The sequence below is a fragment of the Helianthus annuus genome, chromosome 5, assembly GCF_002127325.2.
Source record: "Helianthus annuus cultivar XRQ/B chromosome 5, HanXRQr2.0-SUNRISE, whole genome shotgun sequence".
NCBI classification, from domain to species: Eukaryota; Viridiplantae; Streptophyta; class Magnoliopsida; order Asterales; family Asteraceae; genus Helianthus; species Helianthus annuus.
This window is the reverse complement of record NC_035437.2, coordinates 37,867,334-37,939,422: the sequence shown is the minus strand read 5'-3', so window position 1 is coordinate 37,939,422 and position 72,089 is coordinate 37,867,334. Positions and strand designations below refer to the sequence as shown.

The 72,089-nt window shown below is 40.3% G+C and overlaps 1 long non-coding RNA gene across 1 annotated transcript; it reads right to left on the bottom strand.

The window, feature by feature from the left end:
• Positions 1-46,907: 46,907 nt before the first annotated feature.
• LOC110938711 lies at positions 46,908-48,554 on the bottom strand. Its single transcript, XR_002591615.2, has 3 exons — positions 48,134-48,554; positions 47,395-47,467; positions 46,908-46,960 (listed from the first exon to the last, which is right to left on the bottom strand). It is a non-coding gene; the product is annotated as an uncharacterized LOC110938711 (long non-coding RNA).
• Positions 48,555-72,089: the final 23,535 nt, after the last annotated feature.

Sequence of the window (72,089 nt, the reverse complement as noted above, 5' to 3'; positions counted from 1 at the left end):
ATGTCTTTTACGTGTTATTTTATTTAGATGCTTAACGTGCTTATACTTGTTATTAGTATTTTGAACATACGTCTTTTACACATTCGTACAAAAATCGAAACTACTCGTAATACACAAACGAGACGACTTCACCAAACTAGATGTGAAGCCCATAATTTGGTGAACAACTCTCAATCCATCTACTTTTCCTTTTTACATGAAATTCACCATCAAGTTAGGAGTGAAATCCTCACCTTGATGGAGAAATTCAAATTTCAAATTCTAGTGGACATTCGTCAAGGTGTTGAAATTAAATTTTGACCCGACGAGTACCAACCACTTAGGATACGAAATCGTCAAGTTAGGGGTGAAACCCGCACCTTGTCGACTAGTTCCATTCCTTGATTTTTTTTATAAATCCCGCCAAGTCTCGAATTTTCAATTGATTTGGGACATGTAGTAACCGGAAGGGTAAATACCGTTAACCGACTTGTCGGCGAGAGTATTTTACCTATAGGCCAAAGCATGCTCCTCAAATTCAAAAGACCTTTCGATCACTTTGGTTAGTCAAAGTTCCGTTTTGGAACCATCCAAATTTTAATCAAACACGTGTTTCTATTATTTATCTTATACGATGCAATCTTTCAAATTCAAATTTACTTTCGATATTTACTTCTCACACACACAACATATTAAATCTTTTTCATACATTTATACGTATGCATGATTTCATATAATTTTATTCATATTCCTTGTAACAACAAATGGAGACATATCATCGAGATAGGAGTGATTTCCTTACCTTGACGATTAACTCCACTCCCTCTTTCCTTAAAACGACCTCATCAACGAGTTAGGTGTAAGACCCTATTCACGAGTTGACCCAAAACGACGCAGCGGAAAATGAACCGTAAAATTTCTTTCTTTTAACTACTCTAACATACTTAAATACCGTTTAGGTCAACCCTTCTAACATAAATACATCATTCATCATTTATTTAATGTAACTATGTTAACAAATGATTACAAACAACGTGACCGCTTTCCCGTACAATCCATGATCTTCAACTTGATCCTCGTTCACATGTCCATCATGAATATATGATTAACCTGCGGTCACCATATATAACCAACACGTTAGTACATGGTAACATCATATATAATTTAATACATATACTTAAAAGGCTATGTCACATTCTAACTACGTAAGGTATTCCATTGAAACATCCTCTCAATTTTATTTACTCGAGTCCAACATCAATTCCTCGAGAGTCCGGCGTTCCCATACCTGCACTCCATTTATTTTATTCTCAATAGTAACATGGTTAGGATTACGTAATCTCAAACATATTGAAAACCCACATCTTCACATATACGTATACCAGTGATCTACAATCATTAGATTACAACACGTGTATACACTTTCATATATATAAGTACATTCATACGTATCCCATTCATATGTACGTACATACAAGTTCACACTACTTACACACGCTACAGATCTATATCTACATACATACATACAAGTCACATTCACTTATTTGTAAGTTGAGTCTTATCTACAATCATATCAACACATATCAATGCAATTACAAACAAACATAACCGACTAACTTCCAACAAACATGATGAACATTCCATTAAGACGATGAACATTCAGCAACATAATGAACATTCCATTAACACGATGAACATTCAGCAACATAATGAACATTCCATTAACACGATGAACATTCAGCAACATAATGAACATTCATTAACACGAAGAACGTTCAGCAACATAATGAACATTCCATTAACATGTTGGACATTCAGCAACATAATGAACATTCCATTAACACGAAGAACGTTCAGCAACATAATGAACATTCCATTAACACGATGGACATTCAACAACATAATGAACATTCCATTAACACGATGAACATTCGGCAACATAATGAACATTCCATTAACACGATGAACATTTAGCAACATAATGAACATTCCATTAACACGATGAGACTATCATCTTAATTTACATTAAGGATAGACGGAGTTCATATGAACTTACCTTGGTACTTACCCTTACCAAAAAATTCTTACATGGTTCCCTATGTACAACATACCAAACTTCATTTATAAATAAGAAGTGATTCCGGAAATCACTTACCTTAAGTGTCCGTATTCGCATCCGTTTCCTCGCCTCCTTTTGACCCGTTAGCCTTCCATGCTTCCGTCCATCTTGACATGATCCCTATACTTTCATGTCATCATATTCACATTCTTGTTAGCATACATGATTGTACATATTAACGATCATTTCAAATTCATGTTTCACATTTGACTTTCATTAGTCAATTCCAACAAGCATAAGGCATATTTCCATAAGTCAATCTTTTCAAACTCATATAATTCATCACGTCATCACATATAACACATATGGATATAACACGTATCATATGACTTTCTATAATGTTGGTGCATATGTCTGTCGACTTCGTCTTGTATCAAGTCTTGTATATAGAATGATAGATCAGGGCACGAAATACGAGAAAAGTGTGTTTGTGACTATTTCGCACGAAATGGAACAAGGCCATTTCGCACGAAATGGGTTTTGCCCATTTCGTACGGAATGGCTGGCCTATATATATCGTGCTTGTTCATTTCATTTGTAACTTTCCGATTCCAGAGCAGAAGTGCTGCTGAAGTGTCTACTCATTGTAAAACGCTGTTATATCAATCAAAAAGACAACTAGAGTGTATATTAAGCTGTTTCAAAGTCTATACTTTAGTTTCCGCCTCTCGTATTGACAAGATCTCTTCTGAACGACTCGTTTTGGTCGTGCAAACGATCCTACAAGTGGTATCAGAGCTCACGAGGAAGAGTTCTTACTGAATTCAGCTTGATTTCATCAAAATTCTGACTTCTACACCTTCTTTTCAAAATTAAACAAGATTTTACGGTTAAAATGGATTGATTTTCTCACATTATAAGCGAAACACTGTTTTAACAAAGCCTTGAAAGAATTGGACCTACAATCGAACTAAAAACTGATCAATTTGACAAAATTTTGATCGAAAGGATGACATCAGCAGCATTTCGTGCGAATTGATTCTTCCATTTCGCATGAAATCAACATTTCGTTTGAGATTAGGCTCATTTCGCACGAAATCATCCATTTCGTGTGAAAGTTTTCATTTCGTACGAGTCATTTCGTACGAATTCGTTTATAGTTCATTTCGCTTGAGAGAATCATTTCGCACCAAGTCCATTTCGTGTGAAGGATTCATTCCGTTTGAAGGGGCCATTACGTGTGAAAGCTCTAGGGGGTTTGAATTTGATCATTTCGCTTGAAAGTGTCTGAGTTTGTGATTCTTAAAACCGAAACATGGAAGAAGAGTTTTACAACGCGTTTGCTACTGCCCCGAGTACTCCTGTTACCATTGCTCAGAGTGTGAACATCGAAAATGAAACAGGAACTTTGCAAAAACCCCCGAAGCTAATATGTAACACCCCGTGTTACCGAATGTCAAAGTCAAGATTGACTTCTTTGACTATAGTTAGTCTATTCTATGTTGGTGTTTCTGTTAGTTGTATTATGTGGAGTAAGTGTTATTAATCAAAGTAATCGAATGTTCAAAGCAGTGCGAAACACTAAACGACTGTGAATAGTAGGAAGTAATAATGCGATAAAGTCAATTAATCAATAATCGAGCTAGTCTAATCATCATCGAACTCGAAACTCGAATTACGCGAACCTTGGTTGTTATTATACGTGTGTGTGTGCCTTATGTGTTACCTGCGCATGTTTACTTTATGTTATGTGAGGTGATCAATTGAATCAATCAAAACTCGAATCGAAACTAGAAACTCAGTCAAACTCAATCAAAATCGAATTATGATAATTGGTGGCGAAAAGACAGCGCGAGACATAGGTGATTGTATGTTAGATATAGTGGTTGGGATTAAAAGTAATTTGAATAGGAAACTCTAACGTATTCTCATCAATTGAAATCGAAATCGAAATATCAAAATCGTCGCACCAAACGCTCGAATCAGGCAGCTGAACGATCAGGCTCCCAGCCGATCGAACAGCCCAGCCGATCGGACTGCTGTCCGATCGGACAGGCTGTCCGATCGGGGTGTCTGACCGATTGGCCAGCCCTTTCCTCTTTTGGAAGCCTATAAATACCCCTTTTCACTTTCAAACTTTCTACTTTTGGAAACCTCTGACCGACCAACTCGTGCTCCCCTCCTTTTCTCAGATTCCTTCCGATTCCGGTAAGATTTCATCCTAAATCTTGTACTTTCTTGATCTATGCACACTCCTACACCTTTCTATCTTTCAAATCTTACTTTTTAACCGTGAAATCATCAAGATTCAAGTGTTCAAGGATGATGTCATCATGGTGTTCTTGAAGAATTCCATGTTTTGGCTTCAATCCACCAAGAATAACTTGGATCTAGCCGATTTCCACATAAACAAACAAAGATCTATCATAGATCTAAACATTTATATGGTGAAAAGGATTGAAAGGATGTTTTCCAACTTTCTTTCAACTCTTTTACACTCAATGCATTCAAACCTGTAGAAACGGAGTTTGAACCGACCCACTTACCATCCTAGTAGTTGTGCGGTTCAAGATTCGGGTTCTATCCACGAGATTCACCGACTTCGGGTTAAAGGTTAAACTCCGTCCCGAACAGCTCACCAGCCGGATTTGGGTGATTCCTGTCCGAGCAGGAGAAACAAGTAAGAAAGAGGGTTCTATGGTTCAACTCGTTGTCAAAGTACCTCGATATAACGTCAAGCAATCAAAGCAGTCAAGTGTTAGACGAACCGGCCGACCAGGTCAGGAAGCTGACCAATCGGGCTGGCTGTCCTAACGGACAACCCAGCCGATTGGATAAGCCAGCCGATCGACTAGGCCAACCGATCGGCTAGCACATGGCCCCACACTTTAACAAATTCATGAAGTCTAGTATTGAAGGAAGTGCTGTTTGATCGGACTACGGTCTGATTTGAATTACTCTTCGGATCTTGAGATACTATGCTTCAACACTTAATCGATTTTTGACTTGTTCAACATGTTGGAGTGCCACCCGATCGGTCGAGCCGTCCGACCAGGTGAGCCCCTGATAAGAACTTGTTGTTGAAATACCTAACCGATTGGTTAAGCCGGCCGATCGAACGGTCCGTTCGATCGATCGACCTGAAAGGTAAGGATACTTAAATGTTTTCAAATACTACAACGAAAACCTTAAAAGGTCAAGCCATCATACACAAACACATCCTCCTCAAAGGAAGAAACAATCCACTCGAACAGTCCATCCGATCGGCCTACCGACCGACCGGACAGACTGTCTGAGCGGGCTGGTTAAAAGAACGATCAAGCCGTCCGATCGGACCTACCATCCGATCGACCAGGCTGTCCGACCCTCCGACACTTGTTTACGTTTTACGCGTTTCTTATTGTTATGCTATCGAACTATTCAGGCTAACCCTATTCTCAAGTGCTCCCTTCAATCCATCAATCACTGTGAGTATACTCGATCCCTTTTTGCTTTTAGCACTTTTGGGTGTTACATACATTCCTTATTCTAAATCACAATCGAACACACTACTCAATTATTTCAAGCACTAACCGATACCGCATGTATTACGTGACTAAATGAATGCTTGTTGTTATGTTTACACGTGGAATACTGTCTACCTGCCTTAACGACGATAGTACTATAGTTTGGACTCAGCACCCGTACACACGGGGGTTGTTAAGGACAATTACTTGCATGGATTACGGTGGTAATCATGTATTGCGAACTGCCTCGGGCAGTCAACCCGCAGTCATTGATATCGATAGATCCATGTCGATAATTAACATGCTTCGTTTTCCTTTGTGTACGTGCTGGTTATGCGTAAACTATTTCGAACTCTATTATGCTATTATCAAACTTGTATGCTCACCTTTACATTTTATGTATTGACTTTATTTTAACGTATGTACGGTATGGGACGTATTATATAAATTGAATAGTAATAATAATCGTTATGGAAACTTCTGGACGATCTGTTTCGCTCAGTGCCATGCCCCGATGATTCCGCCATCGGTTGGGGTGTGACAGATTGGTATCAGAGCCATAACTATAGGGAATTAGGCTAGACTCGACCTAGTCCGGGTCGACGTCTTAGAGACCTAGACTATAGTTAGGAACCAACAGACCAAGCTTATGTGCTATATATTATGCTAAATCTCATCATCACTGCACTCGAATTTTCAGACAAACGACAAGTGACTCAGTCGGGATTAGGTGTGAGAACCGCAAACTCTCGACTAAGTTGCTGGGTCAATGTTGTTTTATCGATAATTTCTTCGTTCTTTTCAATAACGAACGCTTGTTTAACGAGGAGAATTACACCAAATCAGGAGTGAAATCCATATTTTGATGAATAATCTCCTCAATTTCACTAAAACAAGGAAGAAGTTGCTAAGCCAGGGGTGAAACCCTAACCTTGGCAACTTATTCCGACTTTTACTCATCTCACCAAAGCCTCGACGGACTCCAACGACCTGAACTCACGAGTATGACCTAGGGAATACGTGCTGAATGCCCAAGAATCAAGGCGGAAACACGATCCCGAAAGTCGAAATGTGACGACAAGTCTATTGAGAATAGTCGAATCGCTTTGGGTAGTCGATGTCTAGTAGCCGCAGACGATCTAATTCTCGATTTTATGCGTTTCTGAGTCGGCAGTTGTCACTCTGACAATTAGTCGATTTTATGTGTTTTATGCGTAATTACCTGTTTATGAGTATAAATTTTGGAGGATTATTCGATTTTTGCTATCACTTCGATCAACACACACGACTCGCATTGCTCTTCTATCTCAAAACGGTAACAAGTCGCTACAAATCTAAACGACCTTATGCTACGATATACGCTTATACTATACTCGACTTGCTATGCGATTATGCTATACTACTCGATATGCTATACACGACCGATATATACGAACGACACGCGAGCTTTGAATGATAGGTTTCTGTATTCTGACTGCATCTGTGATTAAATGTGTATGTGCTTCTATGTTTATGTGTCTCTGTGCTCTACGTGCTTATGTGCTTCTGTGACTACGTGAATCTATGATTATGTGCTTATGTGATACATGTTTTGACGTGTTCCTGAGCTTTAGTAAGTAGTAGACGTGTGAGGTGAGATTCGATTTTGATGTGTCTGAGGCCTACGACGATGTCTGTTGCAGACCATGTTGTCATCCGGACACTGAACCCCACTTACCCGCCAAGAGAAGAGAGACAGACGTCTTGCTGCCATCATCACCAAACAAGTGGCAAAAGCTGTGAGCGACGTCTATGAAAACGTCAGCAAATCTTCTGAGGAGTCGAGAACTGAAGCTCCCAAAGACGCTACCAAGACTGTTTTCAGCTTTAAACAGTTCAAGGCATGCAGACCAAAGGAATTCACCGGAGAAGATGGCCCAACAGCTATGTTTCAATGGTTTGATTCCATCGAAGTCACTCTGCGCCAAAGCGGCTGTCCAGAAAATCTCCGTACCCTAAACGCAACCGGCGTCTTCCAGTCCCGAGCTCTAGACTAGTGGACGGCCGAACGAAACAAACACAGGAATGATGCAGCTTATGAGCTGACATGGAAAGAGCTAAAAGCCATTATGATGGACGAATTCTGCCCTCCCCATGAACGCCAAAAGCTGGAGGACGAGTTTTGGAACATTAAGCAGAAGGACGGATATAACGCTGCCTTAACTGCTCGCTTTAAACAGCTCAGCATCATCTGCCCCGATCAAGTCAAGACATCAGACATGGCCATCAAGAAGTACATTCGAGCTCTACCCGATTGTGTTGCCGATTCTGTTCACGCCGCGAAAACCTCATCGATCGAGGAAACTTACTTGCTTGCCGCCGAGATCAATGACAAGCGAGTAAAAGCTGGTTTTTGGGATAAGCCTCCCAAGTCTCTGCACCAAGCCACTACTGCACCAACCGCCGACACCACCACTGCTCAACCATCCAAGTCATCACGCCGCAAGAAGAAGCACAACAACAACAGCTCCAGCAACAAGAACTGTGCTGTCACTACCACTGCTGCTCCTCTACAAGCCGTGCCGGCTCAGCAGCAGTCTCATCATCGACCAGCACCAGTTACTCAAGCGCCGCCAGCAAAGCGTGCTTACACAGGTCCCCACCCGCTCTGCCCGACATGCTCATATCATCATCCGGTGGGTCTTGCCTGTTGTTTCTGCGCTCATTGCAATCTGTACGGCCATTTTACGGCCAATTGTCGCTATGGTCCTCGTCAAGCCCCAGTTCAAACCAATGCTCATCAAGCTCTACTCCCAGCCCCGCAAGGCCAACACGCAGCTCAAGCACCCGCGGTCAATGCTCGAGTCTGCTTTGCATGTGGTGACCCTAACCATTTTGCAAACATGTGCTCGAACAGGGTTGTGAAGCAAGAGCCCCAGCAGCAGCAGCCTCAGCAGCAGCAACAAGTAGCACGCGCCAGAACCTTCAACATCAATGCTCGTCAAGCCCACGCTGACAACAACGTGGTTAATGGTACATTCCTTGTGAATGGTATTTATGCATCGTGTTTGTTTGATACTAGAGCCGATAACAGCTTTGTGTCGTTTGAATCGAGAAGCTCCTTAGTCGTAAGCGTTCTTATCTCCCCTCGTCATTCGAAGTTGAAGTCACTACAGGAAGAACTGTCGCCGTTAATTTTGTTCTTCGTGATTGTACTCTCGAGCTCAACAATCACATTTTTCCAATCGACCTTATTCCGATGCAGCTCGGAAGTTTTGACGTCATAGTAGGCATGGACTTTCTACGTGGCAACCATGCTGAAGTTGTGTGCTTCGACAAGATGATTCGATTCTCGCTCGCGAATGGTGACTTATTATGTGTGTACGGTGAAACTGCTTCGAAAGGTCTCAAGCTCATGTCATGTGTCCAAGCTAGCAAGTATCTCCGCAAGGAATACAGAGCTTTCTTGGCTAACATTGTAGTAGCGGAGAAGGAAAAGAAAAGGAAGACAGAAATCAGAGACGTCCCAGTGGTCCATGAATTTCCTCAGGTGTTCCCTGACGATCTTCCTGGATTACCGCCCAGTCGTGATATCGACTTCCACATCGACCTCATTCCTGGAGCTAACCCCATAGCCAAAGCCCCACATCGACTCGCGCCATCCGAAATGCGGGAACTCTCGAACCAACTCCAGGAGTTACTTGAAAAAGGCTTTATTCGCCCGAGTACCTCTCCTTGGGGCGCACCAGTCCTTTTCGTCAAAAAGAAGGATGGGTCGTTCAGGATGTGTATCGACTACCGGGAATTGAATAAGTTGACCATCAAGAACTGATACCATCTACCTTGCATCGATGATTTGTTTGATCAGCTACAAGGTGCTACGTGTTTCTTAAAGATCGATCTACGCTCAGGCTATCATCAGTTGCGTATTCAGGAAGAAGATATACCCAAAACTGCCTTTCGCACTCGTTACGGCCACTATGAGTTCGTTGTTATGCCTTTTGGTTTAACCAACGCACCATCGGTTTTCATGGATCTGATGAATCGCGTGTGTAAGCCGTATCTTGACCGTTTCATCATCGTATTTATCGATGATGTCTTGATTTATTCCAAATCGAAAGCCGAACACCCGCAACATCTACGTTTGGTTCTCGAGTTACTCTAGGGGAACCAACTCTATGCCAAGTTGTTGATGCATGGAATGTCTGTTGACTACGTCTACATCAAGTCTTAGGTCAAGATTGGTCAAATTAGAAGCTAGAAAGTCAATTTCATGTATTTTATGTTAGTTTCGCTTGAATGTCATAAGTTGTAAAGGTTTCGCTTGTAAGTCATAGGGGTTTCGCTTATTAGGCATCTTCGCTTATACGGCATGTCCGTATAAGCGGAACCACTGGGACTATATATATCATTCATAAGCGAAACCTGGTAAGAAGTAGTTGTTGAACATTGAAGCGGAATTGTTGAGAGATTTAGGTGTGAAACTCTTTCAAATTTACTTCAGAAAGCAATAAAAAGCAAAGAATTGAATAGGAAAGCTGTTGCTACTTCATTTACGTTGATTCTGCCTTCGTATGTGAAGATGAACGTTCTCTACTGACTATTCAGGGTTGGAACACGGTCCAACAAGTGGTATCAGAGCTCAGGACGAGGAGTTCATACTACTACAGCTTGATTCTACCAATTTCTCTCATTTCTACTCACTTTCTCTCATACTTTTTCAGTTTGAAGTGGTTCCTACGGTTGAAATGGCTTGATTTTTTACTATATTGTGTGTTATACAGTATTAACAAATCCTAGAAAGTCTCAGGTTAAAATTCAGACTAAAACATGGTGAAAATTGGTTAGAACTAGGTTCCGCTTAAACGGACATTGAAGGTTCCGCTTGAAAAGACCTAGTTTCGCTTGTAAGATCTAGATCCGCTTGAAGGTTCCGCTTGAAATACTGCTTTCGCTTATATGTTTCGCTTGTATGACATAGTTTCGCTTGAAACTGCCAGTTAGTTCCGCTTATTTGGACGTTTCGCTTGATTGGTTTCGCTTGAAGAAACGATTAGTTTCGCTTGTAGTGACAGTCTGATAGTTTCGCTTGTACGAACACTAGTAGTTTCGCTTATTCAGACATTGAACTTTAGCTTATCTGTCACTTGTTGCTTTCGCTTATTTGTCACAAACATTGATAGTTCCGCTTGTTTGTCATTTCTCAAAATCTTGAAAATTTTTCTAAGTGTTGATTGATTTTGCAGGTACGTTCATGATGGATGATATTTTCTTGAACCCGTTCAGCGACATATACGCATATACAGGAAATACCGGAAACGATGATACTTCGTCAAGTAATACAAATGATAATTCGACGGTTGTGAAGAAAAAGGAAGCTTGGGAATCGGAAAGTGCGTTTGGAACGTTCAACAAACCCCCTAAGCTAATGGCTATCGAAGATTACAGTAGATGGTCGAGAAAGTTTGAAGACTGGTTGATGGCGTTTGCTTTTGCTAGTTGGAAGAGCTTGAAGAACGGTTATGAACATGGAGATAAATCCGGTGAAATGTTAACTTCATCTGATGAGATTGATTCATTTGTAGCCGAACAGAAGTGTATAGCGTTATTATTTCAGTCTGTTCGTGAAGATATAATCTCACTAATAGATTATAAAAATGCAAAAGATCTTTGGAAGAAGTTAGAAAAGAAATGTATAGGTAGTGAAGAAATCAAGAAAAACAAAATGAAACTGCTTAGGAAAGAGTTTGACATGTTTGGGTGTCTAAAGAACGAGTCGGTTTGTAAAATGATAGAAAGGTTCGGTCATCTGAAGCTGGAATTAGCAAGACATGGTATCAAATATTCTGATGAAGAACTTGTTGACAAACTGTTCGATTCATTACCAGATGAGGTGGATTGGAGATACTATGCGCTTATGCTGAAAAACACTATTGAGCCTGCAAAGTTGACTCCAGATGTGGTGATTGAGAGACTTGAAAGTCACGAACTGGAACTGAAAAAGACGTATAAAGTCAATCATTCATCTTATCAACAGAATCTGGATCTATATTATCCGAAGAGCATGATGCCGAAAGCTACTTCTCCCAAGACTGCATTTTCTGCTGAGAATGTGTCGACAGCAAACAAAGAAAGTCAAAGCAGTGGAAACCACAGTGGTTATCACAGTGGATCTTCATCATTTGCAAGTCATTCTGATGCAAAGTTTTCATGCAACATCGCAATAGATTTGAAGAATGCACAGAATTTTGGCGAGGAGTCGGCTAAGCAACAAATGGTATTCTTGGCGTCTGTGTTGGAATCATATGAAGGATTGGTGGCTGGTAAGATCGGGAACACAAATCTGATGAAGGAAGATTATGATCAGATAGATCCCGAAGAAATGGAGCTGATCGATATTCGTTGGGCTATGGCAAGTGCTGCTCGTCGAGCACAACGTTTTATGGAAATTACCGGGAGGAAGACGATCGGTGGTCCATCTACCAAGCTGGGGTTCGATAAATCCAAAGTGACATGCTTCAAGTGTAAGCAAAAGGGTCACTTCAAGCGAGAATGCAGAAACGCTTATGCTGATGAGTCGGAGAATCCTTTCAAAGATGATTACTACAAGAAAGCGATTTATCACCAAAATAAATCTGAGCCACCTAGATTGAAGCAGGTTGAAGATAACAGAGACAAATCAAGGGCTCTTGTGGTGATCTACGATGATGAGGGGTATTATTGGAGTAAAGAAGTTCTACCGGAAGAAGACGCGGTTGGTTATGCGTTTATGGCGAAAAATGAACCTATTCCGTGGAAAGACAACCGTACTGAAGAGCAGAAGTATAGATACATAAAAATGATTGCTGAAAACAAGATCATTAGACTGTCTGGTATCTATTCGGAAGCAAAGCGAGCGAGAAGATGGGATCCGGACAGAGAGTGCTACCTTGATCCGTATGGAAACATTGCGATCGACGACAAAACACTTGATATTGAAGCTATCATCAAGGAGTATAAAGAAGAGGATGAGTATTGGCAAAACAAATGGTGGGGAACTCCAACCGAGAAAATGAAAGAAGAAGAGAAAGAGAAAGAAGAGAAAGAGAAAAAGGAGAAAGAAGAGATCGAGAAAGAAAAAAAGATTGATACTGGCATTATCGATACAACGCAGGAGTTGACTGCAGAGAACCTGGGAAAAATGGCTGACAAAGTGTTGGCTGCTAAAGCACTTGAGGTAGACTCTAACTCCGTGTCTGAGTCAAAAGGCCAGGTCAGTCCAAATTCGTCAACGATTGCGTTAGGTAAAAAGATCGAAGGAAATGCTGATTGCAAAAATTGCAACAAAGAGTGCAAATTTTGTAACACTGTCACGTATCTCAACGATGAGAAAGTTAAAAATCTGACAACAAAGGTCAGAAGCGTTGAGGATCAAATCCTTGGTCGTGACAAAACAGTTAAAGCTTCAACTGAACGGATAAGAGAATTAACTGCTCAAATTGAAACTGATAAAATTGAACATGAAAAAGTTAAACGTGAAAATGAAAAGTTAATTCTTGAAAACCGTCAGATTTCTGAAAAATTTGAAAAACTCAAAAGCACAGTAAAAGATAGTGATGATCGAAATGGTAAAACTTTTAAAGAAATCAAACATCTAAAAGCAGTGCTGAGAGTAAAAGAAGAATCAATTAACAAACAACTGGATGAAATCGCTAATTTGAAACTTAAGGTTCAAGAGGCTGAAATTGAAAACGAGCGAATCCAGTTGAAGCTTAACAGCTATAGCTCCGCAAGCTTTATGTTGCAGCACATTGTTCCCAAACCCATCGGGAAAAACAAAGCTGGCGAAGACGTGTATTCTGACGGAACCGGGGTGGGTTTTCACAAAGTTCCACCGCCGATTTTGCATAATTACACGAAAAAGGAATCTGGGTTGGTTGAACTTGAGGAAGTAAGTGAAGTTAAACTTCCGGAGAACATTGATGTCACGTTCACATCTTCCAATGATGATAGTGTCCAAAATGATGTGGTAAAAGGTGTTGTTGAAAACGTGTTAAAACCGGTTGTTGACACTACTGAGGAAGATGGGTGTTTCTTGGACAAATACATTCCGAAACAAAAGTCCAAGAACAACTTAAATGAAGAATCAAATCTTATCATGTACAAGATGTTGGGTTCAGATAAGTTGTTCTCGGATTCAGAGTTTCCGATCGAGAATGTAAACGTGAACAAATTGACAAATGTTTTCAAACTGGTCAAAGTTGAATTGTCAACAATGAACAATCTGAGTCAAAAGAAAGGTAAAATAAAGTTTCAGAAAGAAAAGGTTTACAACAAGAAATCTGTTAATCCACCGCGTTCTTACAATAACAAAAGAAACAACTGGTCGGGTGGTTATCAGGGGGGTAAATCGTATAAGAAATGGAATGTTCAAAACAAGAGGTTTGTCAAGAAGAAACAATTTGTGAACAGTTCAAGTTCACTTGCTGATGAAGAAAAAGAAATTTTTTCAAAATCAAACAAAGAGTTCTTTGAGAAAAGAGCTTCTCAGTCTCAGTCTGAAGGCACAAGTTGAGTGGCTGATACTCGAACTTGCTTTAGATGTAATCAAGTTGGTCACATTGCACGAAAGTGTACCAATGTGAAGCCTAAGACTGAAACTGTGAAGACTCAACAGAAGAAAGTTGACGTGAAGGGTAAAACACCAATCGTTGTTGAGAAAAAGAGTATGAAAAATGAACCCATAAAGAAGTTGGTAACTCAAAACGATAAATTTTACAAAAGGGTTGCATTATCTCAACAAGTTTGGAAACCAAAAAGTGAAAAGAAAATTTCAACTTCTGAGGTGAAAAAGGCTGAAGAATCAATTACGGTTGATTATGATGCAAATTTCCCACCTCTCAAGGCTGAAAATTTCAAAATTCAAATTGCGAGAGTCAAAATTACACCTAAGGCTGATGAGGCCTGGGTGGACTCCATGTTTGACTAAACAATTTGAATTGCCGGAGCTTCCTAGATCGCGAAGCATGAATCAACATCTTTCTTGAAGTTGTTTAAGTGATAGTTTGTTATGTGCAGGATCTTCCAAAACTTGTATCCAGATGGATCATGGATAGTGGAGCTTCGAGACATATGACAGGGAAGACTGCGTTGCTGTATGATGTGAGAAACATTAATGGTGGTTACGTAGGTTTTGCGGGTAATCAAGGTGGAAAGATTATTGGTGAAGGAACGTTATCCAACGGAATCGTAACGTTTGAGAGAGTTAACTACATAGCTGAGCTAGAGAACAACCTGCTGAGTATCTCCTAGATCTGTGACAGGATGTATACTACTCATTTCACTGACAAAGAATGTTTGATCTTGAAACCGGGATTTGTGATACCTGAGGAATGGATCATCATGAGGGCACCAAGAGTCAATGATCTGTACGTGTTGGACATGAGCGTAGCTACTACAACCACGGGTCAGGCTCATTGTTTCGTGTCCAGAGCAACTGAGAAAGAATCAAGATTGTGGCACCGGAAAATGGGGCATATTCACCTAAGGAAGATGAATCATTTGGTGCATAATGATTTGGTCACAGGAGTACATGTCAAAGGTTTTCATCTGGAAGGGGAGTGCATAAGATGTGTCAAAGGCAAACAGAAGAAAAAGTCACACCCTACAAAGCAAGTCAAATCAGCTTCAAGACCATTGGAAAGACTTCACATGGATTTGTTTGGTCCAGTGAATGTCAAGAGTATTATAGGAGATTACTACTGTTTGGTCGTGACTGATGATTATTCCAGAGTTTCGTGGGTTTCATTTTTGAAATCGAAAGGCGAAACATTTGACAGTTTGATGGCGTTGTTTAAGAGAATTGAGAATCTGTACCAGAGGCCTATCAGTAGAATTCGAAGTGATAATGGTACTGAATTCAAAAACAGTAAGATGGAAGAATTTTGTGATGACAGAGGTATACTGCATGAATTTAGTGCTCCGTACACTCCGCAGCAGAATGGAGTAGTAGAATGCAAAAACCGGACGCTAATCGAGACGGCTAGAACTATGCTCGCAGACTCAAAGTTACCAATTAATTTCTGGGCTGAAGCTGTTTCTGCTGCATGCTATACACTCAACAGGGTTCTTACTGTCAAGAAGTTCAACAAGACATGTTTTGAGCTTATCAATAACCGCAAGCCGAATTTGAAGTATCTAGAACCGTTCGGGTCACCCTGTACAGTTATAGAGCCTCATGGAAAGTTTGGTTCGAAGAGCATCGAGGGAATCTTTGTTGGTTATGCCAATCCAATGCGACGTGTCTTCATTCCAAGTGAGAAGCGGAGTATTGAAGCAGCGAATGTTGAATGTCAAGGTTACACTATGCCGCCACAGAATCCTGGTGATTCATGGCGTTATCATTATGACAAACTTTGGGATTCGTTTGACATGAGAGAAGAATCAGAGGAAGATGAAGATTTCTTTGATGAGTTGGATATTTTGCGAGAGTATGAGTCACAGCTCAGGTTCCCAGCGGAGTATTCTAGAAGACCCCAGGAAACTTCAAATGATGATGAAGCAGGTCCTAGCAATGCTGGTGAACATGATGATGAAGTTGCTCCTGGTAGTCGGAAGTGAATAATAATCAAGAAGCTGAAAATATGCCAGTTTTTGATCATGGTGATTCAGACTCTGAGGGGGAGCAGATCCAGTTATCAAGTCAAACAAACCAAGTTGGTGAACAAGATGCAGAACAGAATGTTACTAATCTGGAGGGAAATGTAGATGTTCCAAGCGAAGTGACGCCGAAAACTCTTTCTTATCATCCAGAGGAGTTGATCATAGGAGAACTGCAGTCAGGCGTTCGTACAAGACGTCAAATAGACCAGGGCTTAACATGTTTTTATTCTACAGTAGCACCATTACAAACTGAATTTTCATTAAGTTGTTTTATCTCGCAGGTCGAACCGAGAACTTACAAAGAGGCGCTTACTGAAGACTCTTGGGTTATAGCAATGCAAGAAGAGTTAAGTCAGTTTGAAAAGTTAGGAGTGTGGAAGTTAGTGGATTTGCCAGATGGTCAAAGGAAAATCAATACAAAATGGGTATTCAAGTGTAAGAGAGACGACAGAGGAGTGGTTGTAAGGAATAAAGCTCGACTTGTTGTTCAGGGCTTTAGTCAACAGGAGGGGATTGATTTTACAGAAGTCTATGCTCCTGTAGCACGACTAGAGGCAATCAGAATTTTCCTAGCATTTGCGTCTTGGAAGAACTTTAAAGTTTATCAGTTGGATGTTAAATCGGCGTTTCTTTATGGGAAGGTCAAAGAGGAGGTTTATGTTGGTCAGCCGCCGGGCTTTACTGACCCAATCCACAAGAACAAAGTTTATTTGCTGGACAAACCGTTGTATGGTCCACATCAGGCACCGAGAGCCTGGTACGAGACTTTGTCTCAACACCTACTCGCTAACAGCTTTATCAGAAGGAAAGTGGATGCCACTCTCTTCACTAAAGAGGTCGACGGACATCTTCTGATCATTCAGATTTATGTAGACGATATAATTTTTGGGTCAACAAATGAGAAATTGTGCAAAGATTTCGAACAGGCGATGAAGCAAAAATTCGAGATGTCATCAACGGGGGAGATGAAATTCTTTCTGGGTCTACAAGTTGAACAACTACCTGAGGGAATTTTCATTCACCAGACGAAGTACGTGCATGATATTCTAGAGAAATTTGGAATGTCAAGTTCTACTCCTGCTGCTACCCCACTTGCGACTAATCATGGGATTCACCCAGATCTCACCAGAGCAGGGCTGATAAAACGTTCTACCGTTCCATGATAGGTTCTTTGATGTATTTAACTGCTTCACGTCCTGATATCATGTACCCAACGTGCCTCGCAGCAAGATATCAATCTAACCCGAGAGCTTCGCACATGATCATTGTCAAGAGGATATTTCGTTACTTGAAAGGAACACCCACATTGGGGTTGTGGTATCCTAGAAAAGGCGATTTTATGCTCGAAGGGTATTCCGATTCGGATTTCGGAAGCTGCAAAGTCAACACGAAATCAACAACTGAAGGATGCCAGTTCTTTGGACCTAGATTGGTTACCTGGCAGTGTAAGAAACAAACGTCTGTGGCGCTATCTACATGTGAAGCGGAGTATGTTTCTGCTAGCAGTTGCTGCTCTCAGATCCTGTGGATACAGCAACAGATGCGCGACTATGGTTTGCAGTTTCTTAACACACCTCTGTTTGTTGATAATGAGGCCGCAATTAATATAACTAAAAATCCAGTACATCACGCTAAAACTAAACTTATAGAAATTCGTCATCACTTTATTCGCGATTGCTTCGAGAAAAAGTTGATACGAATTGAGAAAATCCACACTGACGAACAAAAAGCTGATTTGCATACCAAAGCTTTTGATAAAAATCGGTTTCAATATTTGTTAAAACTTAATGGTATGAAATTGCTTTCGGTGTCGGATGGAATTGTGAGCGTTGATGACTGTTGCGGATGACGACGAGAAACAGTCTGCAATGGTTTGTTGCTTTTTTACTTGTTTTGGTATTTAGGGGGAGTATAGATAGTTGTAAATAGTTATATTTTCAGAAAATACAAAAACAGTAAAAAATGCAAAAATACAAAAACATGATAAAATTGAAAAAGAGCTTGTGTATATAGGGAATATGATTGTACATCGGCTAGACAATTACAGTATGCTAAAGAATTGTAAAGTCTAAATGAGTTAAACAATCTCACTGATGATGTGTCGATAGGTTTTCACACATTTAGTAGATTTATTCGGGATATAAACCTAAAATTTCAAACTTGTGAAATTCGTGGGGAACACTACTTGGATATATAGGTAACCCCTGAAATCTCGTTTGAAAGGTCTCGTATTCTGATATACTAGGTTTTTATACTCAATGATGCCTGGGGTATTATTCCGGGACTTCTGCTGAACGGAAGTTCTGACCTAGTCCTTGGATAATACTTTCTCCAAAATGCTTGAAACACAGCATAAACCCTCAGCATGCAGATGAAACAATAAAATTGATAGTCGCTGCTGTTGTAAGCTAAAAGATCCTCTAAAGGGGACATACTGAAAAGTCGAAGCTGATATCTCTCTGCGTATACGGAAGTATCGACCTGAGATCCCTCGGCCCTCGCATACCTAGTTTATGTACAAATATCATTGTAGTATACTTACCTGTAAGACTGAATATTGGGATTCTGGATACGGGAGTATATTCAAGAGGTGGGACACATGAATTGAGCTAAGTCCATAAAACACCTAAATCGTATCCTGAATAGATTAAAATCTGTGTGAGAATTTAAGATGGATCAGTATATCGAAAATCGAGATGAATTGTTTAAGTCTGAGCATGTTATTAAGCTTAACGATACTAGTAATTGGTCTAAAAAGCTGATATGATTCCCTGACACGCTCGCCAAAAATAAGTTTGTATATAGTTCAATTTCTTTACATTCTGCTATTTAAGTTTTCTGTTATTTCATTTCTTAGTTTATAACGCATTATAAAATCCAAAAAGATTTTTCAATTCTGCTTTAGTTTAGACAAACCAGAGTGGAAAGTTGATTGTCTGATTCTCGAGATTTGAAGCAGATGCAGAAGATTCTGAGCTGAAGAATGAGGAGAGCTTACTTTGTTGGAGTTTGAAGATGTTTTCAAAAGTTTAAACAAGTTCATTAGATTGATGCTTGTTACATTGTTTTTAGAAAAATTGAAAATGTTTTTACAAAATCAGTTTGATTCGTCAAATGATCAACCAGGGTCATTAAGTTGAACTTGGTAGATTAATTGAGTATCAGGGTCATTAATTTGGACCTGAATACTTGAGTGGATTTCTATAAGCTGATTGAATTTATGATTTATTGTTGAAAAGAAAAATTGTAATGTTATTGGTTGAGTAACAGGTTTAGACTTCATTATTCCCAACGGAAGCTAAATGTCAAAGCTTGAACCAGAAACCTCAGATTCTAGCATACTGAGAGGGGGAGTCTGTGAAATGGGGAGTCTGGATCAACAGCTAAAGGGGAGTCTGAAGATGGAGTTAGATTGTGATTCAAAACTTGTGAAGATTTAATGATGTGAAGACAGAGAGTTGGAGAAAAGACCAAGACTGAAGACTCAGAAGCTGGAGACTGCTGAAGACTACGTCAACATCCAAGGGGGAGTATGTTGATGCATGGAATGTCTGTTGACTATGTCTACATCAAGTCTTAGGTCAAGATTGGTCAAATTAGAAGCTAGAAAGTCAATTTCATGTATTTTATGTTAGTTTCGCTTGAATGTCATAAGTTGTAAAGGTTTCGCTTGTAAGTCATAGGGGTTTCGCTTATTAGGCAGGTTCGTTTATACGGCATGTCCGTATCAGCGTAACCACTGGGACTATATATATCATTCATAAGAGAAACCTGGTAAGAAGTAGTTGTTGAACATTGAAGCGGAATTGTTGAGAGCTTTAGGTGTGAAACTCTGTCAAATTTACTTCAGAAAGCAATAAAAAGAAAAGAATTGAATAGGAAAGCTGTTGTTACTTCATTTACGTTGATTCTGCCTTCGTATGTGAAGATGAACGTTCTCTACTGACTATTCAGGGTCGGAACACGGTCCAACACAAGTTCTCCAAGTGCGAATTCTGGTTAGAAGAAGTTCAGTTTCTGGGTCACATCGTGAATAGTCAAGGTATACATGTGGACCCTGCGAAGATCGAAGCAGTTAAGAGTTGGATTACGCCAAAGAACCCGTCTGAAGTCCGTTCTTTCCTCGGATTAGCGGGCTATTATTGATGATTTATCGAAGGATTCTCTAAGATCATTGTGCCGCTTACCGCTCTTACGCATAAAGACAGGTCTTTTGTTTGGGGAACCGAACAAGAGTCTGCTTTCCAAACCCTCAAGCATAAGCTTTGCAATGCTCCTGTTCTCGCATTGCCCGATGGGAACGACGGTTTCATTGTCTATTGTGATGCTTCCAACCTTGGTCTTGGTTGTGTTCTCATGCAACGGGACAAGGTTATAGCTTACGCTTCTCGACAGCTCAAAATCCACGAGAAGAACTACACAACCCATGACCTCGAGCTAGGCGCGGTTGTCTTTGCATTAAAGATACGGCGACACTATCTGTATGGTACCAAGTGTACGATCTTCACCGATCACAGGAGTTTACAACACATCTTTAATCAGAGAGAACTCAATATGCGTCAACGCCGATGGGTAGAACTCCTCAACAATTACGACTGTGAGATTCGCTATCACCCAGGCAAAGCAAATGTCGTTGCCGACGCGCTCAGCAGACGGAGTTATTTGCTCAGTATTCGTAATACCCAAGCCCAACACGATCTCGAAACCCTCATCCGCGAAGCCCAACATGCTTGCTTTAATGAACGCACCCTAAAGAAGGAGAGAATCTATCATGACGGAGCTCAGCTTGTAAGCAAATCAAACGGGATCTTCTATTTTCTGGACCGAATTTGGATCCCTAAGCGGACTGAATTACGAAAGATTTTAATGGACGAAGCCCAAAAATCTCGGTATTCTATTCATCCCGGTGCCGATAAAATGTACCAGGATCTTCGTTACAAATACTGGTGGCCGGGCATGAAAAGGGATATCGCTCTCTATGTCAGAAAATGCCTGACTTGTGTAAGGGTCAAGGCTGAACATCAAAGACCCTCTGGCTTACTCGAACAACCGCCAATTCCTATATGGAAGTGGGAGAGTATAGCTATGGATTTCATAACCAAACTTCCGCCCACGTCATCAGGTCACGACAACATTTGGGTTATAGTTGATCGTTTAACCAAATCAGCCCACTTTTTGCCAATACGAGAAGACTACAAGGTGGAACGATTAGCCCGAATCTACACCGACGAGATCATTTGTAATCATGGTACGCCTTGTGACATCATCTCTGACCGTCATGCTCGGTTTATGTCAGATTGTGGGAAACGTTTCAAGCAGCTCTCGGTACGTCGCTTAACCTGAGTACCGCATTCCATCCTCAGACCGACGGACAGACCGAAAGAACAATCCGTTCTCTTGAAGACATGCTCCGTGCGTGTGTCATAGACTTCGGTGGTAATTGGAACAAATACCTGCCGCTAGTCAAATTCTCGTACAACAACAGTTATCGTACCAGCATCCAAATGGCACCATTTGAGGCCCTATATGGAAGAAGATGTCGATCGCCTATTGTATGGCACGAGATCGGTCACTCGCAATTAACCGGTCCTGAGCTATTATAAGAAACGACTGAAAAAGTCCTCCATATTCGAGACAACTTGTCGAAAGCCCGGGATAGACAGAAAAGTTACGCCGATAGAAGCCGCAAGCCCATTGAATCTGACGTTGGCGACTATGTACTCCTAAAGGTATCACCTTGGAAGGGTGTGGTCAGATTCGGCAAGAAAGGGAAACTAGCGCCTCGATATGTTGGACCTTTTAGGATTCTGGAAAGAATCGGAAAAGTCGCCTACATACTCGAACTACTGGAGGAACTCAGTAACGTCCACCCGACTTTTCATGTGTCAAACCTCCGAAAGTGCCTAGCTGAGCATGATTTGATTGTACCTCTCGACGACCTTCAAATAAACGAAACGCTACACTTCGTGGAGAAGCCTGTCGAAATCATGGATCGCCAAACCAAGCAACTCAGGCGCTCGCGCATTCCTATTGTGAAAGTCCGATGGGAAGGCAAACGAGGCGCAGAGTTCACTTGGGAACTTGAAAGCGACATGATGGTGAAGTACCCACAGTTGTTCAAATGAAAGCCTAGAGAGAGAAAGTAGCAAAAGGTGATTCACGGTGTTGTGCAGCTTTCAGCCTAATTTCGGGACGAAATTCCCTAAACAAGGGGAGGCTGTAACACCCCGTGTTACCGAATGTCAAAGTCAAAGTCAAGATTGACTTCTTTGACTATAGTTAGTCTATTCTATGTTGGTGTTTCTGTTAGTTATATTATGTGGAGTAAGTGTTATTAATCAAAGTAATCGAATGTTCATATCAATGCGAAACACTAAAAGACTGTGAATAGTAGGAAGTAATAATGCGATAAAGTCAATTAATCAATAATCGAGCTAGTCCAATCATCATCGAACTCGAAACTCGAATTACGCGAACCTTGGTTGTTATTATACGTGTGTGTGTGCCTTATGTGTTACCTGCGCATGTTTACTTTATGTTATGTGAGGTGATCAATCGAATCATTCGAAACTCGAATCAAAACTCGAAACTCAGTCAAACTCAATCAAAATCGAATTATGATAATTGGTGGCGAAAAGACAGCGCGAGACATAGGTGATTGTATGTTAGATATAGTGGTTGGGATTAAAAGTAATTTGGATAGGAAACTCTAACATATTCTCATAAATCGCAATCGAAATCGAATTATAAAAAATCGTTGCACCGAACGCTCGAATCAGGCAGCTGAACGATCAGGCTCCCAGCCGATCGAACAGCCCAGCCGATCGGACTGCTGTCCGATCGGACAGGCTGTCCGATCGGGGTGCCTGACCGATCGGCCAGCCCTTTCCTCTTTTGGAAGCCTATAAATGCCCCTTGTCACTTTCAAACTTTCTACTTTTGGAAACCTCTAACCGACCAGCTCGTGCACCCCTCCTTTTCTCATATTCCTTCCTATTCTGGCAAGATTTCATCCTAAATCTTGTACTTTCTTGATCTATGCACACTCCTACACCTTTCTATCTTTCATATCTTACTTTTTAACCGTGAAATCATCAAGATTCAAGTGTTCAAGGATGATGTCATCATGGTGTTCTTGAAGAATTCCATGTTTTGGCTTCAATCCACCAAGAATAACTTGGATCTAGCCGATTTCCACATAAACAAACAAAGATCTATCATAGATCTAAACATTTATAGGTGAAAAGGATTGAAAGGATGTTTTCCAACTTTCTTTCAACTCTTTTACACTCAATGCGTTTAAACCGGTAGAAACGGAGTTTGAACCGACCCACTTACCATCCTAGTAGTTGTGCGGTTCAAGATTTGGGTTCTATCCATGAGATTCACCGACTTGGGGTTAAACGTTAAACTCCGTCCCGAACAGCTCACCAGCCGGATTTGGGTGATTCCTGTCCGAGCAGGAGAAACAAGTAAGAACGAGGGTTCTATGGTTCAACTCGTTGTCAAAGTACCTCGATATAACGTCAAGTAATCAAAGTAGCCAAGTGTTAGACGAACCGGCCGACCAGGTCAGGAAGCTGACCGATCGGGCTGGCTGTCCGAACGGACAGCCCAGCCGATCGGATAAGCCAGCCAATCGACCAGGCCAACCGATCGGGTAGCACATGGTCCCACACTTTAACAAATTCATGAAGTCTAGTATTGAACGAAGTGCTGTTCGATCGGACTACGGTCTGATTTGAATTACTTTTCGGATCTTGAGATACTATGCTTCAACATTTAATCGATTTTCAACTTGTTCAACACGTTGGAGCGCCACACGATTGGTCGAGCCGTCCGACCAGGTGACCCCTTGATAAGAACTTGTTGTTGAAATACCTAACCGATCGGTTAAGCCAGCCGATCGAACGGTCCGTTCGATTGATCGACATTAAAGGTAAGGATACTTCAATGTTTTCAAATACTACAACGAAAACCTCAAAAGGTCAAGCCATCATACACAAACACATCCTCCTCAAAGGAAGAAACAATCCACTCGAACAGTCCATCCGATCGGCCTACCGACCGACCGGACAGACTGTCCGAGCGGACTGGTTAACCGAACGATCAAGCCGTCTGATCGGACCTACCATCCGATCGACCAGGCTGTCCGACCCTCCGACACTTGTTTATGTTTTACGCGTTGCTTATTGTTATGCTATCGAACTATTCGGGCTAACCCTACTCTCAAGTGCTCCCTTCAATCCATCAATCACTGTGAGTATACTCGATCCCTTTTTGCTTTTAGCACTTTTGGGTGTTACATACGTTCCTTATTCTAAATCACAATCGAACACACTACTCAATTATTTCAAGCGCTAACCGATACCGCATGTATTACGTGACTAAATGAATGCTTGTTGTTATGTTTACACGTGGAATGCTGTCTACCTGCCTTAACGACGATAGTACTATAGTTTGGACTCAGCACCCGTTCACACGGGGGTTGTTAAGGACAATTACTTGCATGGATTACGGTGGTAATCATGTATTGCGAACTGCCTTGGGCAGTCAACCCGCAGTCATTGGTATCGATAGATCCATGTCGGTAATTAACATGCTTCGTTTTCCTCTGTGTACATGCTGGTTATGCGTAAACTATTTCGAACTCTATTATGCTATTATCAAACTTGTATGCTTACCTTTACATTTTATGTATTGACTTTATTTTAACGTATGTGACAGGCAATTAGGATGCTTATCTACTAGGAAGGCGAGCTTAGAATAAGCATCTAGAGCATAGTTTTTTGTAGATCTTGCAGATCGAGTCTCTAGAAGCATTTGAACAATTTTTAAATTTAAATCTTAGTTGTCGGAACAGAATATTTGACTTGATGTTATCTGTAATAATTGTTTGCTATTTAAGGTACGGTATGGGACGTATTATATAAATTGAATAGTAATAATAATTGTTATGGTAACTTCTGGACGATCTGTTTCGCTTAGTGTCATGCCCCGATGATTCCGCCATCGGTTGGGGTGTGACATAATGGGCATTGAAGAATACTATGGTTGGAAAGACCGGTTTGAAAATTGGGTTCAAGCAAATCATTTGAGGTCTTGGGAATGTATTGAGAAAAAGTATGTTAAATCTCGTACAGATGTGGGAGTTAACAAAAGGATTTCTGAATTGTCAGATAAAGAACGAGACATGTAAAAGCAGAAAAGATGATGATTAGTCTACTCCAGCAAGCGGTGAAAGAAGATATCTTCATATTACTTCAACATGATAATACTTCACGTTCGATTTGGGAAGCACTTCGAGTTAAGTTTGAGGGAAGTGAGAAGATGATCAGGAGTAAGAAATCGTTATTAAAGAAAGAGTTTGATCTGTTTACTAGTTTGCCGGGTGAAAGTACAAAGAAACTGATTGAGAGATATTGTCATTTAGTGCGTTCAATGTCATTGTTAGATATCAACAAAGATTGAGAAGAATGGGTTGGCAAATTAGCTGATGCTTTACCTCAAAAAGAATGGGGTACATATCTGATGATTTTAAAGAACACTGGAGAATATGATAAGTTGACAATTTCTCAGTTTATTGAAAAGATTGAAGGACAGGATCTTGAACAACAAAAGATTGCTAGAATGAACAATCCAGGTGGTCAACAAGACATCAAGATGTATTACAAAGGGAGTGTTCAGAATGTTGAAGAAAGTCCAAAAGTCCAAACTGCTTTCAGTGCAGAAAACTCATCAGGATCAGTCAATCAGAGTCCAAGCAGCAACAATGGTTTTTCTTTGTATTCGAATGTTAGTTCGAATGTTTCAACCTCAAGTCATCAGTTCCAAAGCTCAAACAACAGTAATGGTCATGTATTACATTGCAACATCGCGTTGCATCTTCAGAATGGTCAAAATTTTTCTGAAGAAGTTGCTAAAGGTCATATGGCATTACTAGCTACAGTATTAGAATCATATGAGGGATTGGTTGCAGGAAGGATCAGAAATCCTATGTTGACAAAAGAGGATTACGATCAGATCGATGCTGAGGATTGATGTGGGGTAAAATACACATATTTGTCCCGTGTAAATTGTATATTTTTTTGTATAAGTTTTATTTGTTTTTATTTAGTTTTAGTATTATATTATATTGTTTTGTGTTGGACCAGGTTCTGGTACAAATGGAGCAAAAACAAGTAATATGGAAATGACCAGCCAGTTAGGCAGAGTGGAGTGCCAGGGACCGAAGTAAAATTGCAGCTATTTTCTATGTCATGAAAAGTTATTATTTGGGCTTGTTATGCATCGAGATGTTCTATTATGATATATCTAGACCCTAATGCATCCTAGTCCACCTGCAATTTACACATTACTTGGACGTAAAGAATGATTCTGGGATCCATCATATTCAACCATATACATATATAATTCATTCCTGTTAGACATGAGATGTGCATAAGGGAATATTATAGTTTTGGGACATATCATGGACGTGAAGTCCATATGTTTTGTGGGCCGAAAAAAAAGAATGCCTAGCCCCATTATTCTCAACAATCAGTGGAGGAATTATTTTCCTTCTTGGGCTTTTTGGCATGAAATTAGGGGAAGACAAAAGAAACCCTACGTGAAGTTGGACCTATTAATATATTCGAAAAGAGCAAGACAGGAGATATACATTGACGATCGAACAGAAGATCAGATGGGGGGACGCACGAACAGGAAGGTGTTTAGCAAAGATTCAAGGCTACGGAATCATCGGGATCGAGCGGAAGGCTTGGAGAACAAGGAATTACCGGGTTTAGTTATCCGATTCTTCTAGTTTTCTTATTTTCTTTGTTTTATCCAATGAATTCTGAATTTAAACCTTGTTTGGTTGCCTTTAAGACCATGTTTTTTGGCTAAACCTTTCGTTGCTACCTAGGTTAAGATGAATATTTAATAAAGTTTGGATTTCTATTCGTTTATTATTGTGTGTATGGGTTTTTCATAAAAAGTAAAGAACTTTGGAATCTTTAACTTAGTGCGTATGCATATCTTGTTTTGATTATTGATTGTTTATTCGTTTCACATGAACCTTGGTGAATGTCTTTCATAGGATAGGTTTGTGTTGATTGTTCGAGTCTTTGCGGGTTCGGGTAGTCTTTGGGTGAATTGGCCAATAACCTTAGAAACGGTAAATAAAATATATTTAGAACTTGATATTCTGCTAATCTTGTCGCTGAGAGGCTCGAGGTTATTAATAGGTCTCGGTTTGATATATAGCTAGGATTAGGTTTTGAGAGAAATCGGTCTTAGTTCCCTAATCTTATTCGTGTCTATTAAACTAAATTAAAATCCATAGTTGCCTTAGACTTTCGCGCTGAGAGGTAGATTGTCGGATTAAGGCGCTTTTAAATTAGTTAGAGGACTGAGAGGAAGTCTAACCAACCGGTAGTCATAACAGCCCTGTAGAGTCTCACAGGTTTCTTCCTGAGAAGGGTCGGGAGGTCTTAGTAGGGATTTCTTAGGGTTTAGAACACGAAGATCCCGGTTCCATACCACTTTAGTTTCGAATAGAAATCCATTCCTAGTTAAATAGGATTCTAACCTAGGTAGTTATTCGTCATCTCTGGTCTCAATCTTCGTCTAAGTCGCGTCTTAGTTAGTCTAGTTAATTAGTTTATTTTAGTCGTAATTTTAGGATATTTAGAAAACCCCCCAAAACAATAAAAACAAGTAATTCAGTTAGGTCAGTTAAGTTAGTCGAGTCTAGTCAACGTAGTTAGAGAGTCTCGTGGGTTCGACACTCGGACTTACTTAGGCTATACTGCATTGACCGGTACACTTGCCGGTGGTGTGGTCTAGGTTTTAGAGAGTCTGTTTTTATAAATTTAAAACTCAGAGTGTCTAATTTAGGGTTAAAATTAGTTAGTTTAATTAGACCACTTTTAGCACATCAAGTTTTTGGCGCCGTTGCCGGGGACTCTTGGTAATTGCGTTAATTTCTTTGACTGGTCTTATCTGACATATCTGTGCTACTTGTATATTTTGTATATTGAGTCGTAGGTGTCTAATTGTCCGTGTCTTTTCTTTTTCTTGAGTCTTAGTGTCAGTTATGTGTCAAAATTGTGGTATACCTCACATCTCTATATTTTGTCCATATTTCCCGAGGTACTCCATACGTTGTTATGCTAACCCCTATGTGCAGCCGCAGTCATATTTTTCACAGGGGTATTCCTCGTACCAGTATGAGGAACCGTATCACCAGCCCCAACAGCAAAATTCTGAAGTCTATGAGCAGGACCAGCTGGATAGGATAACGGGGTTGTTAGTTCAACTGGTAGCTACGGATGAGACTACTCAGAAAATGATTCAAGAACATGAAGTCCTGCTTCAAAATCACCAGTCTATACTCTCAGACATTCGATGCTCAATAGAAGAAGTGTCTAGGAAATTAGAAGAAGTAGAAGAAACGGAGAAGAAGGGCATCATTGATTTTGGCTGTGAAGAAGAGGAGATTATGATGCAAATGGCTAATTGCGGGATATTGAGAGAGAGTGTGGAAGAAGTAGACGAGTGGCAAGTCTACCAGGAATCATTGATTAAGGGGGTAGATGTTGATGAGGAAGTAGATTTAGGAGATTACTTAGGTAGTCTGTTTGATAATGAGGTAGAAGTTGAGGTAGAGAAAAAAATGTTAAGTTGGGAAGATGAGTTTTTAGGGGAGTTAGAAGGTTTACCAGAATCTGAACAAGTAGGGGAATTTGATCCATTAGGTGATTTAGCAAATTTAGAAGCCCTACTAGACGGTAAACCCGAGAAAATAAGTGAACCCACACCGCACGTAGAAATTAAGTGTGGGGATCTTCCCAAGGAAGTAGAGGGAATGGTGGAAGATGAAGAACACCATAGCTGGCCCGTGGTACTGATAACGAATGCGACTAAAAAATCGAAACCACGGGAGAAGGCAAAGAAAAGAAAAAGAAAAGATGGAAAAAAGAAGAGGATTGAAGGCTGGTACAAGAAGGAGCCGTTGGCGCACGATCAATATTCGCTTTACATGTCGCGCATTTGGTTCCTTCCAGGTAAGTATAAATTTTGGTGGTCTGACCCGTTAAGAATTTTCAAAATATTTTATTATTCCACCAGTAAATTTTTAACTATTTTTGAGGACCGGGTGGAAATAAACGGGTTAGATAGGGTCCAGATCAAGGAGAAACCTCCTGATTAAGTTCAAGTGTGGGGAGGTTTCTTGTAGCGTTTGTAAAATTTATATATTTGGTGTATTTTCGGTAGTTAGTAGTTTTTGTATATTGAGTCTTATTTAGTAGTCTTTTTTAGTCGGTTTTTTTTAGAGTCGGTATTGCTTTGGTTTTTGTTTGTTTTTGTTTATGCAGGTTTGAATCGTACCACCCGTACTCAATCTCCATTCGGGTGATTTTGGAGCTGCTTATCAGATATCAGACATTTGCCAAGTATACCAGTCTGTGTTAAAGCCGATCGCGACCGAAATGCTATACGATCGAGCTAGATTGGACGAGAGTTTTGGAGCTTACGCGATAAAACCAGCTAAGTCCTTTCCGATTTGCCCATTTTTTTTATTTCTTATTTATTTTTTAGTTTTTTGAGTCGGTTTCCATCCTACATTGAGGGCAATGTAGATTTTAAGTGTGGGGATGGGAAACTATCGTTTTGTGTCTAGTTAGTGTGTCGTTTGCGTCAAAAAGTCGAAAAATACAAAAAAATTAAAAAAATTTCAAAAATCCAAAAAAAAATATGAAAAAATCAGAAAATGTCTTTCGAGTAAAGGAGTTTGCAAATTAATACGGAAAATGATAGAAAAGATGAATTTTATTTGGGTTCAAATAATAATAATATGAGATTTAAATAAACCGAGTTTGCGTCTAGTTTGGGATATGTGGATAGGCCCGGGTTTTGGTTCTAAGTCCCTTTGAGTTAATATACCTTAATTGTCGGTCTGCTAGTGGGTTCTCGCCTGGGAAATATGGGAAACTAAAACCGGCAAAAATAGTATAAGGGATGCCGTTATAAGCTAAGATAGTTAGAGTTTTTTATCTTATCTCGCTGAAAAAAAAAGAAAAAAAAATAGAATAAAAGTGAGCTAGAAACTAAATGAAAGTAACACAAGCCTATGTAATCCGAGTTGGGGATAGCGACTCTACAGCCGGAATGCCTCTGGGATGTGTGAAATCGACTTGCCGAATAAAAGTACCGAAACCTATGTAATCTGTGATTGGGGATAGTGACTCTACAGTCGGAATACCGCTGGGTTAGGGAAAGCATCGTCTAGTCTCACGAATGAATGAATGAAAAAAAAAAAGCAAGCTAGAAAAGAAAAAAAAATGGAAAAAATATAGATTTGATTTCAAACTCTCTTTATCTTGGTATAAAACGGTTAGGAATTGGTCAAATGATCGTTCTTTTAGTCCTATAAGCTTGAGGCGGGAGTAGGTGGACTGTTGATTCTAGTGTGAGACCCTAGGTGGATTGACCGCACTTAAATTAAAATCACATGATAAGGGTTTAGGATTGGATTCGGGTTTAAGTGGATAAAGTATATTCGCAATCGCAGCTAACGCAAGGCTTAGTTTTAATAAAATATACATATACTTTTGACCCGAGTGATTATTTATCTCTGATTCCGTTGCATAATTCTTTTTCGAGGACGAAAAAAGGTTAAGTGTGGGGATATTTGATGTGGGGTAAAATACACATATTTGTCCCGTGTAAATTGTATATTTTTTTGTATAAGTTTTATTTGTTTTTATTTAGTTTTAGTATTATATTATATTGTTTTGTGTTGGACCAGGTTCTGGTACAAATGGAGCAAAAACAAGTAATATGGAAATGACCGGCCAGTTAGGCAGAGTGGAGTGCCAGGGACCGAAGTAAAATTGCAGCTATTTTCTATGTCATGAAAAGTTATTATTTGGGCTTGTTATGCATCGAGATGTTCTATTATGATATATCTAGACCCTAATGCATCCTAGTCCACCTGCAATTTACACATTACTTGGACGTAAAGAATGATTCTGGGATCCATCATATTCAACCATATACATATATAATTCATTCCTATTAGACATGAGATGTGCATAAGGGAATATTATAGTTTTGGGACATATCATGGACGTGAAGTCCATATGTTTTGTGGGCCGAAAAAAAAGAATGCCTAGCCCCATTATTCTCAACAATCAGTGGAGGAATTATTTTCCTTCTTGGGCTTTTTGGCATGAAATTAGGGGAAGACAAAAGAAACCCTACGTGAAGTTGGACCTATTAATATATTCGAAAAGAGCAAGACAGGAGATATACATTGACGATCGAACAGAAGATCAGATGGGGGGACGCACGAACAGGAAGGTGTTTAGCAAAGATTCAAGGCTACGGAATCATCGGGATCGAGCGGAAGGCTTGGAGAACAAGGAATTACCGGGTTTAGTTATCCGATTCTTCTAGTTTTCTTATTTTCTTTGTTTTATCCAATGAATTCTGAATTTAAACCTTGTTTGGTTGCCTTTAAGACCATGTTTTTTGGCTAAACCTTTCGTTGCTACCTAGGTTAAGATGAATATTTAATAAAGTTTGGATTTCTATTCGTTTATTATTGTGTGTATGGGTTTTTCATAAAAAGTAAAGAACTTTGGAATCTTTAACTTAGTGCGTATGCATATCTTGTTTTGATTATTGATTGTTTATTCGTTTCACATGAACCTTGGTGAATGTCTTTCATAGGATAGGTTTGTGTTGATTGTTCGAGTCTTTGCGGGTTCGGGTAGTCTTTGGGTGAATTGGCCAATAACCTTAGAAACGGTAAATAAAATATATTTAGAACTTGATATTCTGCTAATCTTGTCGCTGAGAGGCTCGAGGTTATTAATAGGTCTCGGTTTGATATATAGCTAGGATTAGGTTTTGAGAGAAATCGGTCTTAGTTCCCTAATCTTATTCGTGTCTATTAAACTAAATTAAAATCCATAGTTGCCTTAGACTTTCGCGCTGAGAGGTAGATTGTCGGATTAAGGCACTTTTAAAGAAGTTAGAGGACTGAGAGGAAGTCTAACCAACCGGTAGTCATAACAGCCCTGTAGAGTCTCACAGGTTTCTTCCTGAGAAGGGTCGGGAGGTCTTAGTAGGGATTTCTTAGGGTTTAGAACACGAAGATCCCGGTTCCATACCACTTTAGTTTCGAATAGAAATCCATTCCTAGTTAAATAGGATTCTAACCTAGGTAGTTATTCGTCATCTCTGGTCTCAATCTTCGTCTAAGTCGCGTCTTAGTTAGTCTAGTTAATTAGTTTATTTTAGTCGTAATTTTAGGATGTTTAGAAAACCCCCCAAAACAATAAAAACAAGTAATTCAGTTAGGTCAGTTAAGTTAGTCGAGTCTAGTCAACGTAGTTAGAGAGTCTCGTGGGTTCGACACTCGGACTTACTTAGGCTATACTGCATTGACCGGTACACTTGCCGGTGGTGTGGTCTAGGTTTTAGAGAGTCTGTTTTTATAAATTTAAAACTCAGAGTGTCTAATTTAGGGTTAAAATTAGTTAGTTTAATTAGACCACTTTTAGCACATTAAGGATATGGAGCTAATGGATATTAAGTGGTGTTTAGCGAGTGTATTGAGAAGAGCTGAGAAATTTAAGATGATTACTGGAAGAGATGACTTCCGTGATGCTAATGTTTCTACTTTAGGCATTGATAAATCTGAAGTTACTTGTTTCCGATGCAGGAAAAAAGGACATTTCAGGAGGGAATGTACCAATCGAGAAGCAGGAGGAGCTCAGAATCCGTTCGGGAATAATGATTATTATCGGAAAGCTATATATCAACAAGTTGCTCAACAACCATCATCATCAAATGCTATTGAAGATGGAAAGAAGAAGGCGATCGAAGAGTCAACAAAGAAAGCTTATTATGGTATAATAGATCAAGATGATGAAAAAGTGGCAGAAGGTTTTAGCTGGGACAAATACATTCTGCCTGATTCAAAGTTAGGAGCTTTCATTGCTCAAATAGTTCAAGAACCAGATTTGATGAAAGAGTGGATGAGTATGTTTGACAAGCATGAGAAAAATCAAGATGGAGAGTCTGTCTCTTCAGAAGAAGACTCTGAACAAACACAAGTGTTTGATCAATCATCAACTGATAGCAGTGATGATGAAGAAGAAATACAAATAAACATTGGAAAAACTCAATTATCTCCTGAAAGTTTTAAATTTTATTTTGCACATAGATTGGAGAAACTAAAGGAGAAGCGAGCAACAAAAGAATAGAAAAAAGTAAAATGCAAGAATGTTGCTCAGGAAAAGAAGTCTGAACAGAATGAAGGAGTTAAAGTTGCTGAGAAGGTGGTTAAAGTTGAGAAGGTGGTTGAAATTGAAAAAATTGTTGAGATCACGAAACCTTGTCTAAAATGTTTGGAATCTTGCAAACTCTGTGAAGAAAAAGATGAGAAGTATAGTGAGCTTGACAAGATGAAAGAAAAATTATTGTTCGATGTCAATTATGTGAAAGAATCGTATGATGTGTTGAATAGAACAGTGAATAGTCTACAGAAGACAAATTCTGAAAGTGAAGATGCCTTAACCATGATGAATGCAGTGATGATGTCTAAGCAGAAGGCTATCAATCACTATATTGAAGAATGTGCAAAGTTGAAGCAGGAGTTGGAGACAGAAAAGATAGAAAATGAAAGAATCAGAAGATGGTTGCAAAGTTATTCTAGTTCTGATTATTTGATTGACAGAATTTATCCAATTGTTGCAGGTCTTGAAGCATTTCAAGATAAGAAGCCAAAAGAGAAGGACACTGGTAAGAAACAATGTGTCAGTTATAACAAGTGTCCGCCTCCGATCTGGGAAGGGTATTCTCCCAGAAAACCAAATGAGGAGCAAGTCAAAAAGGCAGTCAATATAAAACTAAAGACGAAAACAACTGATGATTTACCAGAAAACATTGACGTCACGTTCACATCGTCTGACACCGATCATGAGTCTGAATTAATAAAAAAGGTGGTCGATTAGGTATTGAATAAAAATGAGGAGTCAGAGTCAAAGTCCGAATCAGAGAGTTCGAGTTCGTTGGTCAACAGTCCAAAGTCATCGGTCAAAAGGGTTTACAATAAAGAATTTCTGTTATCAAAATCTAATTTGAATGACGAACCAATCAAAGTAGCATATACTTTGAATGATTCAGACAAATTATATTCTGATGAGGAATTTCCAATAAGAGGTGTTAAAATTGAAATGATCAAAAAGGTTTTCAAATTAACAGAAATTAACATTTCTGAAATAAAAGATGTAAATCTTACTGAAAAACCTAACAGATACACCTCAAGATTTCAACAAAGATTAAACAAGAAAAAAGGTTACAGTTCTGGTTCTGGTTTTCAAAAGAAACCAAACCATAACGGTAATTTCAAAAAGAAGGGATTGGGTTTTACTTCATCCAAAAATCATAAAAATGAGAAAATTTCTAAAACAAAAACAATATTTGTTTCAGGGTCCAGTTCTGAAGAAGAAGCAAAGAGTCCATTCTGGAAGCAATCGAACAAAACGTTCTTTGCTGAAAAACAGAAACATGAGAAGAATGGAGTTCATCAGAGAAAGGAGACAAAAACCTGTTATCGATGTCAAGAAGTTGGTCACATTACCTGGAATTGTCCTAAGGCAATCAACACAAAATAGGAAGTTGTTTGTAAACTCAAAGACAAAGTTGTTGATAAAACCAAACCACCAACTGAAAAATTCAAAGTGTTTAAAAATTCAACATATGAAGTTGGTGAATGTTCGAAAAGGTTTTACAAGAAAAAGGTGAATCTTAACAACCAAACATGGGTTGCTAAGAAAACAGATGTGAAATCTGGCGATGAATCTGACTCGTCAGAGTCAGAAGAGCCACAAGTTGAGGTTAAGAATGAAAATTCAGTACCGCCAATGGATGATGTCAACTTTCCACCATTGCGGGCTGAAAATTTAAAATCAAAAGTTGGAAAAGTAGAGATCTCGAATCAATTCTATTCTGAAAAGAAAGAATTTGATGTCGAAAAGGTTTTTAATGGAAAAGTGAAGCATATTTTTGAGAAAATGGTCGAAGGTAAGGCTAAAGGGGTAACAGATTTTTATGAAGAAAAAAGGAATGTGCAAACCCCAAGTGAAACTAAGAAGGTCACACCCAAAGCTGGTCAGGCTTGGGTGTCTGTTTTCTTTACTTGAAAATCCTGACTTGCCGGAGCTCCCAAGTTGTTAATCGTGGAGCAGGAATCGGCATCATTCTTGAATATGTTTGTTTGGGTAAACCTACAAGTGGTAGAAAAGTGGGTTTTCACCTACAAGTGGTTAATCAAGGTCATTAAGTTGAACTTGATTTAACTTTCATTCAAAGTGGTTGATAAAACAAAGTGATGAGTTTATCCCCTATCCTACAAGTGGATTGTAAAATCAACAAAACTAATTTTCCGGAAAAACCATTTTGATTAAAACAAACTTAAGTGTTTTGAAATCATAATGGGAAAATAGTTTGTTGTAAGGGGGAGTTCTGATCGTTTATGCCAAATGGATGGCGAATTGAAGCAATTCACAACAGTTGTCATTTTATTGTACAGTTTGTTTTCAAATTTTCCTTGAAAATCAAAATTTGAAACATAATTTTGATTTTAGGGGGAGTAAAAATTTTAGAAATTTCGAAAATTTGAAAAATCCAAAAACATGATAAAGTACAAAAAGCCAAAAACATTGAAAAATTTAAAAATCGAGTTTTTGTTGTGAAATAGAGGAAATGATAGTACATCAGTGGACTATCACAACACGCTAAAAAATTGGAAAGTCAAGTGTGATAAACGATCTCACTGAGGATATGCCAGTAGGTTTTTATACATTCAGTAGATTGTTTTCGAGATATAAACCTAAAATATTAAAACTTACTTATCTCGTGGGGAACATCTCTTGGATATATGGGTAACCCCCGAAATCTTGTTTGAAAGACTTTCTATTTCTGACATACTAGGTGTTTATGCGTGGTGATATCTGGGTATTATACCTGAACTTCTGATTTTGCGGAAGCAATAGCCTAGTCCTCGTATAATGCTTTACATTGCTTTAATCTTAATGCTTACCCTCAACATAAAAAATGATGAAACATTGAAAAATGCTAATCATGTGCTGTTGAAGAAAAGATCCCCAAACGGGACACACCTGAAGTCGAGCCATCATCTCTCTGACTGAACGAAAGTTCTAACCTGAGCTCTCATGGTCTCGCATTACCCGTTTACAGATATCATTAGTGTACATTCACCTGTAAGACTGAATATAGAAGTCTGGATATGGGAGTATATTCTGAGGTGGGACACTCGAATAAGTTTAAGTACTTAAAAGTTTAATCACGTATCTCGGAACAGTTGAACTTTGTGTGAAAATTTAAGTGGATCAATATACTGACAATCTAAGTGAATTGTCTAAAACTTAAAATGTTTAAAGCTTAACGGTGTTAGTGATTTGTCTCATAAACTGATATGACCCTCTTGCACAAACTCACAAAAATATTGTCTGAAAATATTTGTTTACTGCATTTCTTTGATCAGAAAATCCAAAAAGATCTATAGTGTGTTTTAGCATAAAATTTTGGAAAATACAAAAAGATTTACGACATCTGATGATGAAAAGCTAATTTTCAAAATTCCGAGTGCTAAACATGATGAACAGGATTGGGTGAATTTGTTTGAGATGAAAAGTGAAGTTAAAAGGTTGAAATAATTCGTAAAATGTCATATTATAACAAATGATGTGTTGAGTTTGTTTCTATAAGTGATAAGCAGAAAATAAATTTGTCAAATTTTAAAAAAAATTTATGAAATTTATTGTGAGGCAAAGAATGTGCAGGTTAGCCAGATTCCTGATTCTGAGTGTTACAGAGAGCCAGGCTACGATCCTGAATCTGTGAAGGCTGCATAGCCTGAGCAGAGTGTGAGCCAGGTCTCGACTCTAGAACTTGTGAAGGTCAGACTACGATCCCAGCACAACTTAAGGGGGAGTTTGATAGAAAAAGGGAGTCTGTAGATGCATAGAGCCAACTTCTGATCCTGGACCATGTCCTTGCAAGCTGCTGAGGCTGAAGAGCTTAAGGAATCAAAAGATCTGATCAAGAGAATGTGTAAGAGTCAGATTGAGATTCTAAGAAAAAGATTGAAGATTAGATCAACATCCAAGGGGGATGTTAGATGCTGATGAAAGAAGAAAAGATTGAGGATGCTAACAATGTCAGATACTTCAGAGAGAGCACGAGAAGAATGATAAAGACTGAAGACGTTGAAGACTCGACACTGAAGACTTCGTCAACATCTAAGGGGGAGTCTGTTGGTGCATATGTCTGTCGACTTCGTCTTGTATCAAGTCTTGTATATAGAATGATAGATCAGGGCACGAAATACGAGAAAAGTATGTTTGTGACTATTTCGCACGAAATGGGTTTTGCCCATTTCGTACGGAATGGCTGGCCTATATATATCGTGCTTGTTCATTTCATTTGTAACTTTCCGATTCCAGAGCCGAAGTGCTGCTGAAGTGTCTACTCACTGTAAAACGCTGTTATATCAATCAAAAAGACAATTAGAGTGTATATCAAGCTGTTTCGAAGTCGATACGTTAGTTTCCGCCTCTCGTATTGACAAGATCTCTTCTGAACGACTCGTTTTGGTCGTGCAAATGATCCTACATATAATATTACAATTGTGACAAAAAGTTTAACATTGCTACTTATGCACAGTTGACTTTCAGAAAGTCAACGATTTATCATATTAACTTTCGACTTAACCTCATACATCTATGTCATTATAGTAGACTATACTAATGACACTATATACATTTCATACTCACGATGCAATAAGTATACAACCACATGATCATCTAGTTATATGCACACACCAAACATATTCAATTCCGTTCTTTCTAGTCAAATAATTCTACAACTAACACCGTGACCTATGCTTAACAACCCAACGTCATTCTAACTTCATCCTGTTCTAATGATCTCATATGCTTCACATTTAGAGTACTTTTACTTATCGATTTTGATTAAGCAATTATTCAAACATGTAGTAAACATCATACCACTCCAACATAGAGTACAATATTTTAATGCATACTTTTACCAAATAACATGGCCAACCAAATCCTACATGAATTCCATCTAAAAATAGATTTCTCATGTTTATTTACATCAAATACATTATACCCCCATATTATACGATTTCATCCATTACTTGCATACCATTTCATCTATTAATCTCACCTAGGCATTTCATCAAACACTTGGTATGCATGCCATAATTTATGCATAATGTACAAGTGTTTCATGCTTTACTTCCTTCTTCATGCTTTCATTCATCAATTAACACAAAAACATCAACAAATTCATATCACATTCAATCTACCTAACAAGAAGCATTACATGCAACATAGCACAACAAGATTTGAACAAGGATTGGACATGGGTGACACACCCATGTCGCCATCTTTACCACAAGAAGTGGGTTTCACCTCCAAACATCAAATTACCCCAAACCACGGATAATCCATGTCCTATATTATGATTCTAACACATACTCATACTCAATTTCATACAATTTCGCGATTTCTAACATAACCCACTTCGTGCATAATCACCAATCTAAATTTCAAGACATACCTTATGATCCCCTTGTAAAGGTGATCATTAATCCATGTTCGGTTGTGAATTTAAGCCTTGATTCACCCTTCAATTTGATGGTTATAGTTGAGTTAGGGTTTTGGCTCTTTGGAGCTCCTGAACGTTCAAGAACACACACAAAGTGTGTGTTTGTGTGTGGTGATATTTCATTTTAATAACCCAACTTCCATCTTGTTCCATTTAGCCCCTCGTGTTTGTCACTTAACATAATTTGCACTACTTTCGTCATTTAATACTTTTAACCACACACTTAACTAGGTTAAATAGCCTAATTATTTATTTCATGCTAAGTCATATAGGAACATACAACAAATATAAACATTCGGGTTTTGGGGTGTTGCATTAGGGGTGACCGACCATCTTCAACATACGTAAACTCTTTTTAAAACAAAAGTAGCATTTCATTATGAATACTTTATAATGTCTTACATTTACTAACTACATTCTATGTGCAGACAAAATCCTGACACATTTTGTCCGTATTCTGACCATAGATCAGACAGGAATCTTTTGGTGGACACGGGGGCGTGTTGACCTGGACACGGCCCCGTGTCTAGAGGCTGTCTTATGGAGTTTTCCTATTTTTAAGGAATTTATCTAGATCGGGCGGTTCCTTACTGGATGGAACAACCCCAAAGTGCCTAAGATACCTAAATTGCTCTAGATTAAGACGCGAACGCAAGAGTTTGTCGGTGAGGGTGATTCCTATGCTAAATGTAGGTGGACAAGTCCAACCCTTTCCCGGGCTCTCGTTAAAGAAGGTGTATGCTGAATTTCTCAGGTCTATGTATGCACCGAACGAAGTCGATGGAGAGTCCTTCATGGCACAATCGGCACAGGGACGACTATCGCCCAAGTCTTCGCTAGAGTTAAAGGTATTATCGGCAACAACGAAGTTGTTTTTATTCGAATGCGATCCCAACAATTCTTCTTGGGTATCGTCTTGAGATGAATTATTGAAATCCATCTTAAGTTCTTTTAACCAATTAAGAATTAGATCTTCTATTTGAAATAGTTCATCAAGAAGCATTTCTCCTAGAAGGTCCGGTTGGGAGCATTCGAGGGAGAGATAGGGATTATTTTTACTTTCGCCCCTCTTAAGGCTACAGGAAAACAATGGGTCTATATAATGGGGCTTATAATTTAGAAAATAACATTCTAATTATTTATGAGATCCACCACATATTTAACACCACGTACCATAAGAGTGTAGAAAGTAAAAAATATCAGTATCACTCATGTTTGTGTCAGAAATTACCAACCATCGGGATCTTACAGTTCTGTTTTCAGTAACTGAATCTTGGGCACGGGGCGTGTTGAGTGGGCACAGCCCCGTGTTCAGCTTACTGTCTGACTTAAAACAGGATTGCCAGTTCCAAAGATTGGGCACGGGGCATGTTCAGCGGGCACAGCCCGTGCTGAGTTCTGCAGAAGCTGAAAAATCTAAGAAAATCCTAAAAAAACAGAAAAATTAGAAAAAAACGATTAGGCCGTTGATTCCAAACTTTCTTAAAATCCTTGTGTCCCCGGCAACGGCGCCAAAAACTCGATGTGCGTAAGTGTGTATAGTTTTTAATGTATATTTTAAGGCCTCTTACACTTTTTAGCCAAGTTTTAAATTTATAAAACACGATATTTACTAACACGAAACACACATATGGGCAAGTGCACCCATCGTAGACGTAGTATAGTGTTGGTAAGATACCGAGGTCGTCCAAGGACACAAGAGCTTTTAGTACCGGTTTATCCTCAACGTCTAATCAAATCAAAAGTTAGAAAAAAAAAGTTTTTAAACTAGAAAAGTAAAACTAACTTAAATGCTGAAAAATAAAATAAAAATAAAAACAGATAGACAAGATGAATCATTTGGATCCGACTCGTGTGTAGTGTAACCTTTGATTATTTCCGCACTTTTGCACTTTTTAAAAGATTATCTTAGTTATTGTAGTAGGCCCCTCTTTGAAGGTGACGTTACCCTCAACCCAGTAGTTTGAGTCAGTAAGGATACAATCCTAAAGGGTCGGATTATTGAAAGATAATTAATTAAGTTATTAATGCATAATGTGGTAGGCCTCTCTTTTGAAGGTGACGTTACCCTCGGCTAAGTAGTCTGAGTCAGCAGGGATATACTCCTAAGTAGCTAGGTTAAAGTTTTAATAGTAGCTTACTTATGAGGGGATCAAAGAGTTTGGACCCCCGCCATCCAATACCGGTGGGTATTGAAGGAGGTCCTACTAAATTTGACCCAGGTCCTTTGCAGGATCTATACACTGAACAATGGCAAGACTCTTACCAAACCGTTCCCTTAACCCCCGACCAGGTAGCCAAAATATCTCCAGATAGACCGTGGAGATACGAATGGTGAAAATCTTTTATTTTATATAGACAGTAAAACAATGCCAAGACACCATGGACAAACGATAACGAAGAATCACCTTCAATATAAGAAACTAGTTATTAAAGTCATTAATACATAACCAAATAAAAAGTGCGAAAAGATTAAAAATAAAAAGTATTACACTAGACACTTGTCTTCACCAAGTGATGTAAGAGACTTAGGCAAACATGGCCTTTGATTGTCAAGAACTCTTACGATCAATCTTGGATCCCGAGACGACTCACACACTCTATGATGGATGATGGTGTTGTGATGGTGGTGGTGGGTGGGTGAAGTGTGAGAGAGGTGGTGTGCCAAGGGATGGTTTGCAAATGAACCAAGCACCCTTATTTATAGCCTAAACAGCAGCTCGGGCACGGCCCCGTGCCCATTGGGCATGGCCCCGTGTCCATCCTCCTTCTCTTTCTTCATTAATTGTAGTTTGTCTGCATTAGTTGACCACACTCCCGTGTCCGCTGAGCACGACCCCGTGTGCAGAAGCGTATCTATACTATCAAGATTTCCCTAGATTCTGCGAATCTTAGAGTTGACCACGGCCCCGTGTCTAGTGGGCACGCCCCCGTGGTGGGCGATAGAAGCTTCTACAACTTTTTCTTTTTTGCTGACACTTGGGCACGCCCCCGTGCTCATTGAGCACGGGGCGTGTTCAGCCTTCTGTTATCTTGTTTTGCTTGGGAAGATGCTGTCGGGGAGGTCGGGCATGCCACGTTTGTTTCTTTTCTTGTATTTATGTTAGATTTAGCTGCCTTTTTACTTCTTTTGTTCATTTGAGCTCATTTAATCCAGAAAATACAAAAGAAAGACAAAAACACACTTTTTCCAACATTAGTACTAAAAAAGGGTTAGTTTTATGCCACAATTGATGTAATTTATATGTTGCATTTTGTTTACATCAGCACACACACGTAAGACAATATCCAGAACTGTGATTCAAATTGCGATGTGATTGCGACGAGATAGCATTAAGTAGATTAGCATTTAATAGCGTTTATTGCATTTACTCCACATAATACAACTAAAATAACATAACTAAAGTATCAATTAACGATGTTCGAAAGTACAAGTAATAGTTAAGCAAGGAATGACGGATCGAATTAGCAATCTTTTCTTCCTTTGTCTTTGACTTTGACTTCAAAAAGTCGGGTAGTCACAGCCTCCCCTACTTTAGGGAATTTCGTCCCGAAATTAAGGCGCAGGCGTAACTAATAGCTGTGGATACTTAGCCTTCATGTCGCTTTCGAGTTCCCAGGTGTACTCGGCGCCGCGTTTGCCTTCCCATCGAACCTTCCTATGGGAATGCGTGAGCGTCGAAGTTTCTTGGTAGTTCGAGTCTGTAGGCCACTTTGCCAATTCTTTCCAGAATTTTAAAGGGTCCAACATATCGAGGCGCGAGCTTTCCTTTCTTGTCGAATCTGATCACCCCTTCCAAGGTGAAACCTTTAGGCGTACGTGATCGCCGACGTCAAATTCAAGGGGCTTGCGGCGTCTATCGGCGCTTTTCTGACGCCTCCGAGCTTTCAGCAGATTGTCTCGAATTTAGAGGATTTTTTCAGTCGTTTCTTGCAACAGCTCAGGACCAGTAATTTGCGCATCTCCGATCTCGTGCCACACAATAGGCGATCGACATTTTCTTCCATACAATGCCTCAAATGGTGCTATCTGAATACTAGAATGATAACTGTTATTGTACGAGAATTCGACCAAAGGCAAGTGCGCGTCCCAATTACCACTGAAATCTATGACACACGAGCGAAGCATGTCGTCAAGAGTACGTATCGCGCATTCAGTCTGACCGTCGGTTTGGGGATGGAAAGCGGTACTTAGATTAAGAGTAGTACCGAGAGCAGATTGAAACGTTTTCCATAGACGTGAGGTAAACCGACAATCGCGGTCAGAGATGATATCACGAGGCATCCCGTGTCGATAGATGATTTCGTCTGTGTATATCCGTGCTAATCATCAACGATAACCCAGATGCTATCGTGACCTGATGGCGTGCGCGGGAGTTTCGTTATGAAGTCCGTAGCTATACTCCTCCCATTTCCACATAGGGATCTCGGGTTGCACGAGTAAGCAAGAGGGTCTTTGTTGCTCGGCCTTGACTTTCGAACAAGTCAGGCACTTCGAAACATAGATAGCGATATCCTTCTTCATTCCAGGCCACCAGTACCGTAGACGAAGGTCGTGGAACATCTTATCGGCACCAGGGTGAATGGAATATCGAGACTTGTGCGCTTCAGTCAACAATATCTCGCGAAGGTTATTGCGACTTGGAATCCAGATGCGATCGAGATAGTGGTAGATACCATTCAATTTGGTGACAAATTGAGTTTCAGCACCACACTTCTTCATTTCCTCTCGCAAGGTGTTCTCAACGAAGCAGGCGTGCTGAGCGTCACGAATTAGCGTTTCGAGGTTGTGCTGGGCATGAGTATTACGAACGCTATGCAAATAGCTTCGTCGACTTAGAGCATCGATAACGACATTTGCTTTGCCAGGGTGGTAACGAATCTCACAGTCATAATCGTTAAGAAGTTCAACCCATCGTCGTTGGCGCATATTCAGTTCCTTTTGATTCAAGATGTGTTGTAGGCTCTTATGGTCGGTGAAGACCGTACACTTGGTACCGTAAAGGTAGTGTCGCCAAATCTTCAATGCAAAAGCAATTGCACCAAGCTCGAGATCATGGGTTATATAGTTCTTCTCGTGGATCTTGAGCTAACGAGATGCGTACGCGATAACCTTGTCCTGCTGCATGAGAACACAACCGAGACCAAGGTTCGAGGCATCACAGTAGACTACGAAGTCATCGTTTCCGTCAGGTAACGCGAGGATAGGAGCGTTGCAGAGCATAAGCTTGAGAGTTTAAAAGGCAGTCTCTTGTTCAATTCCCCAAACAAAAGGCTTGTCTTTATGCGTGAGAGAAGTAAATGGCACGACGATTTTAGAAAAGTCAGCGATGAATCAACGGTAATAGCCCGCCAATCCGAGGAACGAACGAACTTCGGATGGTGATTTTGGTGTAACCCAACTCTTAACAGCTTTGATCTTTGCGGGGTCGACGTGTATACCTTGACTATTTACGATATGACCGAGGAATTGAACCTCCTCTAGCCAAAATTCACACATGAAGAATTTGGCATAGAGTCGATTCCCTTGGAGTAATTCGAGAACCAAACATAGATGTTGCGCGTGTTCAGCTTTCAATTTCGAATAGATAAGGATATCATCGATAAACACGATGACGAAGCGGTAGAGAAAGGATTTATACACGCGATTCATCAAATCCATGAAAACCGCGGGTGCATTGGTTAAACTAAAGGGCATTACGACGAATTCATAATGGCCGTATCGGGTTCGGAAAGCGGTTTTAGGTATATACTCCTCCTAGATTCGTAACTGGTGATAGCCTGAGCGTAAATCAATTTTCGAAAACACGTAGCACCTTGTAACTGATCAAACAAGTCATCGATTCGGGGCAGGGGATAGCGATTCTTGATAGTTAGCTTATTCAATTCCCTATAATCGATGCACATCCGGAATAATCCATCCTTCTTTTTGACGAAAAGGACAGGTGCGCCCCAAGAAGAGGTGCTAGGGAGAATGAAGCCTTTGTCAAGCAATTCCTGGAGTTGACTCGAGAGTTCGCGCATTTCAGACGGAGCTAGATGATAGGGAGCTTTAGCAACAGGATTAGCTCCAGGAATGAGGTCGATTCGGAAATCAATATCACGACTCGGGGGTAAACCAGGTACATCGTCAGGAAAGACTTTAGGAAAATCATGAACTACAGGCACCTTATCCATTACCTTCGTTTCCTTTTCCTCCGCTACTACGATGTACACCAAGAAAGCTTTGTATTCCTTTCGGAGATATTTGCTCGCTTGTATGCACAACATGAGTTTGAGATCCTTTGAAGGAGTTTCGCCATACACACAGAGTTGATCACCGTTAGCGAGCGAGAAACGAATCATTTTGTCAAAACAAACGACTTCAACATGATTTTCACGAAGAAAATCCATGCCTACTATGATATCAAAACTACTAAGCTACATCGGGATAAGGTTGATAGGGAAGACGTGATTGTTAAGCTCAAGTGTACAATCATGGAGAATAGAATGAACAGTGACGGTTCTTCCAGTGGCAACTTCTACGTCAAGCGTCGAAGGGAGCTACATCGGGATAAGGTCGATAGGGAAGACGTGATTGTTAAGCTTTTCGAATTCTAACGATACATAACAGTTATCGGCTCCAGTATCAAATAAACACGAAGCGTATATACCGTTGATAAGGAACGTACCATTAACCACATTGTTTTCTGCTTGCGCCTGGCGAGCGTTGATGTTGACGGCACGTCCGCGCGCTGCTGGCTGCTGCTGCTGAGGCTGCTGCTGTTGATGTTGTTGCGCTGGTTGCTGCTGTGGCTCTTGCTTCACCACTCTGTTTGGGCAGACATTTGCAAAGTGGTTGGGATCATCACATGCAAAGCAGGCTCTTGCGTGAGCAGCGGGAGTAGGAGCTATAACAACCCTCCAAAATTTATTTCCGACACCCCTAATATATTTAGAATGTCCCTATATGTCTTAAAATACACCCCGTATACGAATAATGGACTCTAAATACTTTAATTTTGTAAAAAAATAAAATAAAAAAAATTTTAAAGGTTCCTGGCGGGCCGCGAAGACCCTTAAGGAGTCTTACGCGGGCCGCGACAGCTCAAGACCAGGGCCGCAACCTGAGATGCCACGTGGCATAACGCGTGTGGAAGCTATGGGTCGAATCAGCCAAGCTAGGGCCTACCCTAGCTGGCCTCGCGGGCCGCGAAGCCCTTGTTTGATTCCTTCACGGGGCGTGACAAACCCGATTTCCAACGTATAAATGAGATCGATCAGTTTCACTTTTCCGTCGTTCAATTCTCAACATTCTCCCTCGATTTCTGTAGTGTAGCCACTATACCCAGGCGTTATACCCCCCTAAATAACGAAGTTATGCCTCGTTGTAAGTATCATAACCCCCGGTTACATATTAGATACGCTGTCCGATTGATCTAGTGCTCCGTAACGGCTGTCGAGGTTCTGCCTGACGTAGTCGTTGGAGTTCTATCTCGGGGAGGGTATAACTAATGTAAATATTGGGTTATTATACTAATGCGTGTGCATTGTTTAATTAATAGACAATAACCAGGAAAATCAAAGGAAAAACCCTAAAGTTGCAATGTGAGTAATCTCCTTTTTGTAAACTGTTTTACAAAACCTTAAATATTTTACAATGTGATTAGTAGTGATTGAGTCTTTGTAATTCCTCAATTACTGCCTGTATGTTGGGGTTTTGTATACAAAATGTGGAACACGTTATCATTGGACAAAGTGTTAGCCAATGTGTAATATGACCCACCAATCAGGATTGACAGTACTGAAAAAGTAATTGTGTAGATATAAACATTGTAATCGCTCTCAATACTTGTCACACCCCAACCAATGGCGGAAACATCGGGATGAGACGAAGTGTGAAGATTGCTCGAGACATCATAACGCTAATAATTGTGACAAGTATTTACATAATCGTTTCATTTCATTTCTAAGGAATCAAGTACAAGGTTTTGAAACAAAGTACAACAACATGAATAATAAAATGATACAATACAAATACAATTCTTTCTAAGTGTGTATCTAAGCATCCTACTAGATTCCATGCATGGTCAACATCCACCTGTAACATGTTAAAATAAAGTTCAATGCAAAAGCAAAGGCGAGTATACAAGTTTGATACGTACATAGCAAAAGATAAGTTTGAACAATTCCTCATAGCAAGCATGTGATTCAAGACGAACATTTAAATATGGTATGTGTCTAACATATCAAACCAAGGAAACGCAATATGCTCATGACATTACCGAAGATAAAGAGGCGGGTCGTTAATCCTATAGCGCTACATATGTCACGGTTTGGCTCGTACAAAGTTAATGATAAGTTCAACACATAAGATTAATCCAAGTTTAAAGCATCAAGCCATCACGTATACAAGCATGTTATAGGAATGTTCATGTGTTTAAGCAAAATGTTCATGTGTAAGTTTGTTGATAGATAAACATGTTACACCCCAAAAGTGGTAAAAGTAAAAAGGGGGAATACGAGTATACTCACATTGGTTGCGTTCGTGATTTCTTGTAAGTAACGCACGAGTAAGATTAGGAATCCAAGAGAACGAACGGTAATCCTAAACGATAATGATCTTTTTAATATTCGCATGTTAGATATAATCCCTAACATTTAAAGTTTTCAATTTGTTTAACTAGATATTTTATTTATTTAGTTATTTTCTTTTATCACATTATAACACAAATGATATAAAAGGATTTAACATAAATTAAAGGGTCTAAGATAAGTTGGCTAGTTATTGTTGGTTATTAACAAGTTTAGGTTATAATACAACTGAAGTGGATTTTTATGGTTATATTAAAAGGAAAAAAAATTGACAAAAAAAAAAATTTAAGTTTAAAGTCAAAATCCAAAATACATGAATCATAAAAGATTGAAACTATTCGTTACATTAAGAAAACTAGTAACTTGAAAATTTAGTTGATAAATCCATATACTAAGATTGGGTAAAATAGATTTAGAGGAAAACAAAAATAAACACATTTAACATTATATTTTTTTTATATATATTTTTATAAATAAAATATTATGCCATATTGTTGTTTCATCTTCTTCCTCTGATGGAACAGAAAGAAACCCAACTAAACATGAACCCAAATGAAAACTATTAACAGAACAAGAGACATACTACTGTTAATATATTTTGGGTTTGACTTATTCATTTCGGCCATTCAGTAAATAAATTAAGTTGAATCGAAAGAAAAAGAAAAAAAAAAGAATATACCGAGAAGAAAGGAGACCCGTCGGTTCCGGCGGACTTGCAGGTTCTTCTCCGGCGGCTTCCGGTTAACGAGAGAGTGAGGGAAATAGCGAAGAGGCGAAACAATACTAGTTCCGACGTGATACCGTCGTGAACTTCGGGGCGGTACCGGTGACATTTCCGGTGAACTCCAACCTCCGGCAGCCGTGAAACAACGAGGGAGAGAGTTCTTGGATCCTTTGTGATTGTGTCGAGTGTATAAGAGGTGATGGTGGTTTCGGTTTTTTTTATAGCCTTCGGCCCGTTTCGCAAAATGGTAACAATTTATGATTGATTCGTATGAGTGTTGTAATATAAGTCTAGGTTCACGGTCATCATAAAGATGGAACGCCAATCATGATAATTACCTTGAAAAAATCAGGTTCGAACAGCTGTATACTCAATGTGTTTAGTTAGGCGGCAAATTTAATTTTGATTTAGTGGAATGACAGTAATGCCATCTTTTTGTTTCTTTCTTTTTTTTTTTATTTTAAAGTCTTCCTAAATTACACAAAGGGTCCCTAAACTTTAGAAATTTAATTAACTAGGTTAAGCTCTAAAACTAACAAAACTAACTAGGTTACATAAAAAATTTATTAATTAACTTAATTAATTTAAATAAATAAATAAAGACTAAATTGATAATTAAATTACTAGAAAAATCTTTCAAAGGTACATTGATTCGCAAAAAATTCCGAGGTTTTCGAAGCTTAGGATCCAGATTTCAAAACAGGTTGCATTTTGGGATCCCATTTTGACGGATGTTACAATACTGTAAATTGATAAAACTCTTCTTGTTTAAACTGGGATTCACTCACCAGTATTTGCCACTGACAAAATGTTTTTAAGCGCGTTTCAGGTAACAAAATGTGAAAGCCAAATAGAAGCCAGCTGGACATCACTGAAGGCTTGGAAAAGTGGCTATAAAAGTTACCTAAATAAAGAAGATGCTTTATTTCAATAAAATAGGGTTTATCCCTATAAATCAATTGTAATGAAAACTTGGGTTTTATCCCAATATATTTATTAATATAAATTAAGGTGTTTTAATCTGATAAAATATTTCTTAACTACGGTCCTGATGTAATTTCCGCTGCCAAATAATGATAAACACCGATACCACTGAATCTGGTCTCGCGGCCGCCCGTTCTCGGGTAGATAGGGGATGGGGGTTGCGACAGGAGCTGCTTGTTGGCCCTGGCGAGCGGGAAGAGGAGCTGGCAGTGCAGGAGCTTGAACTTGAGCTTGGGCTTGACGGGGACCAGTACGGCAGTTAGCAGTAAAGTGGCCGAAAAGGTTTCAATGAACACAAATCGACAAGCGATCCCAACAGGATGATGATGATAAGTACAAGTAGGGCATAGCGGGTGTGAAACAGTGTATGCATGTTTTGTAGGAGGTGCATTGGTCACGGGTGCCGCTACTTGGCGGTTCTGGGGTTGAGGTTGGGCTGGTACGGCGTTCAGCGGTGCGGCGGTGACTGCACGGTTCTTGTTGTTGTTGTTGTTCTTGGGCTTGCGGCGTGAAGACTTAGAAGCTTGCGGTGCGGCGGTTTCAGCGGTGGGAGCAGCGGTAACTTGATGGAGACTTTTGGCGGTGTTCTTGAAATAACCAGCCTTAACTCGCTTGTTATTGATTTCTGCAGCGAGTAGGTACGTCTCTTCGATAGTCGTCGTCTTCGCGGCTTGCACGAAATCAACAACACAATCCGGTAAGGCACGGATGTATTTCTTGATGGTGATATCAGGAGTAGAGACTTGGCCGGGACAAATGATACTCAGCTGCTTAAAGCGGGCAGTTAAACCAGCGTTCTCGCCACCCTCCTGCTTGATGTTCCAAAACTCGTCCTCTAGCTTCTATAGCTCGGGGGGGGGGGGGGCAGAATTCCTTCATCATGATCTCTTTCAACTCCTCCCAAGTTAGCCCATAGGCTGCATCATTCCCTCGCCTGTTCCTTTCGGCCGTCCACCAGTCCAAAGCCTTGGACTGGAAAACGCCAGTTGCGTTGACAGTACGGAGGTTATCAGGACAACCGCTTTGGCGCAGGGTGACTTCAATTGAATCGAACCATTGAAACATGGTAGTAGGCCCGCCTTCTCCGATGAATTCTTTTGGGTCGCAGGCCTTAAACTGCTTGAAGCTAAAAGTAGCTTTCGGAGAGTCAGTCCTTGATTCCTCAGAAGACTTGCTAGCGTTTTCATTAAGCTCGCTGACAATTTGTTGAATGACCTTAGCCATCTGCTTTGCAACTAGAGAAGCGATACGCTTGTCAGCATGATTGGGTCGGGCAGCTCGGGAAGTATGCGATCCAAATGACGACATTGTCTGCAACAGACATCGTCATAGGATTCAGACGATATTTCGATTATATCGCGTCATAGAGCGTTTCACCAAAAGCTACTATGTATATATAAAGCACATGAACACATCGGCATATAACACATAATCATGTAGTCACATAATCCACGTAGCACATAAGCACGTAGGGCACAGAAGCACGTAGTCCACATAAGCACATTTTCGACTATATTTTGCACGTATTCTCCTCCATATATTGCATGTATTCACCTATCATTCAAGTTCGCGAGCGCGTTCGAGAGTAGCGAGTGCGAGTAGTGAGTACACAGCGAGTAGTATAGCGTAAGTGAGTAGCATAACATAAGCGAGGGTCCATAGATTGTCTGTGATTTGTTAGCATATTGAGATAGGTGTGCAGTGCGAGTTGTGCGTGTTGATCAAAGAGAGAAGCGAAAAGCGTAATATTCACCAAAAATCGAAACACATAAATGGTAGAACCACATTAAACACATGAAATTCCACATAAAAACACATAAACACATAAAATCAGCGATTGGAGCGTCTGGGTGCGTGACATCAACTACCCAAAGTGATCCGACTATTCTCAAGGGCTTCGAGTACACGCTTTGGCCTAATAGACCGTGCTCTCTCATCGACATATGACGTGTGCGTGACTACACATATTTTTACAATGAAATTACACACGATTTGGTTTTAAATTTATAAAAGTGATTATTACTTTTACATCAAAACACACACGAAAGAGGCAAGTGTACCCCGTCATATATGTAGTAAAGTATCGGTAAGAACCAAGTATCGATCCACGGAAATGGACGGAGAAATAATACTAGACCTTTGTCACTAAATTACCGGTAAAAACATAAGTTGTTTGGTTTTTAATTAAACTAAAGTAAGCATAAACAAATATTTATAAAACATAGTAAATTATATAAAAATAGCCTTGCTTAATACACAACCAAAGCATGTCATCTAAGTCAGTTTTGGCACTAGAAGCATTCGGTCAATTTTCCAATTTAAGACAATTAGTATCCCTTTCAGGAATCCTAACATGACAATCATACGGAAAGTTAAAACGATAAACACACTTTAACCACCTAAAATTGTTTTTTAACGTGCAATTGATTAATGTCTACAAAAATCTCCTAAAAATAAGTTAGTCATCCGTTAGGAGTTTTCTAACCTCACTTAGTCAAGGAAAGCGACACCGATAAACACAATGCAACCAGCGAGACAAGCATAAACTAGATTAAATCACAACCGAGTTCATTTTACAAATCTTGCACATAAATTCACCAAGATAGCAATTTTGGCCGAAACTACTAACTAAGCTAACAAATCATGGCAACAATTCATAACAACACCATCTAACCCGTTAGAGTCCTTCCGTGAGGGCAAGCTTTCTTGATTAACAATAATTACATTTTATTAAACCACTAACCATTTCTAGTATCATGGTGCCCACATTTTAATCAAGTTAAACTAGTTAACCACATTAAAAGTTTACTAATACATGATTAATTAAGCTTCATTTTTCAACTATCTTAACTAACCAAGCACCAATCATCCAACACAACTACTTATAATCAAGAAATCAATATCAATAACAAGGTTGCAAACTAATCATCAAAGATAATCATAGAAAATACTTCAAACTGTCATTACAAACAAAGATTAACTTACTAATGGCTGTAATCAAGCAAGGGATTGTTGTGTTTTTGCCCTAAGGCTACAATAATACATAAATATTAATCTAAATGCTTGAAACATTAACAACATTCTGGAAAGATTAGAAATCCAAACCATAAACAAGCACAAGATTAAGAATCCGGATAGTAAACGAGCAAAACCGGGCAACGTGGCTTGAATCCGAGTGAAAGCAGAAGCCTTCGGAGCCTCAAAATCGCCTGCAAAGCTCTCCAAAATTCCAGCCTTTTTAACAGAATGGTTCTGTTCTGTTTTTATGCTTTTTCGATGTCGCACGATCGTTCTCCGATCGCACGACCGTGCACTTTAAGCAATTATTGGTGGTGGTCAACCATACTGCGTGACATCAGCAGATCGTTGAGCAGATTCGATATCGCACGACCGTTCTCCATGTGGCACGGTCATTCATCACCGGGTTGTTGTTGCACGCCTGGTCGCACTGGTCGTTCAGTTCCGAGGTTGGCTTGATCATCGGAGATGCACGGGGTGCATAATATGGAACGACCGTGCATTCCCGGGTTGACCTTCAATGCGGAGTTACACCCTCGTTCACTGCCGGGGTCTTCATGAATCATCGGTGACGCACGGTCGTGCATCAGGTCGCACGACCGTTCCACACGCCCAGGTCAGTTTTCTAACAGAAGTTTCGCAGCTTCGTCGTTTTGTCCGGAAATTCCTCGTTTTTGCTGTCATCTTGTCTGGTATGCTGTTTTAGGCCTGTAAACAAAAGTGTAGATAGCTAAGTATCCAAATGACGGTTTTACGGCCGAAAACGCATAAAATAGGGGTAAAACGGGGGACTAAAATATGTGTAAATTAGCGAATATCAAATCTCCCCACACTTGAACCTTGCTTGTCCTCAAGCAAGCTGAACTAAAAGGCAATAAAAGATAGAAACAAACAAGAACGATAATTTACACACTATTTTATTGAAAACTACTATAAATGGTTAGCCGGTTTGTCGAAAGACAACATCAAAAGACTCAAACCCAACAAGCATATGCAATTATAAAGCGACAAACAAAAAGCCATGACTTCACATTTAATTGACTCAACATGTTAATCTTCACACGACTCACATTGTTCACACACACTCGGTTTTATTTATGAAACATACATAAAATGTGTATGTGCAAATACTCAATGCCTCGTCAATGAAATATGCAATATCATAAGCTTGTCATAAGATCTCATCTCCACCAACTAACATGCAAACAAGTGTAAATCAAGAGGTCTTTACGGGTTGTAACGTTAGGCTTGGGCGAAGGGTATGGAAGTGGACCTATAAAGTGGCGAAAATGGTTAAAACTCGGTATTAGCGTTTAACTAGCAACAAAATAAACAACTATACATACAAATGCCTTAAAAAGGCGACTATTGCGCAATCGAGCTTCTCAACGGAATTTTAACATTTAACATTCAAAATTGCTCGAATTTTATCAACTTCACCCTATTTTAGGGTGTTTTATTTTCTGTGTTTATTTTTATACAATAAACTGAAACAAACGCTAGTTAAACGATTATTTTGTCCGAGTTTCAACACTAAAAAGTTTAAAACATAAAAAGGCTAAATTTTGGCTAAGTGGGCGATAATGTGGGTAAACAAAGGTAAACGGGAAGGCTCGACATGGTTAATCCTAAAGGGTAATATAAGGTGAACGGGAAGCACAACACAAAGAACAAGGTTTACAACAAAGGGGTAATCTAAATGCCTCTATCACTTTTACACAAATCCACAAGTTCATGGTCTTAATAAGCATACTAGTGACAAGTTCTAATTTACACATAACATCCGGCTCACTCCTATATCCGAAATGAACAAATATATAACAATAGGCTCAAATATGCTCACGTAATGGATGGAATGGGTAAAAGTGTGAAAACTTCCATGTGAGTCTTTCTTTGTTTGTCATGCTTTCCGGTTTCCTTTTTCAAAAATATTTTGCTTGTCGAGTTTTTTATCAAGTCCGAAGCTTTCTAAAACACAACCAACCGGTTTATTTACTAAAATATATACAAAATACAGGTATTTTTGAATGATTTTTCTGATTTTCTGATTTTTTTTTATGAGGACAAACAAAGTTAACGAAGTTAACCCCCTCCCCACACTTGAACTTCGCATTGTCCCCAATGCGAGACCCGAAATATAGAGAAAAGGATAACAATACTCCCCTCAAGATGATGTTGATGCAACGAGACTTCCGAAGCTGTATCTGTCACGTGCTCCGGTCCAAGATCCAATAGCCCAAAACCTGCAAGTATGTCACATGTGCACCAAAATAGAACAGAAACAGAAAAATCACAAATCAACCATAATATACATAAATATAAAAACTAACAATCCCAACAAAGACATAACATAAAAACTAAAGTACAGAGTCTGAAAAATAAAGCATACATAACCGGGGTGTTTTGAAACAACAGTAAAAAAATAAACACCCAAAACAAAGTACTGAAATACTAAAAATAACCACCAACTATCACTCCACCGCTCCTAAGCGTCATCACCATCATCGTCTCTAGTAAAGGACGGAACCGCATCGCCATAACCAGGGGGGTTCCATGGTGGGAACTGTGGAGGGTGCTGAAAGTAGTCGGGGTATGCATGATGCATCTCCCCGAACAAGTATGAAAATCCGGCACTCACTCCCTGGTATAAGCTCTCCTGGCTATGCCTAAGTTGGTCCTGAGCGGCCCTGAGCTGATCCTGACTAGCCCGGATCTCGTCCTGGCTCGATCTAATCTGGTCAATGTAAGTACCATGTTGCTCCTGCGTAACACGCATCTGCTGGAACTGCTGGTAAAACTCCGGCCAATCATGATGCTGGTGGTACTCATGGTGCTGCGGCTCATGTGGCGGTGTCTGGTGTGGTGGTGTGTGCGGTCCGTGCTGCTGAACTGCGTGCTGCTCCTGCATTTCTACATCCTCTTCGTCTGATGGAAGTGGGGGTAACGGGTCCCAGACCTCGTTATTTAGCCCCCTCAACCTATCCCCCCTATCTAGCTCTACAATCACCCCCATGGCCTTGAGTGACCTAATGTCGACATGAACCCCCTCGGTTATCAGAGTGAGACCCTGAAGCACCTCCTCAGTCATATAGCGTTCATTGTGCGCTATTTCGGTCACATACTGACCGCCATGTATCTGACTGCTCGGAGTTCGCCCCGATCACTTGACAAAGTATTCAGCCATTTGCGCGGCCAGGTTGATAGGTGCTTTCTCCACCAACGCATATAGAAAGATCAAATCTGGTGTTGGACAGTTTCGAAGACTGTCCATGCGACCGCATATCGTATGGCTAAAAACATGGTGCATCACTCGCACCAAAGGGTCTTTGAGTCGTGAAGCCTTCGACATCCTCGGGTTGTAAGGATCCCCAACGGCATTTGCAGCCCAAAATGCATCCCGTGCTGCATTAGAAGGGAAGGTGAACTGATTTGTGAAGACATTGGGATCATCCATATCTTCCCTAGTATAAATCCCGAGCCTTCTACCCAAACGACCAACCGACCACCTATGCCATCGACCACATAACCTGAAAGTTACCCGCTCCTTGTGGTGGAATTTGGGTTTTCGAGCAGCCGGCTTTTCGTAGGCATAAGATGCGAAGAACTCTATGGTCAGCTCCAGGTAAACGGGTCGGTTGCAACCGACCAGATTTGTAAGTGGGCGACTCATCATGTTGTCTAGTCGGTCATACGGATTGAGTTCCTGCATGACTTCCCAATCCAACCATCGGGGGACTCCGAACTGCCCCCGCCGTGCCCATAATGCGTCACGTTTCGGGATGCACAAAGCCTCTCGCTCATCGTTGGGATCGAATTGAAGGAAAGGATGGTTCATCTGTATGAGAAATATAATTAGAGAGATGGAAACATGAAAATTTTGAATCAAAAACAGCCGAGCAGCCACTTATGAAGAAGCTGTGAATTCTGATCTGGGCATATGGCACGGTCGTGCGACGAGATGCACGGTCGTGCGTCGCCGATGACATGCACCATCTGCCTAGAGATGTCGGAACTGCACGGCGTGCGACCAACGACACCACCGTGCAACACCGAACAACAAGCTGGAATCGTGAATCACCCGGACTGGCACGACCGTTCCATCCGTGGAACGTCCGTGTGACAAGTGACCTGCAGATTTTGAACCCCTGAACATCGAATAGCCTGATTTTATCAAAATCAACAACTTTTTTGTACAAACAGGGGTCGGAAACTTAACCGGGTGTTCACGATAAGTATGATTCAAACAAGGGTTAGGGTTTCGATTTGTTTATGAAGAGAACCCTAATAAATCCCTTGAAGAATCGGAGGAAATCTAACTTAGAAAGCAAGGAAACAAGAAATCTACAATTAGGAACGTACCGTGCGAAGAAGGGTGTGAGATCGTGTGAAAAATCATGCGATTTGATGAAGTATCGCTCTGGAACGGCCTGGTGCTGGTAGGGTTTCGCGAATTGTGAATGGGGGCTGCAGATGAGGGTATTTATAGTGCCAAATGACAAAACTGCCCTCAGCCTGACACACGGTCGTTCGACCTTTGGCACGGTCGTGCGTCACCGACATCGTTCAAGCCCATTCACTGTTCTCGGAGATGCACCGAGGGTGCGATCCACCGTGCCGACCCTCGGGAACGCACGGTCGTGCGAATCTTGGCACGGTCGTGCATCAGCTGCAGATCAAAATTTTCTGCAGAAGCCATTTCCAGCAACTGTTTTGGCCGTTTTTCGCCATTTTTTCAACACGCCAACTGTTGTAACAATATTGCAGCACAGAACCTTCACTCGGCACGTACGAAACTACAACAAACCAACAGAAACTACCTAACTAACCTAAATTACGCTAAAACTACAAAAACACAAAAAAGGACAATTTTACCCTTATAGCGCCAAAGACGCTCCTGCTACATTTTTGTCGGCGAGTCAGTAGCGTAGACTCATGCTAAATTTTTGTCGACGAGTCGATAGCAAGACTCCAAGCTAAAACTAGAAAAATTCCTAAAAAGACGATACTACCCCTAAAGCGCAAAATACGCTCTTGCTGCATTTTTGGTCCGCGAGTCAGCAGCGTAGACTCTCTCCTCCCCACACTTATGATGTGTGCGGGGTTTGGAGCTCAATGACCTCCATCACCGACTCTGTCGGCCCGGCAACGTATAACTTCAAGCGATGCCCATTTACTTTGAAAATAACGCCGTCCGCGTTCTCTATTGCAACAGTCCCATACGGAAATATCTCTTTAACCGTGTATGGCCCTGTCCAACGTGAATGAAGCTTTCCGGGAAATAAGCGCACCCGCGAGTTGTAAAGAAGAACAAGATCGCCCGCTTGAAATTCTTTGTGGTCCTTCAAGCGTTTATCGTGCAATCTCTTCGTGCGCTCTTTGTACAACACGGAGCTTTCATAAGCGCGTTGTCGCAACTCTTCCAATTCATGAATCTGGAGAAACCGGGCTTCACCTCCGGCTTTTAGGTCCAGATTTGCGGTTTTTAGAGCCCACATCGCTTTATGCTCCAACTCAACCGGTAAATGGCATGCCTTTCCGTACATAAGCCTAAAGGGAGTAGTCCCAATAGGCGTTTTGTAAGCCGTACGGAAAGCCCATAACCCTTCATCAAGCTTATCCGACCAATCCTTGCGGTTTGCACCTACCGACCGCTCAAGGATTCTTTTCAGCCCCCGGTTCGTGACTTCCACCTGCCCGCTTGTCTGCGGATGATAGGGCGTGGATAGACGGTGATGCACACCGTAACGGGACAAAGCTCTCTCGAGCTGAGTATTGCAAAAATGCGTCCCTCTGTCACTGATAAGCGCTTTCGGAGCGCCGAACCGGGCAAATAAGCTTTTCAAAAATCTCACGACCACCCTGGCATCATTGGTGGGTAAGGCCTGTGCCTCCGCCCACTTCGATACATAGTCAACTGCGACCAGGATGTACTTATTACCTCGTGAGGGGGGAAATGGTCCCATGAAGTCTATCCCCCAGATATCAAAGACTTCACAAACCTGAATCCAGTTCTGAGGCATTTCATCACGTGCCGATATATTTGTTGCCCTCTGGCAAGCATCGCACGCTCTAACCCAACTCTGCGCATCACGGAATATAGTCGGCCAATAAAACCCGGAATCCAACACCTTCTTGGCGGTAAAGTTGGCTCCATGGTGGCCTCCGGTAGGTCCCTCGTGACAGTGGCGCAAAATATCGGTCGCCTCCTTCCCTGAAACACATCTCCTAATCACCTGATTAGCACCTACCCGAAACAAGTAAGGGTAATCCCAAATGTAGTGCTTGACGTCCGAAAAGAATTTCCTCTTTTGCTGGTGAGTCAACCCTTTAATCAGAATCCCGCAAGCAAGGTAGTTCGCAAGGTCAGCGAACCATGGCGACTCATCGCATATCTCAACACTCATCAAAGACTCGTGAGGGAAGTTGTCATTTATGGAATCCCAACGCGCGTCCACGATGTCTCCATGCTCTAACCGAGATAGATGGTCAGCCGCTACATTCAACGCACCCTTTTTATCTTGAATTTCAATATCAAACTCCTGCAGCAACAAGATCCACCTGATCAGACGCGGTTTGGCGTCCTGTTTGCTGAAGAGATATCGGATGGCAGCGTGATCAGTATATACAACGGTTTTCGAAAGCACCAAGTATGATCTAAATTTGTCAAATGCGAAAACGACCGCCAAGAGCTCTTTTTCAGTCGTGGTGTAATGCTCTTGAGCGTCGTGAAGAGTTTTGCTCGCATAGTAGATTGGGTGAAAGTGCTTTTCTCTCTTTTGGCCAAGAACGGCCCCTATAGCGTAATCACTCGCGTCGCACATAATCTCAAACGACAGACTCCAGTCGGGTGCAACTAAAATATGGGCCTCAGTCAACTTTTGCTTGAGAAGGTCAAAGGCTCTCAAGCAATCATCTCCAAATATGAACGGAGCGTCTTTCTCCAACAAACGGGTCATGGGTCTGGTGATTTTTGAAAAATATTTGATGAATCGCCGATAGAACCCGGCATGACCAAGAAAGCTCCGTATAGCTCTAACAGAGGTGGGGGGCGGAAGTCGTGAAATAATGTCGACTTTAGCTGGATCGACTTCCATGCCCGCGTGAGAAATTTTGTGTCCCAGAACTATGCCCTCCTTCACCATGAAGTGGCATTTTTCCCAGTTCAGGACCAGATTCGTCTCCTCACACCTCTTCAACATTTTTCTCAAATTTTCCAAGCAGTGATCGAAGGAATCCCCAAATACCGAAAAATCATCCATGAAAACCTCCATGGAATCCTCGATCATGTCATGGAAAATTGCAACCATGCATCTCTGGAAGGTCGCTGGTGCATTACACAACCCGAAAGGCATCCGCCGGTAGGCGAACGTGCCGAAGGGGCAGGTAAAGGTAGTCTTCTCCTGATCCTCAGGAGCGATAGGGATCTGAAAGTACCCAGAGAACCCGTCTAGGAAACAGTAATACAACTTCCCTGACAGACGTTCCAACATCTGATCGATGAATGGAAGCGGGAATCGATCCTTGCGAGTCGCATCATTGAGTTTGCAGTAGTCAATGCAAACTCGCCACCCAGTGACGGTACGGGTAGGAATTAGTTCATTCCTATCATTCGAGACTACAGTCATACCACCTTTCTTAGGTACGACCTGCACTGGACTCACCCACACAGAGTCCGAAATAGGATAAATCATGCCGGCATCCAACAACTTAATCACCTCCTTCTTCACCACGTCCTGCATATTTGGATTTAAACGCCTCTGATGCTGTGCACATGGTTTGTACTCGTCTTCCATCAGAATCTTGTGAGTACAAAAAGAAGGATTGATGCCCTTGATATCCATGATTTTCCATGCAATGGCTCTCTTATGAAGTCTCAGAACCTCGAGAAGCAGATTTTTCTCATCCTTTTCCAATGATGCCGAAATTATGACCGGTAAGCGATGCTCCTCGTCAAGAAATGCATACTCGAGATGTGGCGGGAGTTCTTTCAACTCCAAAGGCGTCGGATCTTCAACCGAAGGCTTTGCTTCCTCCTCTTTTACATGACCAATTTCTAGAAATCTCTCCGGACTCTGGGAACCATCGTCACCAATCTGATAGACTGGCTGCTCGAAATCGTGGCCCTCCTGCGTAATGCCAATCAGGTCCCTACACGACAGACGTGTGTCCGAATCAATCTCGTCAACAGTGCCTTGAAAATGAGAGCACACACATGCGTCGACAATGTCGACATAGTAAAGCATGTCATCGTGACTTTGCGGATGCTGCATTGATCTTTTAATATCAAATGTCACGTGCTCATCATTTACTCGGAGCGTGATTTGGCCAGCTGCCACATCAACAATCGTCCTCGCTGTGTTGAGGAACGGGCGTCCAAGTATTAAAGGCACTCTTGAATCTTCGTCCATATCAAGGATAACAAAATCCACGGGGAAAACAAATTTATCGATTTTTACAAGCATGTTTTCCACAAATCCGCGCGGATACTTTATTGAGCGATCTGCCAACCGAATGCTCATCCTAGTGGGTGACAGCTCACCCATATCCAGCTTTGTAAAAACCTTATACGGCATAGGTTGATACTCGCTCCCAAGTCAGCCAATGCATGGCTAACAGACATGTTTCCAATCAAACAGGGAGCGTAAAGCTACCAGGATCTCTCATTTTCCTGGGCAGACGGTTTTGCAGAACGGCGGAACAAGTTTCATTCATCACCACACATGATATATCCTCGAGCTTCTGTTTATTCGAGAGGATATCCTTTAGGAATTTCGTATACTTTGGCATCTGGGCCAAGGCTTCAACAAACGGTATATTAATGTGTAGTTGCTTAAACAACTCAAGGAATTTACCGTATTGCTCTTCGTTCTTCTGTTTCTTCAGCCTGCCTGGATAAGGTACTGGTGGAGTGTAATCTTTGACCGGCTCCTGGACTTGTGTTGTACTTGCTGGGCGTAGCCTGGCTTGCACCTCGTCCGGTGTGTCAGTCGGGACCACTTCAGTGATCGGTGCTGAGTCCGATATGACGGGTCCGGTAGTTTTTCCACTCCTGGTCATAATCGCATTCACATGCCCGCCCGGGTTTGGTTCTGTATTACCCGGAAGACCACCTGGGGGCCTTTTGGACATCATCTGCGCCAGCTGACCAACCTGATTCTCGATATTCTGAATCGAGACTTTCTGACTCCTCATTTCTCCCTCGTTAGCTAGAAAACGATCTTCGCTTTGTTGGTATCGTTTTTCAGAGCTAGAGAGAAGCTAAGCCATCATATCCTCCAGCTTGGAACTAGACTGAGGGGCCTGCTGCTAGGAGCTACTCCCAGTGCCCTGATTCTGGTACGAATATGGACGCTGCTAGTAGGGTTGGTTGTACTGCTGGTACTGCTGACCCTGCTGAGGCGCTGGAGCACGCTGAGTAAATCCCAAAGGATTTTGATTGCCTGCGTTCGCTCGCCACCCAAAATTTGGGTGATTTCTCCAACCGGGATTATAGGTGTTACTGTACGGGTTGTTCTGCGACCTCACTTGATTACTCACGAAATCTACTTCCTCGTGGCCCTCATATACGACTCCCTGAAAACATGCCCCATGCTCGTGTGACACTCCGCACTGGTCACATCCTGAGCCAGCATGCGCAACCATCTAGGACCTGTCGAATCTCGATGCAAGAGCTGAGATTTGTGCATTAATGGCCGTGTAGTCGTCTACAGCATGAACTCCTGAGCGAGATGATGATGATGCCCAACCTCTATCTCTATCTCGATGCGAGCTGGATTTCAACGCAGCTTTTTCTAGAATATCATACGCTTCAGTCGGCGTCTTAGTTCTAAGATCGCCTCCCGCGTTCACGTCTAATCGCTCCTGCGTATTATAGCTGAGCGCCTGATAGAACGTCAAAACCAGCTGACGCTTGGAGAAGCCATGATGTGGCACATCAATCAACAAATCCTTGAATCTCTCCCAAGCCGCATGCAACGACTCGCCCTCGTCCTGGCGAAAGGAAACAATCCGGTTCCGTAGCTTGTTTGTTTTCTCAGGTGGAAAATATTTCTGTATAAACTGCTCCGCCAACTGTTTCCAGGTCCTGATGGACCCGGCAGGAAGTGACATAAGCCAAGCTCTAGCTTTGTCACGTAACGAAAACGGAAACAACCTCAACCGAATCGCATCCTCCGAAACACCTGTAATCCTAAATGTCGAACAGACAGCGAGAAAAGCAGCGATATGCCTCCCAGGATCTTCATGCTCACGTCCGTCAAACTGTACAGAATTTTGCACCATATTAATAATACTAGGTCTAATTTCAAAAGTAGAAGTATCTATAGTAGGCTGAAGGATACTCGGCTCCAGGCCTGCCCTTCCGGGCTGATTTGTTTCATTCAACAGGCGGTCGTCGTCCGCCATGACGACTCTCTCCTCGTCCCCTGAGCTTTCATCTTCAGAGATAGTCACCGGCTCGTCGATTGCATTTGCAATGCGTTGTGCAATGACAAGTGACCTTTCGTGCAGCCTCTTACTTCTTCTAAGATTATGCGCTGGTTTGTCAGTCGGCTCAGCAATAGCGGGCGCGGGAGTTGAGGATATCAACCTGCAAACGAAAAACTGACACAATGAATATTTTATTAATATAATAATGTTGTTTTTTTTAGCTGAATAGAAACAGAATATGTATAAAAATGAGCTGAAAAATTTATAAAAATCCAAAAATGGGCCGAAATTTTTAAAAAAAATTAAAGCAATGAATACAATCGAATCGGCTAGTGTAAAAAACGATTTTTAAGAGACGAAAATTCAACGAATAAATGAATAAATAAATCCGGATTTGAACAAATAAATAGAATAAAAATTTACAAGTGTAAAAAAGGAATCACGAAAATGAATAAATTGAATTAAAAGCTAGAAATATTAACAAATAAATCAACAAATAAAAAATCACGAAAATATACACAAATATTAACAAGTATATACACCGATAACATAATGACTCGGGTCGTTCCTAAAACTCGCCACATCTCGGGCAACGGCGCCAAAAATTTGACGTGTGCGTGACTACACATATTTTTACAATGAAATTACACACGATTTGGTTTTAAATTTATAAAAGTGATTATTACTTGTACATCAAAACACACACGAAAGAGGCAAGCGTACCCCGTCATATATGTAGTAAAGTATCGGTAAGAACCAAGTATCGATCCACGGAAATGGGCGGAAAAATAATACTAGACCTTTGTCACTAAATTACCGGTAAAAACATAAGTTGTTTGGTTTTTAATTAAACTAAAGTAAGCATAAACAAATATTTATAAAACATAGTAAATTATATAAAAATAGCCTTGCTTAATACACAACCAAAGCATGTCATCTAAGTCAGTTTTGGCACTAGAAGCATTCGGTCAATTTTCCAATTTAAGACAATTAGTATCCCTTTCGGGAATCTTAACATGACAATCATTCGGAAAGTTAAAACGATAAACACACTTTAACCACCTAAAATTGTTCTTTAACGTGCAATTGATTAATGTCTACAAAAATCTCCTAAAAATAAGTTAGTCATCCGTTAGGAGTTTTCTAACCTCACTTAGTCAAGGAAAGCGACACCGATAAACACAATGCAACCACCGAGACATGCATAAACTAGATTAAATCACAACCGAGTTCATTTTACAAATCTTGCACATAAATTCACCAAGATAGCAATTTTGGCCGAAACTACTAACTAAGCTAACAAATCATGGCAACAATTCATAACAACACCATCTAACCCGTTAGAGTCCTTCCGTGAGGGCAAGCTTTCTTGATTAACAATAATTACATTTTATTAAACCACTTACCATTTCTAGTATCATGGTGCCCACATTTTAATCAAGTTAAACTAGTTAACCACATTAAAAGTTTACTAATACATGATTAATTAAGCTTCATTTTTCAACTATCTTAACTAACCAAGCACCAATCATCCAACACAATTACTTATAGTCAAGAAATCAATATCAATAACAAGGTTGCAAACTAATCATCAAAGATAATCATAGAAAATACTTCAAACTGTCATTACAAACAAAGATTAACTTACTAATGGCTGTAATCAAGCAAGGGATTGTTGTGTTTTTGCCCTAAGGCTACAATAATACATAAATATTAATCTAAATGCTTGAAACATTAACAAAATTCTGGAAAGATTAGAAATCCAAACCATAAACAAGCACAAGATTAAGAATCCGGATAGTAAACGAGCAAAACCGGGCAATGTGGCTTGAATCCGAGTGAAAGCAGAAGGCTTCGGAGCCTCAAAATCGCCTGCGAAGCTCTCCAAAATTCCAGCCTTTTTAACAGAATGGTTCTATTCTGTTTTTATGCTTTTTCAGTGTCGCACAGTCGTTCTCCGATCGCACGACCGTGCACTTTAAGCAATTATTGGTGGTGGTCCACCATACTGCGTGACATCAGCAGATCGTTGACCAGATTCGATATCGCACGACCGTTCTCCATGTGGCACGGTCGTTCATCACCGGGTTGTTGTTGCACGCCTGGCCGCACTGGCCGTTCAGTTCTGAGGTTGGCTTGATCATCGGAGATGCACGGGGTGCATAATATGGAACGACCGTGCATTCCCGGGTTGACCTTCAATGCGGAGTTGCACCCTCGTTCACTACCGGGGTCTTCATAAATCATCGGTGACGCACGGTCGTGCATCAGGTCGCACGACCGTTCCACACGCCCAGGTCAGTTTTCTAACAGAAGTTTCGCAGCTTCGTCGTTTTGTCCGAAAAGTCCTCGTTTTTGCTGTCATCTTGTCTGGTATGCTGTTTTAGGCCTGTAAACAAAAGTGTAGATAATTAAGTATCCGAATGACGGTTTTACGGCCGAAAACGCATAAAATAGGGGTAAAACGGGGGACTAAAATATGTGTAAATTAGCGAATATCAACATACAATGAATGGAACGCATCCTTTCGGTTATTCGCGTAACTCGAGTCATTGTAATCCATCGAGACTTTGGTGAGTGTTTTGTAAAAGCAAAATAGAGAACGGAACAAATCATCAAGATTCGGGTTTCACCCCTAACTGAACGACTGCATTCCTGTTTGTGTGATAGAATCACAGAATAGAGAGGGAGATTTGCGTCGAAGTATGGATTTCACTCCTGATTCAATGCGAATTCTCGTGTTTATAGTAAAAAGGCGCGTCGAACGAACGATTTAATCGAGAGTTTGCGGTTTTCACACCTAAACTCGATCCTATCACCCGTTCGTTTTCGAAAATTGTGCGTGTCGTGCTTGCCTTAGGAAAGGCAATGTGATAGTGCTCGTCCTTAGGAAAGGCCGATGGAGCGTAGTATGTTCCTGAGTCGAGAGAGAGTAACAGAAAAAGGCTCGTGCGGAACCCCTACCGGGTTCGCACAAGGCGGTCTGTTGGTACTTAGACTATAGACTAGGTCGTTTCTTGGACATCAACCCGGACTAGGTCGAGTCTTGCCTAATTCCCTATAGTTATGGCTCTGATACCAATCTGTCACACCCCAACCGATGGCGGAAACATCGGGGTGAGGCACTGAGCAAAACAGATTGTCCATGAGATTCCATAACAACTATAATTACCAAATATTTAATCATTACGTCCCATACCGTAACATATAAAGTAACACGGTTATTACAGACAAATTATTCTCAAAGACAGATAAAAACTATTCCGACAACTCATAAATTATTTAGTTCGTTTCTAGACCACCTAAGCTTGACTCCATGACATCCAGCAATTAATAGCATCCTAAACACCTATCACATACGTTAAAATAGGTCAATACACATAGTGTAAAGGTGTGCATTCAAGTTTAATAGTATAATAGTAGCGAAAAACGGTTTACGCATAACCAGCATGTAACATGTTGAAAAACGAATCTAGCAGGTTATCGACAATGAGATATGCACAAACATGACTACGAGTTGTAGAATGCGCAACACATATCACCACTGTGACACGTGAAGTAAAACCCTTAACAACCCCTTTCCATGACCGGTGCTGAGTCCAAACTATAGTGCTATCGTTGCTAAGGTGGCAGGCAACAATCACTGTGGAAACATAACATACAAGCGTTCATCGAATAACACGTATAACATGCAGAGCGGTTAGCGCATAAAAGTGTTTGCGTTGTGTGTCGATGTGATTTTGATATAAGTAACGTATATAACACCCAAAAGTGCATAAAGCAAAAAGGGTTCGAGTATACTCACAGTTCGTGTTTAATAACTAAACACAAGCTTGGATTGAAGGGAGCGCTGGAGAGTTAGCCTGATCAGATAACGACAGTGTAAGCGTTGAATAGTGCGTGAAACGGTGTCGAGCGAAACAAGTGACGGATAATGATCTGATCGGATGACCGTCCGGACGGATGGCCATTCGGTCGGAGGGTCGCCCGTTTGGGATGGATGTGTTTGTGTATGAACTTTGAAGTTTTCATTGTAGCATTTCAAAAAGAGAGAAGTATCTCTACCTATCAGGTCGTCCGGTCGAACGGTCATCCGGATGGATGGTCGTTCGCTCGGATGGCGATCCGTCTAAGTGAGATGATTCAAAGATCTAAGTCTCCTGATAAAATAGTCATTCGATCGGATGACTATTCGTTGGAAACTGATAATTTTTGAAGTTTGCAAAATTTGGTTAAGTGTTGAAAAATATCACAAGTCATCCGTTTAGATTGTCGTTCGATCGGATGGCGATCCGGTCGGACGGCAATCCGTTCAACGACCTGTTCGTTTGAAAACTTGTAGAACCTGTTAAGTTTAGAAAGTTGCAGTTTGATCGAGACGGTATGACCACGTGTCAAACAACGGAAACTCCATCAAGTCCAAGTCATCCGATCGGATGGGAATCACCCCGTTCGATCAGTTAACTGTTCTTCAGGAACTTCATATTCAACCCGTTAAGTCAGTCATCTCCTTGATTGTAATCCGTTCTCAGACCGACACTCTACTAGAAGATGAGTAGAAGGCCTGAACGAGCTCGGATTTTATCGGTTTTTGAATGAAAAGTTAAGAATATTGAAGAAAAGTTTGAAACACTTAGTTTAAGCTTAGATTAGGTGAAATTAGTGTTTAAACATTGTAGAAATCCTTTAGATCTGAGTTGTTCTTGGTGAGATGATGTCACACTTCAATGTGCATGAGAACTCCATGATGATATCACCTTTAAACAGTCCGAATCAGCAGATTTCATGGTGGAATGGTGAGATTTGATGGTGAAATTGATGAGAAAATGTGTAAAGATCAAAGAAGTACAAGATTTGAGAAGAAAACTTACAGAATCGCGAGAAATCGAGAGAAAATAGGCTAAGAGCGTGCTGGTCGAACGAGAGATGTCACGTCACATGAACAGTGATGTGACAGGTGATATTTATAGGTGGTGAGGAAGAAAGGCGGTGCAAGTGTGAAGGATCAGATGGCCATCCGATCGGATGGCTCGAGTGGGTTGGTTTCTGACTTTTCGTTTCGTGCGTTGAGCATTGCGTTGCGTAGCGAGTAAGCGATGTGATAGTATTAAACAATAGTTAAACAAATAACATAACTAACATACGCAATGTTGCAAAAATCGCGACTAGCCGGCGATTAATCGGCGACTAGTCGCTAGTCGGCCTCTTACTGAGTAATTTTTTACTAATCAGTGAAAGTCGCTAGTCGGTCAAAGTCGGTGCTAGTCGGTGCTAGTCGGCCCAAGTCGGCCTAGTCAGCCCAAGTCGGCCCAGTTAAAACTGTCTTTTTTGTGGCCCAAAATTAAAACTTTAGCCCAATGTTCTACTCTTTATACCCTAAATCATACACTCAGTTCAGAATCGTTGCCCTAAATCATCACTATCAGTGACATCATCCTTCATTCCTTCATCAACGACATCATCCTTCATCGCCGCGACACTGCGACAGGCCGACATCATCCTTCTCCAGCGGCCGTGCTTCTCCAGCGGCTCTGCTTCCTTCTCCGGCGCCTGCTTCTTCGCTTCTTCAGTTCTTCCATACTAGTCCAAACAGGTAACGATGTTTAATTCTTTATTAGTTGTTAGTTGTTACAAATTGTAATGATGCTTTGGGCACCTTTATTAAACATCTCCCTGCCAGAAAAATATAAGATTCCATATTAGATGATTAAAAAGATGCGAAGCCAGATGAAAAAAACAAGTTGATGCTTGAACTTGAATTGAAAGAAGTTTCACTTTTGCAACTATATTTGATCTTTATTCTAAATTATGTACAACTATGCCATGGACTTACAATTAAGTTGTTAATTCTAGAGTTATCAGCTGACATTAAATTTCAGTTGGCCGATTATGAAATAAGTTTCATTTCAGAATTCAAATCAGGCGTTGTCTCCAGGTGCTGTAATTCTATCAGATTAATACAAGATACATTATAATTACATCGAGCGTCCGTTTCATTGATTCCGCCTTTGATTCGGATAAACAACTCTTCTGATCGACTCATTCGGGTCTTACAACGATCCTACAAGTGGTATCAAAGCACAGGAGGAAGAGTTTAGGTTGATATCATCAGTTTTCTGACTTCTACACCTTCTTTTTCAAATTGGACAAGATTTCACGGACAAAATGGACTAAATTTTTCACAGTACATGCGAAACAGTGTTTTAACAAAGCCTTGAGAATATCAGATCAAAATTCAGCTTAAAAGTGACAAAAACTGGCCAAAAACCTAATTCCGCTTGAACGAACCTTCTGATTCCGTTTGAAATTAGCAAGTTATTCCGCTTGAATCTGCTATTTCGCTTGAAAGTTCATCTGATTCTGCTTCAAAGTGTTATTTCGCTTGAAACAAGTGATTCCGCTTGAAAGAGGAATTCTGTTTGAAATTCTGATTTCGCTTTAAGTTGTGATCTCGCTTGAAATTGTTATCCTAGTGATTTCGTTTGAAATCAGTATTCCGCTCCAAAATGATTCTGTTTCAACTTGTGATTTCGCTTGAGATTCTTATTCCCTTTGAAAGTGGATTTTTGTGTCGAGATCATTTCATATCAACCGAGTGTCAGTCTATTTCAGATTATTTGATATTGTTGAAGCTGAATTTGTTTTTTTGTTTGACTCCAGGTAAATTCAAGAATTCACATCATGGCTGAAGAATTCTACAACACGTTCTTCAATGCGTTTACATCCGAGTCTTCCGAAATCTCAACTGTTACACCAAAAACAATTACAAAAGCGATAAATGAGAACATTAAACATGACAACTTCTACGACACACGTTCAAAACCACCAACTCTGGAAAGTATTGAAGACTATACATGGTGGAAAGAGCGTTTCATTAACTGGGCAAAGACGTATGCTCATGAAAGCTGGTTCTGTTTGGAGTTTGGATATGAGAGACCAAAGGATGATAAAGGAGAAGATCTTCCACTCAAGAAACTATCTAGAGATGACAAAGCAGAATTTGCAGCTGAACAGAGAATGATTGCTTTAATTCAATCATCCATCAGAAATGATATGTTTGCCTTGTTACAACATAATGGATCTTCAAAATCCATTTGGGAAGCTTTACGGGTTAAGGCAGAGGGGTTTAAACAAATCAGGAAAAACAAAATTGCTATTAAAGAAAGAATTTGATTTGTTTGATAGTTTGAAAGATGAATCAATTAGACAAATGATAGAGAGATTTTGTCATCTAAAAATTGAACTGGAAAGATTTAAGATTGAAAAAACAAGAGAAGAAATAATAGAAAAAATCATAGAAGCGTTACCACTAGCTGATCAGTGGCAAACGTTTGTGTTCATTCTGAAAAATGATGTTTTATATGATACAATTTCTCTTGATGCGTTAATTGAAAAGATTGAACCTCACGAGCTTGAATTGCAGAAACAAAGCAAGATGAGCAGTTCTTCACATCAACAGAATGTTGGTTTGTATTACAAAGGTAGTTTACCTTCGGTGAAAGCTGATAGTTCACCAAAGACAACATTCAGTGGTGAGAAGACAGAGGAGCCACAGAAAAGCTCATCAAACTACAATCCGGGTTATCATTCATCGGCTTCAAAAGCTAGTTCTGAAGATGCAGAGGAGATATTGTGCAACATTGCTCTCAAGTTGAAAAATTCTCCTGCAATGAGCATCAATGTAGCTAAGCAGCAAATGAGCTTTTTAGCATCTGTTCTGGAATCATATGAAGGTCTGGTGGCGGGAAAAATTGGAAACTCGGAGTTAACCAAGGAAGACTACGACCAGATTGATCCGGAAGAGATGGAACTCATTGACATCCACTGGTGTTTAGCAAGTTGCATTCGCAGAGCTCAGAGATATATGGAAATTACTGGGAAACAATCATTAGGAGGTGCTTCAACAAAACTTGGATTCGACAAGTCCAAAGTGACCTGCTTCAAATGCAAGCAAAAAGTTTATTTCAAGAGAGAATGCAATAATTCTGCAGTTGGTGGAAATGAACATCCGTTCAATGATGATTATTATCGAAAGGCAATCTACCACCGAAGCAGAGAAAAGCCGAAAATGATTGAAGATAAACCCAGAGAAAAATCTAGAGCTTGTGTAGTAATTCATGATGATGAAGGTTTTGATTGGAGTCAGATTTGTCTAGAAGAAGATCGTTTGGAAAATATTCGAAAAACCGCTCGTGGAAAAGCTATAACAGAGAACAAACATTATGTTCTTGTTGCTGAAATTAAAGAAGAAAAAGGCACAACTGAAATTAAAGAGAAAACCAGAGAAGAAATTCTATGTGAGAAAACTTACAGAGAAAGAAACATTGCTTTGAACAGAATGAATGAGATGCAGGAAGAATATGAGAGTGCTGTTATGAATAAGAGATGGGATAAAAAGAGAGAGTGCTACTTCAACAGAGAAGGTGAACCAGTTGTTCTGAAGAAAGATATAATCTTTGAAGATGTTCTTCTCATAATTCCTTCATTGGCTGAATATTATAGAAATGTTCTAAAAGATGAGATGTATGCAAAAAGGCATGAAAAGGAAATCAAATATGCCATGACATCGTGTTTGAGAAAGAGGGATGAAGAGAGAATGAAGAAAAATGTTGAAGAGATGGTGAACAATATGAAGAAAGCTGCTGAAGAAGTGATTGTTGAAATTGTTGAAGTTGAGGTTGTGAAAATTGAAGCTGTAAAAGTAGAGAATATGAAGATAGATGAGGAAGACAAGGCAGAAGAAGTTGTTGTAAAAGAAGTTGTTGCTGAAAAACAGCAAGTTGAAGAAGAAATGAAGAAAAAGGAAGAAGAAGAGGTGAAGAATGAGATTTTGAAGGTTGCTAGTGATGTTGGTGATGAGGTTGGTGTTGAAGGAAAGCAGAAAGATGCTGAACAGACAGAGGTTGCAACAAACACCAAAGTACGAATCACTGAGGTAAATTCTGATTCTGAAATCTTAAAACCGATTGAACAGTGCAAGAAATGCATGGAAACATGCAGAGCTTGTACTGAAAAAGATGAGAAGTTCAGAACAAGAGATCTGGAATTCACAAAAATCGAAAACATTTTCAAAGAAAAATGCAAAGAAATGCTAGAAAATGAAAAAGTTTTAAAAGAAAATGATGAAAAACTTTCAGAAAAATATAAAAAATTAGAAAAAGAAAATGAGATTTTGAAAGAAAATGTTTTGAAAAAGACAGAAGAATGTGATCAAAAAGAAAATGTTTGTCAAGAAATGAAGAAAGAATATGACTCAATGAAATTGGCATATCACATTACAAAAGAGTCATATGAAAAGGTGAAGGGTGAAATGAAATTTATTCAATCAAGATTAAATTACTGTTCTGAAACATCCAAGGAACTAAAACGAATGTATGAATTTAAACAAGGTGTTTTAAATTCATATATTGAAGATGTTGCTAAGCTAAAACGATAGATTGCTGATTTAGAACAGGATAACAACAAATTAAAAAGTTATCAC